At 48.7% G+C, this 70515-nt stretch overlaps 2 protein-coding genes and 3 pseudogenes across 5 annotated transcripts; 2 read left to right on the plus strand and 3 right to left on the minus strand.

Annotated features, from left to right (window-relative positions):
* Nucleotides 1-4679: 4679 nt before the first annotated feature.
* Treml4 (triggering receptor expressed on myeloid cells like 4) lies at nt 4680-13140 on the minus strand. Of its 2 annotated transcripts, XM_006997006.4 has the most exons (7): nt 12859-13047; nt 12295-12639; nt 11515-11565; nt 9837-9866; nt 9522-9579; nt 6869-7001; nt 4680-5660 (listed from the first exon to the last, which is right to left on the minus strand). In XM_006997006.4, the coding sequence occupies exons 1-7, from the start codon at nt 12920-12922 to the stop codon at nt 5505-5507; spliced, it is 837 nt and encodes a 278-aa protein (XP_006997068.3). In that variant the 5' UTR covers nt 12923-13047; the 3' UTR covers nt 4680-5504. The 2 variants fall into 2 exon arrangements, with proteins under 2 accessions (XP_006997068.3, XP_042122060.2); XM_042266126.2 differs by lacking the exon at nt 11515-11565 and having other exon boundaries at nt 12859-13140.
* A 25288-nt stretch (nt 13141-38428) lies between these two features.
* LOC102924222 (triggering receptor expressed on myeloid cells 3-like) lies at nt 38429-38795 on the minus strand (annotated as a pseudogene).
* A 2762-nt stretch (nt 38796-41557) lies between these two features.
* On the minus strand, nt 41558-57058 carry LOC102922981 (triggering receptor expressed on myeloid cells 1). Of its 3 annotated transcripts, none has more exons than XM_042266187.2 (4): nt 56947-57058; nt 53228-53584; nt 49266-49449; nt 41558-43895 (listed from the first exon to the last, which is right to left on the minus strand). In XM_042266187.2, the coding sequence occupies exons 1-4, from the start codon at nt 56993-56995 to the stop codon at nt 43790-43792; spliced, it is 696 nt and encodes a 231-aa protein (XP_042122121.2). In that variant the 5' UTR covers nt 56996-57058; the 3' UTR covers nt 41558-43789. The 3 variants fall into 3 exon arrangements, with proteins under 3 accessions (XP_042122121.2, XP_042122123.2, XP_006997066.3); XM_042266189.2 differs by lacking the exon at nt 56947-57058 and adding an exon at nt 54903-55105; XM_006997004.4 differs by having other exon boundaries at nt 43646-43892.
* Nucleotides 49712-50866, plus strand: LOC121824847 (RNA-binding protein EWS-like; annotated as a pseudogene).
* Nucleotides 51933-52573, plus strand: LOC143269996 (RNA-binding protein EWS pseudogene; annotated as a pseudogene).
* Nucleotides 57059-70515: the final 13457 nt, after the last annotated feature.

The following is a 70515-nucleotide window of genomic DNA, read 5'->3' on the forward strand; positions in this document are numbered from 1 at the left end:
TTTACATATACATGTATAGAATGTATCTTAATCATATTTACTCCCTCTTCCAAAACCTCAAAGCCCTCCTCACACATGCCCCTACCAATTTTGTGTCTGCAGAGGGTCCAGCCTTCTGTAGGTCAGAGAGACTGGGAACAAGATGCAAAATTGGAGAGAAAAACAGTTCTTGTCTGAGGGCTAAAGGCTCCTTTGTCTTTCTATTATTCTTTCTGTTGCTTGTTCTACGCTATTCTTTTTCTGTTCTGTTCTTCTACCCTAGTTTCTCTTCATTGTCCTTCCCGATGGCGGCTTCTTTCTACCTTACTTTGTTTTCTCCCTTGCAGCTTGTACACCCCAGCAGAACCTTTCAAGCAATGGAAAAATTACAATGTGGTTACATTCTATTTTTTAAGTGAATGATTAGAATGAATACAAGTAAAAAACATGTTTTCCATATCCCTTACATGATTAAACATTCTATATATTACAGGTGAAAAACAAATTATCCCCAGAACCCACATACATTCATGTCCAAGCCACTTGTTATAGGTTAGCAGAGTATAATCAAGTAAGGGGTTTTTCTCAGCCAGTCCTTTTACTGGCATTTCGCCGTTACAAAGAAAGGACCAATCATTTTATTATTTATCTCAAAAGGTAATCTTGTAAAAAAAAATCTTGTGGTATGATTGAGCATTTCTTGGGTATATGCCCAAGAGTGGTATAGCTGGATCTTGGGGGAGATTGACTCAGCAGAGAAAAACAATGACATCATGAGGTTTGCAGGCAAATGAATGGATCTAGAAAAAATCATCCTGAGTGAGGTAACCCAGTCTCAGAAAGACAAATATGGTATGTACTCACTCATAGGAGGGTGCTAGATGTGGAACAAGGATGACTGGACTGCTACTCACATCACCAGGGAGGCTACCTGGAAAACAGGACCCCAAGAAAGACACGGGGATCGCCCAATGACAGAGAAATGGCTGAGATCTACATGAACAACCTGGACATGAGTGGGAATAATAAAGGGCGAGGGTCGAGGGAAAGAGAGCGGGAGATCCCAGGTGGATCAAGAACAGAGAGGGAGAACAAGGAATAGGAGACCATGGAAAATGAAGACCACATGAGAAAAGGAAGAAACAAAGTGCTAAAGAGGCCCACAGAAATCCACAAAGATACCCCCACAATAGACTGCTGGCAATGGTCGAGAGACAGCCGGGACTGACCTACTCTGGTGATGGGATGGCCAAACACCCTAATAGTTGTGCCAGAAACCCCATCCAAGGACTGAGAAATCTAGATGCAGAGATCCACAGCTAGGCTCTGGGTGGAGCGCCAGGAGTCTAATTAGGGAGAAAGAGGAGGGTTTATATGAGCGAGAATTGATGAAACCAAGGTTGGATAAAGCACAGGAACAAATAGCCAAATGAATGGAAACACATGAACTATGAACCAAAGGCTGAGGGGCCCCCAACTGGAGCAGGCCCTCTGAATAGGTGAGACAGTTGATTGGCTTGATCTGTTTGGGAGGCAACTAGGCAGTGGTACCAGGTCCTGTGCTCATTGCATGAGTTGGCTGTTTGAAACCTGGGACTTATGCAGAGACGCTTGGCTCAATATGGGAGGAGGGGAGTGGACCTGCCTGGACTGAGTCTACCAGGTCAATCTCAGTCTTCAGGGAAGGCTTTGCCCTGGAGGAGGTGGGAATGGGGGATGGGCTGGGGGGAAGGGGAGGGAGGCAGGAGGGGGGGAGAACAAGGGAATCCGTGGCTGATATGAAGAACTGAATGGTATTGTAAAATAAAAGGAAAAAAAATCTTAAAAGAATCACAAATCTAAACATTTATATAGGAAAAACAACCAGTCAGCTCTACCTAAGTCCTCAGGGTGTGTACTCATCAACAGTTTTTCATATCAGGAAGCTGAGGGCAGAGATGGGTACAAGGAATTAATCATCACCTTTGATCACCAGCCCATTCTAGCAAGAGAGGCACATCATCCAGCAATAGCCAGGCTGCCATTGTTCCTGTTCCCTGACCTCAAGTCCCTCGATGAACTATTAAAAGTGTGCCTTTCTAAACTTTAAATTGTCCCCCAAGATTTTCTACCTCAAAGCCATTAACAAAAACAACTAACCAAGCCGGGCGGTGGTGGCGCACGCCTTTAATCCCAGCACTTGGGAGGCAGAGCCAGGCGGATCTCTGTGAGTTCGAGGCCAGCCTGGGCTACCAAGTGAGTCCCAGGAAAGGCGCAAAGCTACACAGAGAAACCCTGTCTTGAAAACCCAAAAAAAAAAAAAAAAAAAAAAAAAAACTAACCTAATCTTACTAACAATTCTACATGTCTACATGTCTAAATTCTTTCTAAGGGTGGTGGTTGAGTCATTAATCTGCTCCAGCAACAATGCTTGGAAAAAGTCAATCACTGTTATTGTAAGTACCAGTAACACTACCCAGTGAGGGGCTTGAGACCCCTGAGAGTTTTCATACAGCCCTTAGATTATGAGGGACATGGTAGTCACGAAGGCAACAATCGGAGCTGTGCTCACTAACAGCACGAGGTCCTCAGGACATGGAGTCCTCGGGGCTTTGCCTCTCCAAGGCTCACAAAGGCGTGGCTTTGCCAACCACCCAGCTGTGTTCCATGAGTCCCAGTGCTGTCTGTCGGTCCCCACACACATCCTCTTCTCTTTTTCCTGTTGTGACCCACCGAGTCCAGTGAGTACCGCCCCTGTGTGTACAGTTGCAGGATCCACCCCATGGAGCAGGGGCAGCCTATCTGTGTCCAAACCCTAAGGAAAAATGGTTCTCTCTCCCCCAGCAGCCATCAACTGAAAACCACTTCTCAGGAAGGGGCGGGGCCTCGTGAGTCCTCGCCTATCCGTCCACGCCAGAGTGTTGACTAGTTTGATACTGTGAAGGTCACATTAGCGGCCATGAGCTCATGTTTACAATGGCCATGTCACGTCCCAACGACAGCGTCTCACAGCTCTCCTCCCCATCCTCCCGGCTCTTACCTTTTTTTTTTTTTTTTTTTCTGCTCCCTCTCCCATGATGTTTTCTGAGGCTTGAGGCAAAAGATTAATACAGATATTCCATTCGGGGCTCAACAGTCACGTAGTCTCTTACTCTCAGCTCGTTGACCAGTTATGAATCTTGGCATTAACTACTATCTACAGCAGAAAGACGTTTCTCTGAGCAAAGTTAAGAAGAGCACAGATCTGTACATATGAATATTTTGAAGGCAGTTTGACATGACCACTCAGCAGAATACCACCAGCAGGCTTCTCCCGCTGTAGGGTCCCTGCAGGTGGCATGGCTGGCAGCCAAATGACCCGTGAACAAGCAAGGAAGAAAACTTTGGGAGTTTGATACCACGGTCAGCACATTTAAGCACAGTACAATTAAAAAAAAATAAGTTTCCTGTTATAATACAATCTCCTCTGCATAAGGAGGCATAATTATATCGAAACTCAACTCAGGGTACATGTTATTTCTTTCAAGAACATGGGTTCCAGAGATAGGCTACCTGTACTAGCTTAAGTGCCTAAGGATCTGGAGTGGTCTCCGTCACACAGATAGCGTGGAGGTCATTTGGGCTATTACCCACCTCTCGTCCTCACTGTGAGAGCTTGGTACAGCCTGGCCCTCCAAATAACAATCACCAGGCTGTCAACCACCTGCAGTTCCCAGCCTTTGGGATGGAAAACCAGGCTTTACATCCTTTCCTTTGGAAGAACAGTCCTGTGTGCTTAACGTTCCTGTTTTCCCTGGTGATCTGTGGGCACAAGGACCTCTGTGCTCCCAACATCCCTCCATTTTCTTCTCGGAAGACCAATCCATAGATGGTGCTGCGTGCTTGCTGTAGATGGACAGGAAGTTCAGTCTCTAGTTGTCTGGTAGTGGTTCAGGAAACAAAGCCAGAGGCACCAGCAGCTTAGACTCTGAACTCCTACAAACCCCTTTGGATATCAATTGTAAAGGAAGTCATAAATGAGAATAAAGAGAATAATGGAGCTGTTCACCACCGAACTGTCTGCACTGTGATGATGAGAGGGCACATCAGCACAGGCCCTGGGTTCCAGTGGTCTCCCCTGGTGGGGAGCACGCACGCCACGGAGTATGTGTCAGCACTGGCAAACAGTGGCTGGGTAGCTGAGCAAGAGAAATATGTGGGGGAAAGTGCATCACGTTATTTTATAGACGTTGAAAATACAGACACAGGCCTGGAGAGAGGCTCAGTGGTCAAGAGCACACACTGTTCTTAGAGAATACTGGGGATCAGTTCCCAGCACTTACTCCCAGCTTCTCACAGATGCCTGTGACTCCAGCTCCAGGGGATCTGATGCCTTTTTCTGGTCTCTACAGACACAGCACTCATGTGCACACACATGTGAGCACACACACACACACACACACACTCAAAAAGAAATACAGTCACAAGGGAGAAATGACTCTTTTTGTAAGATTTCAGCGGAATGCAGGATTACATATCAAATGCATTGAGTAGTGGCCTTAGTTTGAAGAAATCAAGTGGAATTTTTTTAAATGAAGAAGAGTAAATGGAGTAAAAGTGTGTGCACAGATAGATGACAGCCGTGCATTGACATATCTGTGAAGAAACTTCTATATTTTATTCTCCCACACATCAAAAAAGGAGGAGGGGGAGGAGGAGGAGGAGGAGGAGGAGGAGGAGGAGGAGGAGGAGGAGGAGGAGGAGGAGGAGGAGGAGAAACCATCCTGTCATTGTGGTGACCTTTTCAAGGTTGCTGTCAACGGCAGATGTCCATGCTGAATGTCCAGGGTCCAGGCTGTATTGACGTCACATCATTCTGGCTTCTTCTTGTTTTATGGATGTGACATTGTTTTGCTCCCCCAAAGGATCCCCTACACACACACAAGTCAATAATCAAGTTTGTACAAGCAGACTTTCTCTGCCAAGATGAGATTGCCTCTTGATAAACCAGCACAACACTGACCCCTGGTGGTCAGCTCTTCCGTGTGGCTGAAAGAGCGTCTGGGGAGCTTGTTAAAAAAAACCACCTTTTTTCTTCGACTTCTTGGCTTCCTCTGTTCGTAGTCTGCAGATCACAGCTTTTCTTGGTTCCCCATCTTATCCTTTAAGTCATTTTTTTCTCATTTTAGGGAATCTGGAGCAAGAGGAGAGGAAGCCAGGGGATACGATGTTTTCGCATTCTGCTCTGATGCGATCCTAGAGTCTGGACTCAGGCACAAGTGGACAGGGCTTGAGAGTAGCTCACTCAGGAAACAGAGCGGTGAGGCATGTGACGCCAATGGAGGCAGCAGAGAGAATGAGGAAGTCCTGGCAGAGAAGGCGCGGGTGTTGGGGGCCGTGAGAGGGTCTGACCCCAATGCAGATTAACTTCCCATGGGTGGTCAGCTTGGGGGAGACTGGGCTGTGGGGGAACATGGATTTTAGGGTACTCAATGCCAGAGTGACAGTCACCACTAGTGATCTGTCTCCCGTGGGCTTGCCTGGTGGTTTCAGTGGGGTTGTGGTATTCAGTGGCCGGGCAGCCACTGGGTAGGGTTAGGAGAATAATCATTCTTCTCACACCCTGACATATGGCTAAATGTGCCCAAGGACTCCGAGGCTTCGGGAAGGCTGGGATATTCCTTAGCGCCCATCATCACTGTCTCTGCCATAGCCTCACGCCCCTGAGGAAGAAAGGTGGAGGGGAAATTCACAAAACAAAGCCTTTCTACGTCGCCTTCTCCTGCCCCAGGGCTGCAATCTGGAACCCTCGTCCTTCCTCCCTAGCCCTTCCTCCAGCCATCTTCTGCTTTCTTTTGACCCAGAAGAGAGGTTTCCATCCAGGGCCCCAGGCCTCTCTCTCCCTGGGAGGATAATTTCTGAGGAATAGGCAGAGAGTCCAAGAAATAACACTTCCATCCATCTTCCTAGGTATATACCCTGGGACAGTTGTGACCCCAGATCTACTGCCCCTGTAACGTACATTACACTGGTGTGTGTGTGTGTGTGTGTGTGTGTGTGTGTGTGTGTGTGTATTTGTGTGCATGTGTATGTATGCATGTGTGTATATGTGTGCCTGTGTGCATGCGTGCGTGCGTGTGTGCGTGCGTGCGTGCGTGTGTGTGTGTGTGCGTGCGTGCGTGCGCGCGCGTGCGTGCGTGCGTGCGTGTGTGTGTGTGCGCGTGCGTGCGTGCGTGTGTGTGTGTGTGTGTGTGTGTGTGTGTGTGTGTGTGCAGGAGCTGCCTCTGGACATGAGGCTGTATCTATCATGCCCCATTCAGAATGAAGCAGTTTTGCTTCAAAGTGTCCTCCAAGGCCTCTTGTCTGGGTACGGGTGGCCTGGCCCTCCTATTCTTGTGGCAGGAGGAAAAGAGAATAGCAAAAACAGGCCAGGACTGAAAACCTCATGCTCCTGGGCACAGCCAAAAGGTAACATGTCCAGAAGCTACTGTTGTTTACCCTGTGATATGAGCGTGCAGGGGCTGAGAAGCCATGGGAAGCTGGTCCCTGGAGAGAAAGCTCAACTGGGAACCAGCTGGCTGCCTCAACTTCCCGCATTGGTTTTTGTGGGGTGTTGTAAGCCCCGTATTTGATGGTTTCTGTCTTCTATTTGTTTGTTTTTGGAAGCTTCACCCGAGGTTACAGACACTGCTCTGCTGGGGACTCTGTCGGAAACTCCAACTGATGCCTCCATGGGGCTTCCTTAGTTTTGCTGGACGTTTTAAGCACCCGGTTTTACGATGGTTTGCTCTCTCTACTACTTGGTATTTATCCTTTCACTTCGACTTGCTGTGTCCTTAATAAACACACTCACTTGAAACTGAAAATATAGTTCGCCCAGACCACTCACCAGATCCTACAGAGCACCCTCACCCCAAGCCAGGCCACTTACCTGGCAGCGTCGTCGGCAAAGGACCACACAGCAAACTAACAGCATCAGGCCCTTGAACAGCAGGAGTCCATACTGCGCAAAGACGGGAAGCCTCGGGGAGACCCAGCCCGGAGAGGAAGGAGAACTGTGGTTTCTGGAGGCAGGAAGCAGAAAGAGGAGCCTGGGTTGAGATGTCATCTGATTCTGAGTGGCTCCCAGCTGGAGTTTGTGTGCATAAGGACCCACCCTGAGCTCTGGAGGGACAGTGGGCACGGGCGGGAATGAGAGCGTGGGGTTTCTGAACCTGCGAGGAAACCCATTTATAAGAAACCCAGTTGGAAGGGTAAAAACTCTGGCTGGGGATCTGAACAGCTGGGAGAAGGCATCTCCTCAGCGGGCCAGCTAGAAAGTCGTCAAGCTGGCCCAGAAGCAGGGCGGCTGCGGTCACAGAGAAACAGATCTGCTGGGAGATGACCGGAACTCAGCGGGCCAGTGAGGAGGTCACAGAGAGCCACTTATGAAGGGGACCTGAGTCGTCACCTTGTCCACTCCTTAGTGGCTCTGGTCCAGAACTGTGCAGTCTCTGGATCTCATCTTTTGGGTTGTGAAATTCTGGCTGATCTTTGAGAGGCTCTGAAACCCAGGAGGCTCCGCCCCCTCACAGGTGGGCGGGGTCTGTGCCACCTCCAACTGTGCTCAGGGTTCAGGAGCCCACAGCAGGCCCAGCTGGAAGTATTTCCCAGTGCCCAGGCGCTTTGCTCATTGTCAAGGTGTGAGGTGGTGGTCCTGGGTATTTTTAACTTATTGGCAGGTGTGAACATGCGTGTTTGCCTTTCCGATTTTCTCCTCCACTGTCTTTCTGCTGTCTGCCGTTTTCCACTGGGATTGCCATCTTTTTCTTTGAGAACCATGAATTGCACTGCCGCGTTTGTGTTTAGCCTTTTAAAATGAATTTCCTCAGTCTGCTGTCTGCTTGTGAACGTTTTCCATAATGTTGTTTTCCATAATGTAATTATTCCCATAATAATGGAAATGAGTAGAATCCCCTCCTTGATGCAGTTTGCTTAATTCCACCCCCATGATCTGTGTTTTTAAAATTTTCTGAAAAAAGTAAAAAATAAAAATTCTCCTCCTCACCCAGATATTAATTTGCTTTTTGTTTATTTATTTATTTGTTTTGTTGAGACAGGGTCTTTCTTTTAAATAGCCCTAACTGTCCTGGAACTCACTATGTAGACCAATGGCTTCAAATTCACAGAGATCCTCCTGCCCCACCTCCCTGATACTAAGTGTTTATATATATATATATATATATTAATGTTTATTTATTATGTATACAGTGTTCTGTCTGCATGTATGTCTACAGGCCAGAAGAGGGTGCCAGATCTCATTACAGATGGTTGTGAGCCACCATGTGGGTGCTGGGAATTGAACTCAGGACCTCTGAAAGAGCAGCTGGTGCCCTTAACCGCTGAGCCACCTCTCCAGCCCCGTGTTTATATATTTTATCTTGGTAAATGGCAGGAGTATATCTAGGGTGCTAGACTTTTCAAAGAAAACATTTATAGGTTTTTCTGGTCTTCATTTAAAAAAAAAATCCATTTAAACCCAGTGGTGTTTGTACACACCTTTAATCTTGGCACTAGGGAGGCAGAGGCTGGTGGATCTCTGAGTTCGAGGCCAGCCTGGTCTACAGAGTGAGTTTCAGGACAGTCAGGACTACATCTGTCTCAAAAAAACAAACAATCCATTTAATTTATTGCAGTCTCACTGTCTTGCCTTACTCACAGGGGGCCTGGTGCCTTCAGCTATCTTGTTACATTCGATATGGAATCTCATTCTTGTTCCCTTGGAGATAATCTATGTTTCCAGAATGTTCTGATCTTAACACTCTCAAGTCATGAAAGAGGTCCACAGGGGTCAGTCTGCTTGTCTGTGGCTCTGTGTGCTGTGGGCATGGTTCCTAGTTCCCCTCTTGACAATGGATGTGTGGTGTGGTGCTGTTGGGGTGTGTGTGTGTGTGTGTGTGTGTGTGTGTGTGTGTGTGTGAGAGAGAGAGAGAGAGAGAGAGAGAGAGAGACAGAGACAGAGACAGAGAGACAGAGACAGAGAGAGACAGAGACAGAGACAGAGAGGAGGGGGACAGGATTCAAAGTTCAGTGTCTTTATCTACTTTTTTTTACGGTCTCTTTCGTAGCCTAGAGCTCACTGGTTGGTGAGACTAGCTGGCCACTGAGTCCCTGAGATCTGCCCGTCTCTGCCTCCAAGCACTGTGACTACAAGCACATGCTTCCATACCCAGCTTTTTATGTGGGTGCCAGGGACCCAAACTCAGGTACTTATGCTTGAATAGCAGACACTTCCTTTAATCTTTGAGCCATCTCCCTAGCCCTGTATGAGTCTGTAATCTGAAAGCCTTTTCCTACAATTCTGTGAAATTTATATGTCTATTCTTTCTTCAAATATCTCTTCCTTTCCATCCTTCATTACAGGGATTCTGATTCATTCCGATCATCTCTGTCTTTTCTACAGCTTCTCCACCCAGCCCCCACCCTTCTGCAGAACTCAGTGTCCAGCCATTCCGAGAAGGATCCTGGGGTCTCTGGTTCCTGGGCTCCATGAGCTCTCTGGGCATCCTCTCCCAGAACCCTCCCTCTGAAGACACCTGACTCACCTGTGCTCAGAGCCATTGATGAAAAAGCCGGTGGTTTCCTCTGGAGAAGTGGTCAGAACTAAGAAGGATGCAAAGATGGCGGTCACTCAGGTGACCAGGACGGAGACCAAGACTGGGTCCCAAGAACCATGAGAGGAGGTGGGGAAGGGTTTTAGATGAAACCACACCTCACAGCCCCTCAGGCCAGGGCTACAATTTTTAGCTTATACTTATTTTTTGTTTACAGATATAAGGGCATCAACCCTAAAGGCTGGCCTCCCCTAACCCCAGACCCCCCCCATCACCTGGGTACCCCCCTTCCCCCGGCACACCCACCTGTGCTTGTTGGGAGCCAGGTGGTCGTCTCTAGAGTAAGAGGGGAAAAGAGAAGATAACCATGCATGAAAGGGAGAATGGGGTCTGGGCCGAAACTGTGAAAGATGCAGGAGGCTCAGAGGTAGCTGGGCCTAAATTCTTTAACTTACAACGTTTACATATTTATGGGCTGTTGAGACTGCCTGAAGACCTGAGTTCAAATCCTAGAACCCACAGTGGAAGGAGAGAGTCAACATAAAAGTTGTCCCCCAGCCTCCACGTGTGCACCATGGCCCATGCATTCATACAACAACAACAATAATAATACAATAACTTATAAAGAGGTTTTTACACATTATCCTATGCCATTTGCTGTTTCAGTACTTGTATATATTATGTGACATTCAAACCAAAGTCAACCTGTGTACTCAACATTTAACATTTATCCATGGTAAAACATTAAAAAATCCTTTTTATAGCCTTTTAAAAGTGATTAGGGGCCAGAGAGATGGCTCATAGGTTAAGAGCACTGGCTATTCTTGCAGAGGACCCAGGTTTGATTCCCAGCACTCACATGGTAGCTCACAACCAACCATAACGCTAGTTCTAGGGGATCTAACACTCTCTTCTGACCTCCAGGGCACCAGGCATGTACATGTTGCACAAATATACATGCAGGCAAAACATGCATGCATAGAAAATAAAATAAGTAAATATCCTAAATTTTTAATAATAAAAATAAATCGTACATTACTGTGGTCTAAGGTCTCTCTACAGTGCAGCACAGCTTCGGAATTTCTTTCCCCTTCAAAGTACTTAATGCTCTTTAGCCCAGCACCCTATCACTCACTCCTCACTTTTCTCTCAGCCTCTGGTACCCAACAATCAGTTTGCAATGTCTATTAAATCAGCATTTTGTTGTTGTTGTTGTTGTTGTTGTTGTTGTTGTTGTTGTTGTTGTTTGGTAGTTTTTGAGACAGGGTCTCACTATTTAGCTCTGGCCTGCCCAGAACTCCCTGTATAGAAGAAGCCTATCTCAAACCCACCAAGATCCACCTGCCTCTGCCTCGTGAGTGCAGGGATTAAAGGAGTGTGCCACCGTGCCCAGCTAAATTTTCTTGTAAGTCAGAGTTCCATGCAGTCCAGGCTGACCTCACACTCACTGCATAGCTCAGGATGGTGAACTTGTGATCCACCTGCCTCCACCTCCCCAGGGCTGGGACCATCAGCTGGTAGGGCACAGAACTTCCCGGCTGTTTCCACAACTACTGTACTAATTTACATTCCCACTGGCCACTGGGTTCCCTTTCTCCAGGCTTCCCTGCACCTGTTACCTTTTGTCTTTGGAGGAAGCGTGATTCTTGTTAGAATGGGAAGATCTCTCACTGCGGTTTGCACATTTCCCTGGTCGTTAGTGATGTTGAGAATATCCCTGGCCATTTGGATGCCGTGGTTTTGTTTGGTTTTTAAACTGACTCAGATTGGCCCTGGGATCTTTATGCTTAGTTCAAATCTGGCCTCCCCGTGGGAAGTGGGCGGCGCTGGAGCAGAGAGCACACTTCGTCTCTCAATGTCCCATGTCCCGAGCGGAGCCTCCCCATTGCCCAGTCCCTAGGGGGTCCACCCAAGGGGAAGGCCCCCCTGAAGCTCAGGCTCCCCAGCTTGCCTGGCCATCCATCTTTCCTCCTCTAAAACCTACCCATCTTTGTTTGGAGCTGGATGCTGGTCGGTGGAGGAAGAGTGTGCAAGGCTGTAAGAGAAAAAGATGCTGACTGGGTGGGGTCCTGAGGAGAGAATCCAATCTGACCCCCAAACAGTGACAAGATATAGGGGAGCTCAGAGCAGCTCTTTGAGGGCCCCTTGGGCCAGTAGTTATCTGCACCTCAGGTCTGCACAGGCGTGCCTGCGTGAGAAAGAGTCTCAGACGGCTCAGACATTGAGAACTCAGACTGCTCCTGCAGAGGAACTGAGTTTGGTTCCCAGCACCCACACTGGGTGGTTCACAGCCACTTGTGACTCTAGCCCCAAGGGGATCCTATGCTCTGGCCTCCATGGGCACTGGCACACACATGGCATGTGCCCGTGAGTGCACATAACTTAAAATAAAAACATCCTTTTTTTTTTTTTTTTTTGAGACAAGGTCTCACTATGTATCTCTGGCTGGCTGGGAACTCGCTCTGTAGACCAGGCTATGAAGAGATCCACCTGCCTCTGCCTCTCAAATGTTGGCATTAAAGTTGCACCATGCCTGGCTAAAATAAGTAAGAGTGGGAGAGACTCTAGGTCCCTGCCCATGAAACTCAGACATTGTTTCTCATTGCCAGAGCCAGGAATGACAGCGATAGGCAGTTGTCTCGGGGGACAGGGCATCTCGCTCTCCTCAGTCAGAGCAGGTGTCAGGATTGGGGCTGACAGAGACAAGGGATAAGTGATATATATTTTCACTTGGTCCCTAGGAGAGGGGACATAAAGGCCTTACCCTGAGACACCACCAGGCTGATGTTTCTGAGAACACTGATTACATTTCGGGAAGCATTAAATGACCCACACCAGTAGAATGCCGCGTCCTTCTCCGTGAGCCGAGTGATGGCGATGCTGAAGAAGCCAGCTTCAGGATCGTCCCAGATTGTGTGCTGTGACTCTTTGACGGCTTTCCGGGGCTCAGAGGTTGTGACCACTCTGTTACATTTATTTGGAGATGTCTGCCGACACCATGATTTCGGCACATAAGGCCCTGCTTCAGGCTTGTACTGGCACCGCACGGAGAGGTCCTGTCCTACCACTGCATGAAGTTCCTCAGACACAACTGTCGACCCCCAGACACCTGGACAACAAACCCTCCATCAGAGCCCAGCTGTATACATCTGTTTACAGGGTTGGGAAAGCTGAGAGGTGATGACTTCTAGCACCCAGACTCCTAGCATGGCCCGGAGGTCATCCCTGGTCATGGAAGCCATCCGTGGTCACAGGGTCAGTTTGATTCCTGCCTGAGCCTTGTCCCTACATCCCACTTGGCAACCCCCTGTGTCCCAAACCATCTCACCTGAGGCCAGGAGCAGCAGCAGCAGCACAGGAGCCGGTAGCAATTGTGAGCACCTCCAGGCCATACCCCCTTGATTCTGTCAGTGGAGGGGAGGAGGAGAAGGGGAGGCTTTGGATGGGTCAAGAGTCTCCCCGCGTCTCAGCATCTGTGAGCCCAAAGACTTAAGGAAGGAGCAGGGCTTTGATTGGGGAAGTAGTTGATCTGGGTAGGCGGGCTCTGGGGACCCATGAGAGGCACAGTTGAGGGCCTGGACTGGGGAGTCCCAGCTGCAGGGTCCACCTCTAGCCTTCATACCTCAGCCCTGGCCCAACTCCTTGTGTTCTTTTTCCTTAGTCTATTCCCATCTCGGCCACTCCACAACATCTGTCAATCACATTCCTTTATTGTTGCTACAAAAAAAATTAAAAAAAAATCCTATGTGAAGTAAGAGGCCCGTTCCTCTTTTCTTTCTCCGTGAGAAAGGTCAGAGGCCCCTAGAGGCGTGTGAAGAGTCCTGGGTATACTCACCCCAAGATAAGTCAGGGGCCTCACTCCTGGACAACAGTGTGTTTTTATCCCGGATGGTTTGTGAGCCACCAGATTCCAATGCCAGGCTGTAAGGATGGTCCCTGGGAAGGGTGGGGCGGGAGGCTGGCAGGAGGTAAGAGAGTGTTGAGGAGGGTAATCAGAAGAGAAGTCAGGAGGGGCTGATCACTTAGGGTGAGAAAGGAAGTGGGGGAATTCATGACCATGTCAACTGGTGCTTGTTGAAGGGACACTTGAGTGAGTAAAAAAATGAAAAATCATCTCCTGCAAAAATCTCACGTGCAAAAATCCCATGTGCAAAAATGTGTGAAAGAAATGTGACCCATGCTGGAACAATCTGGCAATAAAATAAACTGACATTAGTTTTTATATTCAAAATATAAAATACCCACAAGTCCAGGTTAATGTGGGAAGACGGTGGGGGAGATAAACCCCTGGGTGAGACCAATGCCTCCCATGTGCAAGGATTCTGAAAGGACCATGCAGACACCATAACAAACTGCTCAGTCCTCTCTCAGAGATCAGGCCTCAATTTCAGTTTCCCAAGACTAGAGCAAGCAGTTTCTGGGAGGGCTATGACTTAGTCCTTGCAGTAGCTCCCTTTCTGCACATACTCAGACTGGTCAAGGTTCAGTCAGTTGTTTACTGTCTGGGACTCCTCACCAACTTAGAGCTACGTGCATGATGGGTCAATGTGAATGTGCAAGGCCAGCCAGCCTCCGTGGCAGCTCAAGGACAGAGCCTGGGCCACTGAGTCAGCTCCCACAGGCAGTACATGCTAGGCCAGCCAGCCTCCATGTCAGCTCAAGGACAAAGCCTGGGACTTGTCCAGACCTACCCCCAAAGTGATAACTGTAACCCCCAACCAGTAAATTCAAAGGTTACATACTCTCACCCAATCATATGATGCCAAGTCTTGTACCACCCTGCTTGTGGGTTTTCTCTTTAAAAAACCCTCACCCTGAGAGCTCAGAGCCATCCTCCTTCATCTGGCTAGCCAGTGTGTTGGACATGGACCAAGGCCGAGCTTGTAAAAAGTCCTGTGTGTTTTGCATCGGATATCGGCTCTGTGGTGGTCTTGCTTGGGGGTCTCGCGACATGGCCACAACAATTCCACTATGGGGGATTGAATGTCCATGTCCACCAAAGTCATGTAATGAAACTTAGCTCTGAAAGGTAGGGCCTTTGAGGAGTTGACAGGGTCACATGGGTTCCATGCTCGTGGATGAGATTGGTGTCCTTGTAAAATAGAGCAAGGGAGAGAGTCTACCCCAGAGTCCTGCTATGATTGGCAGATGATTTACACTTGCTCCTAAAGATGGGAGGATCAGAAGTTCAGTCCAGGGAGTGTGGAGCCTTTAGGAGGCAGGCATGGGGGTCCTTAGGACAACTGGAGCATGCCCTGGGCAGTAATGATGGGATCCCAGTGTCCCCCCACCTGTCCCTCCCTCTCTCCCTCCCTCCCTCCCTTCCTCCCCCCTCCTTGCCCCTCTCCCTCCCTCTCTCTGGCTCTTGTTGGGTGACATAATCATAATAGACTCCTAACATTCGATACTATCCAATTTGAGGGCTTTACCTCTTGTAAAAGTAAAGGTCTCATGCATTTGTTAAATAAACCTCTTTTCTTTATAAAGTAACTGCCTCAGGTATCTTATTACAGTAACAAAAATCTAACACAGTGCCATCTTCTAAGCCTCAAGAAATTTGTTTATAAAGTAACCAGTCTGTGTATTTTGTTACAGTAATTTCAGAGTGCTGGGATATATCTGAAATATTTACATACATACTCTTTACTGAAGGAGAAGGAACATAATGCCTGCTGCCTATGTGTGGGCTGCCCATCAATGGGGTAAACCACTCATTAAGTCACGGGATTTGTGATCGAACAGTCTCAAGCAATTACACATACACACACACACACACACACACACACACACACACACACACACACACACGGATATATGCATTTCTAATCTCCTCCATGTTTCTCAGTCCCATTTGACCATGACAGGCAGAGGCAGGAGAATCAGTGTGAGTTCTGGTACTTAGGGCTCTAGTCATCAAACATGTGTGTAAGACTTGAACCTGGAGTACATGAGTGGGGAGAAAAAGCACCCAGTGTGTCTGGAGTTTGGAGCCAGAGCTGTGCTGACAGTTTGCTGATTGAAAAATGCTCTGGTTTCATTTCTGTTTCCGCTCTAGGCTTCCCTGACAGAAAACAAATTAGAGGAGGAAAGGTTTATTCTGCTGACATTCCTAAATAACAGTCTGTCACTGGGGAAGTCAAAGCAGCACTCAGGCCTCTGGTCATATCACATCCACAGTCAAGAGCAGAGAGAGAATAGATGTATCATTGCTTGCTGCTCTCTGTTTTGATCCTGTTCAGAATCCCCTTCCTAGGGAATGGTGCCACTCACAATGGACTAGGTTTTCTGCATCAAGCATCAGCCAAGGCAATCCTACCAGCCAGCTCGATCCAAGCAGTTCCTCAAGTGAGGCTGTCCCCAATGTAGCGTAAAAGAGCCCCTGAAAGAAACACACTTTGGCCCTGAAACCAGGGCTGAAGACCACATCCTGCCCCTGACCAACTCCGCACAAAACCCAACCAATCCCTGAGCAGGAAACCAACCAGTCCCTGAGCAGGAAATCCAGCCAATCCTTGAGCAGGGAATCCAGCCAATCCCTGAGCAGGAAATCCAGCCAACCCCTGAGCAGGAAATCAACCAGGTCCCTGAGCAGGAAACCAACCAATCCCTGAGCAGGAAATCCAGCCAATCTCTGAGCTTGTCCAAGCTCAGGGATTGAAATATGATTAATTCCCACCTTGAAAATCTTCACCCTGGAAAAACTCCACCCCTGAGAAGCCCTATATAAGCCCTGTACCTGTTCAGTGGGGAGCTGCCTTTTTCCACCCTGGCAGAGGCAGCCAGCCCCCCTCCTGGATTCCTCCCTCCCAACAAATCTCATGAATGAGGTTGGGGTGACAATCTTCCTTTGCCAGAGTGGAGCAGAGGAGAGCAGAACTGTAATACTTTCCCTAGGGAAACCTGGCCCTAGCAGAGGAGCATAGTTGTTACATGCTGGCAGACCGGAGCAGAGCTGTAACAGATTTGCTGGGGAAACCCTTCCCTGCCAGGGCAGAGTTGTTACACTGGGGAAATACTTCCCTGGAGCAGGGCTATAAGCTGCCTCACTTATGGTGACTTCATCGTAATCCTTGGCTCCCCACTGCCAGGATATTTTCCATCGGAGCTGCAATGCTCACACTCTCTATGACTCCAGGACATTTTGGGTTGATAGTTAAGGATAACCAGGACAACCGTCAACCTTGGGAGAGTGAAGGTCAGCAGCAACCATCCAGGAAAGGCATGTGCACGCCATGTCTAAGAAACCCGGGCTGTCATGGGCAAGCCTGCAGTACCAGCTGGGACCCCATGAGCCATCAGAGCACCCATCTTCTTGGTTGGCTTTCTGTCTCTGCCCCACTCCCTAGGGACCTCCGATGCAACCACTGAGGGATGGAGATGGCAAAGCAAAAGAGTTAAAAAGCCAACTGCCTGCCGTCCTTCTGAGGGACTAAGATAGAGAACTTCGGGGGAGAAACTATTTATGTGGTCTGGTTTGCAGTGCTGGAAATCAAACCCAGAGCTTCTCACAAGCTTGGCAAAGGAAGGGCTTTTCCGACCTCTAAGCTACAGCCCCAGCTCTAAGTTTTCGCTGTAAATCCAACCTTCCTTCCCTACCCTAAGTACGGAGCTGAAGTTAGTATTGGAATCACATGTCATTTCTTTTCAAAGTTGTCACACAGAACACTGAAGCAATTAAAGGAGAGTACTTGTGGCTCTTACGGAGGACCAGAGTTTGGTTCCCAACACCCATGCTAACAACCACCTATATGTAACTCCAGTCAGGGGATCTGACACCCTCTTCTGGCCTCCTCAGACATCCACGTGCACACACACACACACACACACACACACACACACACACACACACAGTCTTTTTTTTTTTTAGTCACCACACAAGGTATTTAGGAAAATAAAAATCTTCTGCGTGATATAACATTGAGATGCATCATTACACATTTGTCAGTACCCACAGTCTGTGACACCGGGAGCAGACCCTAGAGAGGCCAGTCTCAGCTGATAGTGATGGCTGTGAGAGCTCATCCAGTGTAGCAAACGCACTGTTCTGCAGGGTCAGGGTGCTGTGAGGGGAAGAACTGTGCTCGGGGACAGGCCGGAAGGAAAGTTTATCAGTTTCTTCTTTTCGTTTCTATGATAAGATGTGCAGACAAAAGCAATTTATGGGAAAGACACTGATTTAGGGTCGGAGTTTGAGAATACAGCCCACCCAAGTGGGGAGTCAAGACAGCGGCAGCTGGGAGCAGCTAGTCACATCACAGCCACAGTGAGGAAGCAGGGAGCGGCAAGGGCCTGTCTCCAGCTCAGCTCACTTTCTCCACAGTCCACAGTCCCCTGCCCAGGGCATTCTGTGGCTGGAGAGATGCTCAGTGCTTAAGAGCACTGGCTGCTCTTCCAGAAGACCTCAGTTAGGTTCCTGGAACCCACGTGGATGCTCAGGATGATCTGTAGCTCCAGTCCTGGGGAATCTGAGGCCCTCTTCTGGCCTCTGTGGGCACTGCATGGTGCTTAGATGTGCATACAAGCAAAATACCCATACACCATAAAATTTTTAATCTAATTTTTAAAATGTGTATTCCCACATGTATTAGTCACTGCTCTATGGCTATGAAAAGACGCCATGATGAAGGCAACTCTTATAAAGGAAAGCATTTAATTGGGAGCTTGCTTACGGTTTCAGGGGCTTAGTTTATTGTCATCATGGTGAGGAGCATGGCAGCAGGAGCATGGAGGCAGGCAGGCATGGTGCTGGAGAAGTAGCTGAGTGCTACATTCAGATCCATGGGGGGCAGGGAGAGGCAAAGAGACTCTGGGCCCAGTGTGGGGTTTTAGAACCTCAAAGCCCATCCCCACTGTTTTATTTCCTCCAACAAGGCCACTCCTCCTAATCCTTCTCAAATGGTGTCACTTTCTGATGACTAAGCGTTCAAATATATGAGCCAATGGGAGCCATCCGTATTCAAACCACCACAGGCTTGTAGCCATATCATAATGTGGAGATGCTTTCAGTCCAACTTCAAAAGTCCCCACTGAAAGGTTTCCGTACCCCAATATTAAGTCTCTCCACCAATGCAGTAACCTGAATCAACCAGAATTAAAATAAGAGACCAGGTTCATTGGTACAATGCTCCTGAGTGATTCTCCAGCCCCTAGAGAGGAGATGGGGAGAAGAGACCAAAACAGCCCACATGGCCTGTCTCTAGGGGTGCAGTTTAAATACCCTGTAGGTGTGGTCTTAAGCTTCTCTGGAGGAGAAGCTGCCGTTTGGTAGGTTTTTTGAGACTTGGCAGGGTTTACAGAGAGAGAGAGATGGGGGAGGGAGGACTGAGGTAGAGCTTGGTCACCTGGACATCCCAGACTCCTTGGGTACATGGGCACCAGTTCTTGTCTGGCACTTCCTGTGGGCTGGGACGACATGGGGAGGGGGAGTCGGGGAGTCAGTGGGCCCACGCTCAGTGGGAGGTGTGAGTGAAGGAGCGTCTGGTTAGCTGCCATCCTGGAGACCTCAGGGATCTGTTTCCTTGCTCCGTTGGAGTCTTTGAAGCTGGTACAGGGGCTAACACATCTGGAGGGTCCCTATGGGTTGGCCTTGGCACATGTCTGGCAGGAGGAGTGGACCTGTGAAATATGAGTTCGAAGATGGGGCATCAAAGAGGGGCTCTAAGAAATGGAGCAGAGCTTTGGGGCCTGTGTGTAAGGTTTGGTGGATGTCTGAAATGGTAGGCAGTGCCTGGTCCTGAGGGAGGATGAGGAGGTTACTTAAATAGAACCATCCATCCTTTGTCTGTGTGGCCCCTTTTTTCAAGAGTTCATCCCTCTCCTCTAGTTGATAAGAGGGTGATAGGAGGGTGTCAAAAACAAAATATATTCTGTTGATCCAGAGGAGCTGGAGGCCAATCCCCAGGCCTCTGAGTCATCCCTGGCTTTGCCTAAGGCCACTGGGTCCTTGGAGGACTGGTGTCCCCAGGCAGTGGATTATGGTGATTAATTCAGCCTTTTGTGAAGAGGTCCCCATTGGCAGGAGGGTCACTTCAACTGTTTTAGTGAAAGTGATCACTGCGTACACCGCCTGGTGGTTTCCTGATCTGTCTATAAGAGAGCTTCCATCAACAAATAGGGTGAGCTGGAGGGTTGAGAAGGGTTGTTCTAGAAGACCAGGCCAGGGTAAGCATAAGGCTTCCGCAGCCTCTGGCAGGAGTGAGAGGGGGTACCCGAGGAGGAAGGAACAGGAAGGAGGATTGCAGGGTTTAGGGAAGGGCTGGAGGCCAAGGTAATTTGGGGGCTTTCTAAAAACAGTAAGTGAAAGACTTGGACTTGTAAGGACCCAAGGAGGAAGAGAAGAGTGACTCAGAAGGCCTGAGAGGCGGTGGGTGGAGCAGACCATGATTGGCTGGAACAGGGTGATCTTGAGAGTCTCCCAGGTGAGTTCAGCCACTGCTACTAGGGATTTCAACATGGCTGCCATCCACAGATGGCGGGGTCTAGTTGTTTGGACAGAAAAGCGATGGCCCAGCTCAAAGGCTCAACGGGTTGGACTAGAACCCTGGTGGCCACTCCCAACCTTTCATCTGTATAAAGGTGATAAGGTCAGGTGGGGTCCAGAAGAGCTAGAGTGGGGGCCGTGAGGAGAGAGTGTGGGGACAAGGTGAGTGTGGCCCCAAAGGGGCTGAGAATATCAAGACCAAGCAGAGATGCAGGGCAAGCAGGTATGACTAGAAAAGAGCATGAGGAGAATCACCCTGCAGGAATGCAGGGAAGTGTCAGGGTCTTAAGTGGGAAGGAGGGGTGCAGTCCACCCCGTGACAGAAATTGGGGAGGGATCTGTGGGACTCATGTAAGAGGCTAAAACAGAATAGGTAGCTCCTGTGTCCACTAGAAAAGCAATGGAGCTACGCGCTACCTGGACCTTTACCCTCGGCTCGGCGAGGACGATGGGAGTCACCAAGTCTGGGCGCCATCAGTCCTCCACCAGGCTCACAAGTTCAAAGGCTGAGAGTCTCAGATGATGGTGCCAGTGAGGCTGACCTCTGTTGCACGGCATAGATATGAGCCCACATGGGCGCCTTCTGATTTCCGGTGTCCGGGCTGTCAGGAGATGGGGTATGGCCTTGGCAGCAGCCGAGGGTCAGGGCAGCACTGTGACCAATGGCCTTCCTGGCCACATTTGTAGCAGGCTCCTGGGGGAGTTGCCTTGGGCTGAGCTCTGGTGAGATGGAGCTTCGTGGACTTCCCTTGTCCCCCTTGTGGGGGTGCTGGTGGCCTCAGGGCAGCTGCCAAGGCAGGGGCTTGGACCATAGCCTTCTATTGCTGCCGAGCCTGTTGGGAAGACTCAGCTGCCTCCTTTCGGGCATTAAAAACCTTAAAGGCCATCTTTATCAATTCCTGTTTGGGGGTTTGGGAACCCTCCTCAGCCCTTTTTAATTTCTTTCTCATATCTGATGCTGAGTGAGAAATGAAATGGGTGGCCAAGACCATGGCTCCTGCTGGGGAGGCTGGGTCAAGGCAAGTATATTGAACCATGGTCTCTTGTAATTGATTTAGAAAAATGGCCGGATTTTCGTCAGCTTGCTGCGTAATCTCTCGGGGCTTATCAAAATTAACAACTTTGTCCGAGACCGTCTCCATACCCTGAAGGATACCATGAGGTCTGTTCTGACCTGTCTGATAGTCCCAGTAGGGTTCTGTAGCCATCACTGCCATGTCACCCACAGGGACCGTACTGTCCACCGGGTGTGTCTGGTCTGCATACTGTCTTGCTGCTGCCTGAACTGGACCTCGCTCCTCGGGAGTGAGGGTGGAGGCCTGGGTGACATAGAGGTCATGCCAGGTCAGATCATAGGACTGGGACAGATAATGAAACTCCTTGATATAAACAGAAGAATCAGCAGAGAAGAAACCCAGCCTTCTCTATCTGTGAGAGGTCCTGAAGGGAGAAGGGGGCATGGACTCCATCGGCTCTAGCCACCTCTCAGAGAGGGCAGAGGAGGGCAGGAGTCTGCGAGACCTGGTATGAGAAGCTACCAGAGAGGACAGAAGGGAGCCAGTGTGTGGCAGGCCAGGGTGTAGGCTGTGGCAGAGAAGAATAGGGAGGGGCAGTGGGAGGGAGGGGAGGAGAGGAGAGGATGGTGGGTAAGGAGGAGGAAACTGGTCCTCAACTTTTGTCCTGGAGGGGGAGAAGGAGGGAGGTGAACAGAGGGAGGAATGTGAGGAATGTTGGCCACTGAATGGAACACATGTCAGCATAGGAGAGGTATGGGTAGGCAGGGTTCCGGGAGGGGAGGGGGGGCAGTGTCTCTGGAGGCATGGTTAGGGCAGAATGCTCAGGGTCCCAGTTCCCAGATAGGCAGGAATCTGGAGGCTCCATGACCCTAGCCAACAAGACCTGAGCCACGGGACACTGGCTAGAAAGAAGGGCGGGAGCGCAGAACCCAGAAACTGCAGACCAATGGCAGTTCTGACCACTGGGCAGTTCCCCACGCTGGCAAAGATTTTCAAGATCACGGAGGATGGTAAATTCAAAAGTTCCCTCAGGTGGCCATTTTGACGGATTATCAAGAGTATACTGTGGCCAGGCCTTAGTGCACAGAGAAATCAGGCATTCAGGACACATGGTATTGTGGGAGGGCCCTAAAACAGCTTGATCACACAGCTTCCATGACAGGCTTAGAAACTCAGACACAGCTTCTGGCAGGCAACCCCTGGACCCAGGAAGAGCTATAAGCTGATCCCACCCAGCGGGGCCTGTATCTGAGGGGAAATTCCCTATACCCCTAGACAAATGTCAGCCAATCAGAGTTCTGAACCCCGGAAATCTGCTCACCCCAACCTCTGCTATGATGAAAGCCCCACCCTGCCTGGGTCAGGGCTCTCTGCTCTCACTTTATGCTTCTTGCACATGGCTACTAGCTCGCAACATCTCCACCATCCACTCACTTTTTCCTGACACTAGTGCCTCTCACTTCTGGGCTGCCCAGCTCCTCTGCCTCCTTCAGTGTCTGCTTCCTAAGCCTTCCCGAGGTACCATTTGGCAAACACTGTATTCTGGAAAGAGATGAAGACTCTTTGGGGATCTGGCAGAGACGTGGCCCCTACTGGATGCTCAGGTACTATTGATGGTTTGGCAATGTACCCTGCACTTGCTAGGCTGTCTACTCAGTCTGACTGACGTAACCTGAGCCAGCAAGGAACCTCAAGGTGTTTGGAATTTTTCTTCTGTAGGCTAAGCAGCTCTCTCCCAGATCATTACCGTAGGACTATCTGGCTGAGGAAGAAAGGTTCATTGGGTCCTAGAAGGTCAAAAAAGGGATAGATATCCACTACCCATCCAGCATCCCAAGCCATATGGACAAGAATTGACAGTGGACAGCATCAGAACCAGCACTGGGCCCAGATCTCCTGACCCTACATCTAAGTTATGCTCTATGAGCCTGGCCCAGGTTCTCAGTACTCAGCACCCCTCCACCGAACCCATCATACCCGAGCTGCCTGTCACCCTGGCCACAGCCCCTCCTGCTGAGGGTGCTTCTGGTCCACTGTGGCAGTCCTGGGTAACTTTCTATGCTGTGATAAACTCTGTGACTATGCTAGCTAGTAGAAATTAGCAGCATTAATGACAACTTAGTACCAGGAGCAGTGTATTGCTATGACAGACCTGACCATGATGTTTTGGGAAGGATTGTGGAAGGAACTTTGGACTAGAAAAACCATTGAGTGTTGAGAGCTCAGTGAGCTGTTCTGAAGGAGCTTTGAAGATAAGAATGTTGAGAGCAGTGCAGCCTATGAAGTCCTGGCTTGTGGGGTTTCAGACAGAAACAAAGACTCTACCAGGCCTTTTGTGTAAATATTCTGTGGTTCTGGTTATCCGGGGCTGAAGAATCAGCTGTGATTAACAAGAGACCGGCATCATTGAGGTGAAATCTTCCGGGAATGTTTCCTCAGAGTTAGCACACAGGAGCTGTGTTCCATAAACGGCCAAGGTTGTCCCTCATTGTTAGCATTCAGACCCACCCTTTGGGGACCTGGCCAATAAGCAGGCAATACTTTGTGGCCCACCCAGTGTCCTGACAACACAATCCTATGTAAAGTCCTGTTTAAGAGAAAATCCCTCTCCCTTCTCTTCCCTCTGTCTATTCCCAGGAGGTCCTGTCTGCATCTCTCTCTCTCTCTCTCTCTCTCTCTCTCTCTCTCTCTCCCTCTCTCCTTCTCTCTCTGTCTCTTTCCCTCTCTCTCTCCCTCTCTCTCCTTCTCTCTGTCTCTCTCCCTCTCTCTCTCTCTTCCTCTCTCCCTCTCTCTCTCTCCGTCTCTTTCCCTCTCTCTGTCTCTGTCTCTCTCCATCTCTCTGTCTCTCTCCCTTTCTTTCCCTCTCTCTGTCTCTCCCTCTCTTCCTCTGTCTCTTGTCTCTCCGTCTCTCTCTCTCTGTCATTCTGTCTCTCCCTCTCTTCCTCTGTCTCTCAGTCTCTGTCTCTTGTCTCTCCGTCTCTCTCTCTCTGTCATTCTGTCTCTCCCTCCCTTTCCTCTCTTTACCCACAAGGTTGCTCTGCACCTCCTCTCTCCCCCCTTTTCTTTCACTTCTCTTCTCTCCTCAGCCCCCGCCTGCTTTCTCTCTTCCCTCTCTTCCTTTCCCTTCCTTTAATAAAACCTTCCACGCGAGTGAGTGCCACCTGCATGGTGTGCCTCTCCCCAAGGCTCCCACCCGCTGTGACCACCACCTGCCATGTCTACATGCCACGTCTCTTTCTCACCTGCCGTGGGGCCCCTCGGCTCTAACCCACCAAGCTCCCTCACCCACCGTTTTTAAAATACAGCACTGGTGCTGTGAGGGCTCAGCAGACCCTCCTAGCAGATTCTCCTGCCCACTGGCAGTCTGAGACAAAGCTGGAACCCTGGAGCCTTTCAACAGCGTCACTTTCCAACCCTGGCATGGTTGGTAACTCCCCTCCCCATGAGCAAAGACTCCATTTTCATCTCTTGCACCTGCGTGTGTCCCTCAGGCTCAGCCTTTTTGTGTGACAACGCACTGGGCAGTTTGTGCCTCTCATCTCTCCGACCTCGGCGCCCTTCAGGCCCCTGCTCTGTGTTTGACCAATCACTCAGCAGCTTAGGCCCTATTCTTCTGCCTCACTGGTGGGAAATGAGCCTACCACCAAACCTCTACACTTAATACCCTTTGAAAAGTCTCCTAAACTCATCCACCTTTATGGTCAGACTTGGTCCCAACCCCTGCGGTGACGGCCACCAGGCACCATGCCTTAGCCTGGGGGTCCCCTCTTTCCTGCTGCTCCATTTCCCAATTTCCGCTACAGCACCTCCATGCTCCAGTGAGTGCACGAGACACTGGCACTTGCACCAGGACTGAGAATTCCTCTCCGCCTGTGCCCACTGGCCCCAAATGAGCAGTGTCTAGTGCCAATGCCACCACCACCTCGGCAGGGAATGTCTTTCATTCTTACGGTTGGTTCCCTACAGGCTCCTTATACTGTAAACTCTTATTTTAGGATTTTTAAGTTTCCTGGGAAAGTTTTGTCTGTGTTTCTATCAAAAAGTGTATTTCATATGTGCGGATGGAAATGTGTGACTGATGTGGCTACATGTCTGTGTTTCTGACAGATTTTTGAATGCTTGAGATTATTTGTTCCGTATGTGCTGTCTAGGGGGGAAAAACATGTGACGATGTGGGCAGGTGCCATCTCAGGTCAAAGGCAGTCAGGTCATGTGACTTACAGATTTTTGTATGACAGCTCCTGTCTTGTCCTAAAAACAAGGTTTAAGCTGCATTTCCCCTTTTATTCCAGAGTTGGTTTCAGCAGCAGCAGCAGCAGCAGCAGCAGCAGCAGCAGCAGCAGCAGCAGCAGCAGCAGCAGCATGTGCACCCTGTAAGAGTGCCCGCCAGGCAGAGCTCCTTCTCTGTGCCTGGCTTTTGCCTCTTACTCCTCCATCTGTAATTTCATCTCTTGCCTCTTATGTCTCTCTTGCCTAACTCTGTTGTGGTAGCATGTTTGCTTAGGGGCCTACCCTGACAGGCCCTGTCAAAGGTGTTCACGTCACACCAGGACCTCACATGCCTGCCCCACCCATGGCAGATCTGCTCTCCCACGTATAACAATCTGTTTTCTGATCTGCTCTCCCCACCTGTAACAATCTGTTTTCTGATCTGCCCTCCCCACCTGTAACAATCTGTTTTCTGATCTGCCCTCCCCACCTGTAACAATCTGTTTTCTGATCTGCTCTCCCTGACCTGTAACAATCTGTTTTCTGATCTGCTCTCCCTGACCTGTAACAATCTGTTTTCTGATCTGCCCTCCCCACCTGTAACAATCTGCTTTCTGATCTGCTCTCCCTGACCTGTAACAATCTGTTTTCTGATCTGCTCTCCCTGACCTGTAACAATCTGTTTTCTGATCTGCTCTCCCCACCTGTAACAATCTGTTTTCTGATCTGCTCTCCCCACCTGTAACAATCTGTTTTCTGATCTGCCCTCCCCACCTGTAACAATCTGTTTTCTGATCTGCCCTCCCCACCTGTAACAATCTGTTTTCTGATCTGCTCTCCCTGACCTGTAACAATCTGTTTTCTGATCTGCTCTCCCTGACCTGTAACAATCTGTTTTCTGATCTGCCCTCCCCACCTGTAACAATCTGCTTTCTGATCTGCTCTCCCTGACCTGTAACAATCTGTTTTCTGATCTGCTCTCCCCACCTGTAACAGATCTGCTTTCTGATCTGCTCTCCCTGACCTGTAACCATCTGCTTTCTGATCTGCTCTCCCTGACCTGTAACAATCTGCTTTCTGATCTGCCCTCCCCACCTGTAACAATCTGCTTTCTGATTTGCTCTCCCTGACCTGTAACAATCTGCTTTCTGATCTGCCCTCCCCACCTGTAACAATCTGCTTTCTGATCTGCTCTCCCTGACCTGTAACAATCTGCTTTCTGATCTGCCCTCCCCACCTGTAACAATCTGCTTTCTGATCTGCTCTCCCTGACCTATAACAAATTTGTTTTCTCATTCACTGACAACTTGACAGTTGGGAAAAGGAGAAATAATTCTCTACTTTCTTTTGCTTTGCTTCAAAGACCTGTTTATGTCTGTCTACTCTCTCTTTAAACATCCCGTATATTTGCTACAACATAGCAGTCAGAGTTGGAAAGGCTAGCTTCATCTTACTCAGCACACACTGGTTCTCCCTTCCTTCTTATTTACTCAACTCCTGTTTAATATATTTCTATGTGTATATGCATGTGACTTGGATTTAACCCTATATGTATAGATGTAAGGTAGCTTTAGTTCTGTGTATATGTATGTCACTTGGATTCAACTCTGTATATACACGTATGTAACTATTGAAAGAAAAAAATAAGACATGATCTATATAAACATTCTGTACCTTAAGATTTATAAATTTATTTTATTATATATGGTTAAAATCTGTTAAATTTTAAAAAAATAAAACTAGTAACACTTGGAATATAAATACCAGTTACAAAGATATAAATAGATTTAAATGCTTCAGATTACTTTCCCCTTCTGTGATATTATATCAAGATTTCAAAAGTTCAGAGTTTAACATTAGTAGAATTCTGATACTGTTTGGGTCATAAGCTCAAGATTTTAGATTTTCTTTGGTTGTCTTCTAAATACAAACTTAAAGGTGCTTCTCCTCAGGCCAAAGACATCCCTGTCCAATCTATGCCCGGCTCTCTGGACAGAAGAAAAATGCACAAGCTTTTAACCCAAATCTGTAGTTTTTGCTAGGACTCAAAGGTATGACTCTACTCCTGCTGTTTTACAGATACCCATTACCTGCTTTTATATGCTATGGATTTAATACTAATTGATAATGCTAATATATCTAAAACTTTTATGTCCTTTTGTAAAATAAGAATTCATATAAGCTTCAGAGGATCAAAAGAAGTCATAAAATTTGGATCCACTTCACAGAGGTCAAAAGGACTCCAGATAAGTACAACAGTGTAGCTTATGTTTCCCCCACCTGTCTATTCCTGAGGATGGTATTTTTCTCTCTCCTGGTCTTGGAACTCCTCCCCTTCCCAATTACTAAGACTATGAGCCTAAAAGTTGCAAATAAGTTAATAAATTTTAACTTCTGTTCATAGTTTGAACTTGTCTCAACAGTCCTCCACTTGGCTGGCAGACACATCCAAGCATCGCTTGCTGACTGCAACCTGCTCCAAGTGACTATAAGCTCTGGAATTGCTGAAAGCTGACATGGACCGGCCGACGTGATTGTTTCCTGTCTCTACAGCTGGGCCAGACTGCCACATGTTTCTGACAGATGCCCCATAGCCCAGCCTTCGGCCAGTCTTTCAGCCTTTTGGAGGAGTCCTAATAATGTCCCAGTGTCAGCCAAAAGCAGTTACAGAAGAGAAAACATCGTCCTGTGCACCTTCCCATAATAGGTTGAAGTTTCAAAAGGAAACTCCCTGGCATAGGGGACAAAATGGCCACCTATAATGTCCATTGACATACCAGGAAACTGGGCCCAGAGTCGTCAACTGATGGCTTTGTTAACTAAAATGGTTCTACAATAAGATAAGACAATTGACCGTCTTTATGCAGAACCAAAGAGGTATTATATGGCCTTAAGAAATTATTATTTCTAATTTTTCAGGTTTATAATCTGGCTGTACTCAAAGATCAGAACTACAGAGCCTTAAAAGTGGCAGTAGATGCCAGTATTGCTGTCCTAGAAAAACTTGTTACACATTTAGAGGAATCATTCTCCCCTCTAGCTGAAATAGTTCTCCAGGGTAGAAGGGGCCTTGACTAAAATTTGTTCAAGAGGTCCCCCTGGTTATCATTCCTTCATCGGGGTCCCATGCAAGGCCTTGGAGAGCAATGCTGTTTTTATGTTAACTGCTTAGGGGTCTTTAGAAACTCCATGACCCTGCTGAAAAAGGGGATCCATGACAGAGAAAGGCAGCAGCAGCAGCAGCAGCAGCAGCAGCAGCAGCAGCAGCAGCAGCAGCAGCAGCAGCAGCAGCAAGGAAACCGCCCTGGTGCCTGTCTTAGCCAGCCCCTTAATGATCTTGCTTCCTTTGCTTCTTTCTTGTGATGTAGTCTGACAAAGGGCTTGGAGCAGCTTCTGAGCCCATGAATCTCAATCCTTTGGGAGTTGAAAAAAAAGTTTTTACAGGGGTAGCCTCAGACCACCTGCATGTCAGACATGTACAATTTATAACAATGACAAAACTGCAGTTGTGAAATAGCAACTGGAAAAAAATTTGTAATGGGGGCCACCCCAACATGGGGAAATACATTGAAAGGCCAAGGCATTGGGAAAGTTGAGAACCAATGGCTTAGAAAATGTCTCTCCTTATTCAAAGTCTATTCAGGCTTAAGAATGTATGCCTGGCCTCCTTGTCTTTGCTAACTTTGTTGAGCTTAAGCTTTTTGGACAAACTGAGTCGCATAAAAAAAGTTTCATTTTGATACTAGAAGAGCTTTAATTCAAAATCATTATTTTTAGGGCTAAACGTGACAGAAATAAATTGTAACATCCTAGTCTTGTGAAAGCTGCTAGCATATTAAAGACTGTTAAGGAACGTAAGTTAAGTGCTGCTGATGTAATTAATTACAGGGGTGAGCTTTACTTGGTACCCTTGTATATGTTTTCAGAGTTGAGCTTAAAACAAGTAACTAGAAACAAAGTCTATCCAGATATACCTAGGCAGCCCTCAAATACTTCAGAGATCTGCAGAATACGGCATTTAAAATGTTGATCAAAAAGCTTATTATGTCAGACAGAGACTCCCAGATCCTAGCAGTGACCCAAGGTCTCTGAAGAAAATTACAGGGCACCATGATGTCTCCACCTGGATTATGGCAATGCTGACCACTGGGCAAGATGTCCCAATATGACACCTGCCACCAGGACCCAGCCCAGACTGTGGACAAGCAGCAGGACATTGGAGAATTGATTGAACCCCTTTTGCTTAGACAAAATAAAATTAGTCTTTTCCATGTTCCTCTTCCTCAGGAAAAACTCTCACCTTATGGGCCTGGTGGCCAAAGATTGATGATATTCTGATATTTCTGCCTCCAATGCTATGGAGACCTGGGTATGGCTAGCTGGGTATGGACTGGTCCCTGTCATTTTTAATAGATTCAGAAGCTGCTTGATCTGCATTCAGGTATAATTTATCCTTCTCAGATCTCTGATAGTATTGATGGCTAGGCTAGCTGTAACTTTGTCAGTGTGATAACATCAGACAACTGGATCCTTCCGTAAGGCTATAGCCAGATTGTCATTTCCTCTGTTTATATACTTAAAGGTGTGTTTTATCAGGCTGAAACAAGGCCCTAGGAAAAATGTTCATATCCTTTAACCCAAAGCCATAGCCTTTTGCTATGACACCAAGATATAAATCTGTTCCAGTTGTTTTACAGACAATTGCAGGACCCTACACTGGACCACCCCTCCTGCCAGACTCATACCAAGGCCAAGCCCTCAGGGGCCCTCCAGATATACCACCAGTCACTGCACCAACCAAAGACACCAACTAGGCAAATACTGGCAGGTTAACTTCACCCACATGCCCACTCATAAAAACTCCATTATCTCTAACTTGTTGAATTTGTTGATACTTTTACAGGATGTATAGAGGTATTCTTACCTCCAGAGAAACATCAGATGTGATGGCTGAGATACTCCTGAAGAATATATCATCCCTCAATTTGGTGTGCCATCTCACCAAGCTCCTGGGACCTCACTGCTGGTGCCACCTCTCTCTAGACTCAAGTGGGCACCTACCCAGCAACTGGAACCTGTTTTCCCAAGATGTCCCAATGAAGGGCATATCTACTTTTATGTGTCACTCATTTACCCTTGCCTCTTCTGTACTACCAAGGCACCTGTCTGTTCCATTCTTTCTGGCAGTTATCACCTTTCCCATTGGCTAGTCCCACTCATGGGGCCAATGATAACATTCTATTTTTTCCTAGCAACTTGCTTTCTCAGCTCCCTCAAGAGGTCTTCAGGATGACAGCTAACTGAATGTTTCTTCACTCACACCTCCCACTGTGTGGGACCCTGACTCCCAGCTTCCCCTCCCCACTTTGTCCCAAATCAGCAGGAAGCAGTCTTGAGAATTTGGTGCCCTCATTCCCCTCCCCTCAACTTGCTAGCCACAACTCACCTTTTTATAATAGTCAAAAGGGAGGAAAGTTAGCATTCAGACTCACCTCTTGGGGAACTGGCCAATACGCCAGCAATACCTTGGCCCACCCAGCATCCTGACAACATCATTCTACATAAAGTCCCCTTTAGGAGAAAACCCCTCCTCTCTCTCCCTCTCTTCTTTCCTCTCTTTTCCTACAAGGTTGCTCTGCACCACCTCTTTCCCCTTCTCTCTCTCTTCTTGTTCTTCTCTCCTCAGCCCCCACCCGCTTTCTCTCTTCCTCCTCTCTCTTTCCCTTCCCTTAATAAAACTTTCCATGTGAGTCTGTGAGAGTGCCACCCACATGGCCTGTCTTTCCCCAAGCCTACCACCCGCCATGACTGCCACCCACCATGTGTGCACAGTGGGTCTCTTTCTCACCTGTCATGGGGCACCTTGACTCCAACCCACCATTTTAAAAATACAGCACTCATGTTGGAAGCCAAATTTGGTAGCATAAGAGTCACTCAGGTATTACTGATTTTGAAGGCAGGAGGGGCCATAGAGAGCAGCAGAGGCTTGGCACTGTGTCTCTGAAGAGAGCCCAGGAGACACTATTGGTGAGAGTGCAGCCCAGTTTCAGCAAGAGACCCCAGCAGATGCCAGTACCATGGGAGGACCACCAAGAACAGCAGCAGCAGTGGAGTGGAACCAGCCAGAGCCTAGAAGACAAGCTGTGTGTGCTACAGAGGGCAGAGCTGGAGAAGTGAACCAAACCTCTTGGAGGAGCCAAAAAGACCATGAATGAGTCCTAGATAACTGGATCTAAGTTATTACATAGTTAGGGTTTGGTTTGCTTTGATTTGATTGTGACTGTGCCCTGGTTCTTCCCTCTTGAAGTAAGAAAGAATTTTGTGTATTTTTCATTTGACAGGAGACCACAGTTGAGAGACTGAATTTTAAAAGATTTTGGATTTTAAAGGAGACTGGCTATTTTAAAGAGACTGAATTTTTAAGTGTGAATTTTTAAAACTGTAGGACTTTTAAAATTTGAAGTGTTTATACTGTAATGTTGATTTAATGTGTGATCGTGGGGAAAAAGAAAAAAAGAAAAGTTATGACTTAACAGTGATGTGTTTGTGTGTCAAGTTGACCAGGGGTCAGTTGTGTTGCTAGTTTTACATCAACTTGACACAGCTAGAGTTATTCGGGGAGCCTCAGTTGAGAACATGCCTCCATAAGATCCAGCTGTAGGACACTGCTGTGGATATTGTTCTATATAAATAAAACACTGATGGCCAGTGACCAGGCAGGGAGTAGGTTGCCAGGCAGGAAGTAGGTGGGACAAGGAGAGAGGAGAATTCTGGGAGGCAGAAGGCTGAGGGGGGAGACACTGCAGCCACCACCAGGACAAGCAGCATGTGAAGACTCTGGTAAGCCACCAGCCACGTGGCAAGGTATAGATTTATAAAAATGTGTTAATTTAAGATAAAAGAACAGTTAGCAAGAAGCCTGCCACGGCCATACAGTTTATAAGTGATATAAGCGTCTGAGTGATTATTTTATAAGTGGATTGTGGGACTGCGGGGCTTAGGGAACCTGGAGAGAAGCCCTCCAGCTACAGGACACTTTCTTAAACAGTGGTTCATGGGGGAGGGCCCAAGCCCATTGTGGGTGGTACCATCCTGGGGCTGATGGTCCTGGGTTCTATAAGAAAACTGGCTAAATGTTGCGGGTAGTTCTATCTGGATACCCCTTGGGGGAGGGGTGAGAAGGCATGTCATCAATGACCCAGACACTGGGAGTCAGATGAGAAGCAAGAAGTGGACTTGTTTATTGCAGATAGGAGGCAAACCTATATACCCCCTCCCGATTTCCCAGTGGCAGCCTGAGACTCTCAACTGTGTTGTTTCTTTCTCATTGGCCCCCAGCATTCTGGTGGTCATGTGTCACCAATCACCAGGTGCATCGGCAGACTCCAAGTTGGCTCAGCTGTGGTTTTATCAGGCTAGCTGGCTGCACTCCTCCTAAAGCTGAGCAAGCCCTTAAGCAGCACCCCTCCATGGCCTCTGCATCAGCTCCTCCCTCCAGGTTCTTGCCCTGTTTGAGTTCCTCTCCTGGCTTCCTTCAGTGATGAACTACAATGTAGAAGTATAAGACAAATAAACCCTTTCCCTGCCAACTTGCTTTTTGGTCATGGTGTTTCATCTCAGCAATAATAACTCTAACTGGACAATGACCAACAGCAACTTGAGGAGGAAAGGGTTTATTTCATCTTCCAGTTCCAGGTAACAATCCATCACTGAAGGAAGTCAGGCAGGAAATCAAGGCGGGAACCTGGAGGAGGTAACTAAAGCAGAGGCCTTGAGGGGTGCTCTTTACTGGATTGCTCATTAAAGCTTGCTCAGCCTGCTTTCTTATATAATCCAGGACCAAGGGTTGCACCTCCCACAATGAACTAGACTCTTCTACATCAATGATTAATCAAAAAATGCCCCCCACAGGCTTGCATATAGGCCAATCTGATGGAGGTGTTTTCTCAGTTTGGATTCTCTCTTCCAGATTACCTAAGCTTGTGTCAAGTTGTGAGGCGTTAACCAGGACAGAGGTGCCCATGCACTAGGATAGAAGCTCTTTTTCTCTTGCTCTCTGCAGATGTCTGTCTCTCCTCTAGAATTCCCGCCCTAGGTTTCACTTGCTACAGTATACTTGACACACAACGCCTACCACTGCCAGATAGCTTCACATAATCCAGGTTCTTCTGTGTATTTGCCCCCATATCTGCCCTGACCCACCTGGAAGGGTAATTAAAAAAAAAGAAATTTCATAATCCATGGAGGAAAACAACCTCTCCTGTGGGTTGAAACTCTCTCCCAAGTTCATTACCAGAAGGCTATACTGACTGGGAGAGGAATGACTATAATGACTGGGAGAACAAGATTCTAAAAGGTGAAAGATAAGTGCTTCACTCCATCCTCCAGGGCAAGGTGGACGGGAACAGCCAAGGTCAACAGCTGTTCAAGGTAGCTCAAAACCACCCCTAAAAGAACCCTCTTGCCAGATCTGTCTGGTGGCAGAGGCCTGTAGTCCCAGCTGTTCAGGGGGCTGAGGCAAGAGATGAAAAGTTAAAGGTCTAACCTGGGCTGCAATGTGACTTCATGTTGTGGGATAATCTTTTTGTACACTATGAAGATGATTCTCTGCCAAGGCACCTTCTGATTGATTTACTAAAGAGTTGAGCAGCCAATAGCTAGGCAGGAGAGGCTAGGTAGAACTTCCGAGAGAAGGAGGAACTTGAGGGAAGAGAGGCGGGATTGGCCAGTCAGACACAGAGGAAGTGGGACTTACTGTACTGGGGAGGGATAACGAGCCAAGTAGCCAAATGCAGAGTAATAAAAATGGGTTAATTTAAGTTACAAGAGCTAGGGGGATCAAGCCTAGGCTAAGGCCAAGCTTTCATACTTACACACTCTGTGTCATTATTTGGAAACTGGAGGTACAAGAAAATCCAACTACAACTTCAAGCCAGCTAGGCAACTGAGCAAGACCCTATCTCTAAATTAAAGGCTTTTCAAAAAATGGGGATGGACTCAACTCAGTGAGAGGGTGCTTACCTTCTTGTCCTTGGTTTGCTTTTTGTTGGTGTGATAGAATGCCACGACCAAAAAGAGAGGAAAGAGTTTGTTTGGTTGACACTTCCAGACCACAATCTTTCACTAAAGGAAGTCAGGACAGGAACTGAAGTAGAGGCCCGTTTACAAGCCTGCTCACTCTGGCTCCTGTTCAGTCAGCATTTTTATACAACCCAAGACCACCTGCCTAGGGGTGGCACCACCCACAGTGGACTGGACCTTCTCACATCAATTAAGCATCAAGACACTTCTGTTCATACAAAGCCACAGGCTGCTGTGATGTGAGCAACCCCTCAGCTGAGAGTCCCTTGTCCCAGGTGACTTCTGGTTGTGTCAAGTTGGCAATATAAACCACGCAGGACTTCTAACATGCCCTGCGTTCTATCCTTACTAGTGGAGAAGGGAGAAAAGAATAAGGGAGAGAGAGGGAAGGAGGGGAAGAAGGGAGGGAGGGAGGAGAGAAGGAGGGAGGGAGGGAGGAGGGAGAGGGGAAAGGAAGAAGGGATGGAGAGAGGGAAGAGAGGGAGGAGGGAGAGGGGGAAGGAGGAAGGGAAGGGGAGGGAAGGAGGAAGGGATGGAGAGAGGGAAGAAGGGAAGAAGAAAGACTAACTTGTAACCTCGCTAAAACTAAAAACAAAACAAAGAGCTCACCTGGCTGACTGCACTGGCCCTCCAGACCACTCTAGTCACCCCTGCAGGTGCCCTCGGAGGAGGTTAGTTCCTACTTCTCCTGCTGGCCTTCTTCTCCGGGCAGAGAAAACTCGTACAAAGATGACTTTTCTCAGCCATCTTCGCTCAGGCTTCCCCCATCCCTGGAGAGAAGGGAAGGTGTGTGCTGTCTGTCTTGCTTCCTGCCCCTCCTGCTTTGGACATGATCATTGTGTTTCAATTCATCCTGTGTTAAACCCAGTGCAGTTCCTGTGCATGATGGGGGATCAGGCATTCTCAATGACTTTTCTTGTAGCTTTTTAATTAAGACTTCAGTAAAAAGGACTAGGTGGAAATGGAGTGATGGATTCAGAGAAAGTAGGTCCAAACTCTCTCCCAGTGCCTTGGCTCAGTGTGAAATACAAACAGGACTTTTAGCTCTCTGTGATCAATACAATCAGAGGAACCCAAAACACAGCAGCTATCAAATGCTGTAATGGGAAGCCGGACTGACAGATGTTTACTGGGACCCAAAGAAGGTAAGGGACTTGCCCAAAGGACTTGTCACTGAGTAGGTTCGGGGCAGAAAGCAAAGATCTAGAGTCTTCTGCCTTTCCCTGAAGCGGCACTGTGCTCTGCCAAGGGCTGCTGAGTTAATTCTTGCACAGCTTTCAGGAGTGGGTCCCGGTTAATGACCTGAGCTGAGGGCAGAGGAGAGGCTTAACTGCAAAGCTGAGCATCTTTCCAGGTGTCACGTGATTCTCCTATTGCACGGTCAGTAGGTCTTGCCGCCATATCACGGTGTGGTCTTTTCTGTGTGTACATTGGCATGAGGGGGCAGAGCAGCCGAGGTCAACCTCAGTGTTCCTTGAGCACTCTGCTCCATTATTTGTTCTGAGACACGTTCCCACTAAGTAGCCCAGGCTGGCCTGGAACTTGCTGTATAGATGGGCTGCCCTCAAACAAGAAATGTGCCTGCCTCTGCCTCTCCAGTATTGTCACTGAAGCCGCCGCCACCACACTCAGCCTCTGCCTTGATATTTTGTTTGGGGTTTTTTGACAGTTTGACTTTTTACCCCCCTTTTGAGACTAAGTCTTTCTTTGGGACTGGGGACTCACTAATTAGGCTAGGCTGCTTAACCAGAGAACCTGAGGGATCCCCGTCTCTTCTCCCAGCACTGGGACCTCAAGCAAGTGCCCAGCTTTCTACAGAGGTACTAGGATCAAATTCAGGTCCTCATGCTTGCCTGACGAGCACTTTACAGACTTCGTTATCTCCCCAGCCCAGAGGTGAGTTTTGTTTGTTTTTCCTTCAGGGCCATGAATTGAATTTAGGACCCCCACACATTCTAAGCAGATGCTCTAACACTGCGCAACGTTACAGCCCACAACTCTACCTGCAAATCCTGTACAATTCAATCCAAGCCTGCGCCTGTGCCTGTGAGATGGTCACGTCTTCAGGTAAACCAAAGAGCCAGACCCTGTGATGCCTACCTCCTGTGCTCACAGCTCCAACATGGGGGGTTCATTGAGGATGTCGAAGCCAAGGCATCAGGCCCCACTTTCCATGTGGGTATCCAGGCTTTGAAACAGAGGAAGAGGGGCCAGCAGTGACCTTGCCAGGAAGGAAGAGCTGAAGGGCACTGAACCGTCACTCTGTTCTTCAGTGTCTGTTCCTTCTCTGCTGCTCTTTAAGACCCCCCGAGAAAGGCTGGAGCGATGCTCGGCATTAATAGTGTTGACTGCTCTTGCAGAGGACCAACACGGCAGCCCACAACTATCTTACTCCAGTTCTGGGGCATCTGGTGCCCTCTTGTGGCCCCTGGGGCACTACATGCACATGATGCATGGACATACATGCAGACAAAACACTCATACACATGCATGCATATATACATACATATATACATACATTTTAAAATTTTAAATGAACTGGACACTTCTTGTAGCCAGGTGAGGTTTTCAGAGGCAAGACTAGATTACATTTAATTGAGTTGTTGGCCAATTGGACCCCATGGAAATCTCCAAACAAACCAAGCTGCTGTTAAGACAAAAGGTTACTCTCCTCAAACTGACATGGGGCCCTATTGCCAAGGACAACACCCACACAACTCACTGCACATGAGAAGTCGAGCTGGTGCCCACATGGAGGCCTCACCCCTACATTCTAGTCTCTTTGGTGAAGGAAGGTACTCTACAGGCTTCTGAAAGATTAATATGTACACTATTGCAGCCACAAAACCCCCACCTATCCTGCCTGCAAAATATGCTACAGCAATGGCAGGTCAGAACTTGTGGAAGCAGCCAACCGGTGTCTGATTTGACCTAAGGCTCACTCCACAAAAAGGAACTCATACCTGACACTGCTTGGGTAACCAAGAACCAGAGACTAGATAGCCCAGAGACTAGGTGAAACCAAACAGTACCGATCTCAAAAAAAAAAAATCAATAAAATGACTCCTCATCACATTCTGCTCTACTCACAGGTCAGTGCCTTATCCAGTCATCATCAGAGAGGCTTCTGTGGGCAGCAGATGGGAGCAGATGCAGAGGCCCACAGTCAGACATTATGGAGAGAGAGAAAGCCTAAATTGGAGGTCTCATTAAATCCCTCTTCTCTGAGCTCAGGGAATCCTAAGGAAGAGGGGGCTGAAAGATTGTAAGAGCTGGGGTGGGGGAGTGGAGGTCACCAGGAGAACAAGACCCTCTGAATCAACTAAGCAAGGCACATATGAGCTCACAGGGACTGAAATAGTAAGCACAGGGCCTACATGGGTCTGCACCAGGTCTTCTGTGTACATATTCTGGCTTTTACCTTAGTATTTTTATGGGACTCTGACTGTGAGAACCAGTGCGTCTCTGACTCTTGTACCTGCCCTTGGGGCTCTTTTCCTCCTGTTGGGTTGCTGTGTCCAACTTCAATATGCTAGCTTTTCCTTCATCCTATTAAATCTTATTTTGTCATATAAACAAATAAATTATAAATAAAAAGGCTTTAAAAGAAAAGGAAATAAAATAATAACCTATTTGGCTAATAAAAAAAATTAAAAGCCTGAGGACAGGTAGCATCGTATTGGCCAAGCTAAGCCATTTCACGGTTCCACCAGGACATTTGAAAGGAGTGGGCCTGTGGGGTCCTAGCAGCTCCCTGATCTGCACAGTAAGTGACAACCTCCCGAACCCTCCCTGGCACAGAGAGGCAGTGGGACAGGAAATCAGCTGCGGGCTTGGCTCCTGGCAGGTGGCCAGTTACCAGTTTCTCTAGCAGATTCCATGTCTTGGAAGTAGAGAGCTTTTGAGTTCACCACATCCAACTCCTTGTCTTACAGCCATGAAAACTAAGGCATGGAGAAGAGCTGTGACTTTCCCAAGGTCACAGTGAGAGAGGGAAAGATCTAGAAGTTTCCCCATTACTCTGAGCTGCCTCCTGAAAGTGGCTCCTCCTGGCAGATGGGGTCCCAGCCCACTATTGAGTAGGAGGTCCCCCTGACAGGGTCCCCTGTAGCTCACCTTGGCTGGATCCGATGATACAGGACAGCAGCATTGTCAGGAGAGAGGTAGATCTCACACTGGTACAGCCCCACCTCCTGCCTCTGCAGCCCAGTCACCGTGACTTTGACAACAGCTTCGGCGGGATAATCCCCAGCAAGTACCGTCCAGCCTGGACCAAACTAAGTCTCCATTTCTGGTGTTTGTGAGCACTTGGATCCCTGGAGAAGCCAGGCTTCTGAGCCGCTGTCAGGCATTCAGGCAGAATGGGTACAGCATGATGTTGTAAGGACAAGTCACGGTCAGGTTCTTGTCTCCCAGAAGGCACATCTGTTCCTCCTCACCTCCAGCCTGGACCCCTGGGACAGGAGATACGTGCTTCATGGGGCCACCTTGCCTCTCCCATCAGCCAGAGGCAGCACATCAGAAGCACCAGCAAGCATGGAAGGGGAATTTGGGAGTGCTGTGACTATTCTGGTACTGTTGATTACTTGGTGTGTCTATGTCAGAAATGCAGATTCACATATGGGACAAACAAGGCCCAAAATCCCTAATGTTGACTGATTGTAGGTGGTGTGTTTGCAGGAAATATTTTGTCTGCATTTTGTAGAGGGGAAAATTTTCATGTTGAAAAATTACAAAATATCTTTACCAATATTGCATCACCATTTCTATTTCTAGAAATGTGTGTACATACGCAGGCGGCCATCCACCTGTCTGCCTTGCTGCCTTCCTGCCTTTCTTTTTTCTGTCTTTCTCTCTCTCTCTCTGTGTCTCTCTCTGTGTGTCTCCCTCCCTCCTTCCTTCCCTCCCTCCCTCCCTCCCTCCCTCCCTCCCTCCCTCCCTCCCTCCCTTCCTTCCTTCCTTCCTTCCTTCCTTCCCAAGGTCTCACTTCACAACTCAGGCTGAACTCAATATATAGCCTAGGCTGCTTCAGACTCCCACAACCCTCCCACCTCAGCCTCCTGACTGCTGGCGTTACAGGTATACACCGCCATACCCAGCTCTCTGTTGTTTTCTGTTCTCTCTGTGGTGGCCCAGACATGTTTGTTGCTGCCTGGTACATGGCCCTTTCTGTCCATTCCTGGTGTCCTCAGGTAGAATCTCCCTTCACCCTCTGTCCATCTGTCCAGAGGACACATGTCAACTACACTCAACTTTCCCCTTCTCGGCTTTCATGCCACGGTCGTCCACACCCACGGTCGTCCACGCCAGGTTATACTTTTACCACCATCGTCCCTGTAACTTTTGTTAAGTATTGATTATGTCTGAAATGCTGAGCCATGAGCTTTCCATCAACCTGCTGGTGAACTCTTAGGATAACTTTCTTCGATGCATGCCATGTATGCCGCCCTGTGGATGACTGTAAAGTCGATTTGCTTCCTAGGTTTGTGTCTGGGTGGGTATCAGCACAGCTCAGGGTTACATAACTTCTCAACTTCAACGTGGCCTAGGAAAACCTCCAGCTTGTTGTATGGCCTGTTCCCTGTTGGGTCCGCGTGGATCATGATGGTCTATCTCCATTCCTTCCTTGGCACTCACCCATCTCTAATGCATCCCCTGTCTCCTCCCAGGCATCTTCCACCCTGAGAAACGCAAGTGGACTTCTTTCAGCAGCTGCCTCCCCTCAGCAGGCTCCGTTCCTCTTGTTGGCAGCCTCTCCTCTACCTTCTTCCCGTCTCTCTCCTTCCCCAACCATAGCAGCTGTGGTGACATCCCCGGGTCCCTGTCTCCTCCATCTGATGCTCCTTCCTGGGTGTGCTATCTGTCAGTGGCCAGAGGCAAGGGGACAAACCTCTTACAGTTGCTGGAGCATGCTGCCCCACGTAGATGTTGACTGACTTCTGTTCCCAGAGCTCCCACTGATTTGTCCCACTGAGAAACTCTGAGGGAAGTGTGACAAGAGGAAACTGCCGAGGGAAGGTGAAGAAAGAGCGTCCCCTGTCCCTGTGACAGCCTCCTTCCTCTTCTGCTGTCACGCTTTGTTGGGAAACACTCCGTGGCTGCCGTTCACCACCACACCTGAGGTCTCCACACTGCTCCACTCACTGCCTCTGGGCACCAAGACACTGTCACATCCACAGACCCCTCACAGAGTTCTCCCCAAGCCGATCCAGATTTGCCACCTTCCAAGGCCAGGGGACAATCTGATGCCATGATTCAGACACCATTCAGCTTGTTTTTCCGAGACAGAATCTCTCACTAAGTAGGCCTGGCTGCCTGTCTCTGTCCCCCCAGGGCTGGATTATGTGTGTACACCACCACATCTGGTATTTTGTATGTGCCTTCTAGGAATCGAAATCAGGTCCCTGTGGCAAGCACTTTACCATCTGAGGTGTCTCCTCAGCCCTTGACTCCTCATCGACACATCTCTGATCTCATTCTACCCATAGTTCTCAGTATGGCCATATGGCTGAATTACTCAGGAAGCCGGGCATACATAGTCACACCTGGGTTCTACCCTCAGGGGCTGTGAGTCCACAGGCCTGCAGAAAGGCCAAGGACTCTGCATTTTAACAAGCAGCCTAGGTAATTCTGGTCTGAGATTCCAACTTAGACCAGCTACCTCAGGACACGGACACTTGGGGGCATGAGGCCATGAGTACAGTCACAGGGTCTGAACTCTTCCTTGCTTTTATTTTTCTCTTTGAGACATGGTTTCATTATGGAGTCCAGCCTATCTTCACACCTCAGCCCTCTCTCTTCACACTCCCAACTACTGGGATTATAGATGGGCGCTCACTCTGATGCTGTGAGAAGACACCCTAAGGGAAAAATCAGCTGACAGGGGAAGGGTTGACTTGGCTTACAATTCCAGGTGACAGTCCATCATTGCAGGGGAGTCAAGGCAGGGACTCAAAGCAGCTAGTCACATCACATCTGGAGTCCAGAGCAGAGAGAGGATAAACAACTGGATTCTCGTGGTCTGCCTGCTCCTGACCAGCTTGTTTCCTTATTCTGATACAATGCAGGACGCGTCTATGAAGTCTAGGAAATGGTACTAACCATATACAGGGTGAACACTCCCACCTCAATTAACCATCATCAAAACAATGTGGCACAGACATGCCTGTGGGGGCAATTCCCGAAAGGAGACTTGTAGATGTAACCAACCGTCTTATTAAATAAGAAACACAGAACCAATATAAAAGAGAAAGCCAAGAGGTCAGAGCTCAGAGCTAAAATCCCACCCTTCCTCCTGCGGTGTCCCAGCTTCCCGAAAGAGAACTATTTCCCTGTGTGTAAGTCTTTTCATAGTCATTCTGCCTTCTCATTGGTTGTAAACCCAAACACGTGACTGCCTCGTCACTGTCTGTATGTACAGCCCCCCAGGTCTTAAAGGCATATGTCTCCAATGCTGGCTGTATCCCTTAACACACAGAGATCTATGGGGTTAAAGGCGTGCGCCACCACCGCCACACTCTGTCTATGGCTCTAATAGCTCTGACCCCCGAGCAACTTTATTTATTAACATACAATCAAAATCACATTTCAGTACAATTAGAATACCACCACAAAGACTCTTCATAGGTCACTAACTTCTAGGCTACCACAAGTTGACAGCCTAAGAATTATAACAGATGTCACATAATTCTGTGTGTGTGTGTGTGTGTGTGTGTGTGTGTGTGTGTGTGTGAAGAGCTTTTCTCCCTGGTTCTTGGTTTTTTTGTTTTATTTGTTTGTTTGTTTTGAGACATGATCTCTCACTGATCGGGAGAGGGTCTCTAGCTGGTTAGTAAGCTCCAGAGAACTGCCTGTCTCTACTTCCTCAGGACTGAGATTATACGTATGGCCCACCCTAACCAGCTAGTCCACATGGTTTCTCTGGATAGCACTCGGGTCCTCAAGCTTCCACGGCAAGTGCTACACCAACTGGGCCTTGACTGGACCATGGCCTTCCACTTGGTTTTTTATGTAGAAAACAAACACATTGAGATGATTAGCTACTGGATCAGTCCTCCAAAGACTCATGTCAGAGCACCAAGATAAAGTGAGTTCCACTGAGGCATCTCCCAACAGAAGAGACTGTGGGGTTGGAAATACCCTGTGCTTCATCAATGCCACCCCAGGGCAGGATTATACAGAGAGCCCTGTTCACAGGAAACGTCCTTCTGTGGGGGAAGCATGCCTTAACTTGGGATCTCTTCAGGGGAGTAGGGGAAAGTCTCCCTGACAACAATGCGATTTCCTGACCTAAGATGAGTGGAATAGCCACTTCTCAGCCTTCTGCCTGAGATCAAGTGAGCTGGATGCTATGTGGTGAGACGTGTTTGCTCTTGGGAACCTTAGGATGAAGTTGGCCCTCACCATTGTTGATGTGGAATGGGCTAATGTACCATCGTTTCCTCACACACAGGGACCCTTTGTCTTTAGAGCCCCAAAAGATGACAAGACAATGCCTGTGTCTCAGAAACAGCATCAGGAACACAGGGCACCTGGGAGGAGCCCGAGAGGTGGAAGAAGGTGAGGGGGAGGTAGAGGCCCACTGGGGACAGTCCTCCCCAGTCTGGGATGGGCTCCTCCCCCCACCACACCCCTCAGTCCAGGAAGAGGCCATTCAGCTGGCAGCAGAGCCCTGCTCTCCATCTCTCAGCCTTTGGAGCGCTTCAGCAAGGGAACTCCCTAGACTTCATTCCTGCCAGGAGGTGGGGCCACTGCTCCTGCAGCCTCACGCTGGTCACACACAACTTGGCCTTCATGGGTTGCACTGAGGAGTCAATGATAAACGCACACAGCGTGATGATGCATGGTACTGGTCCAGTCTTATGGATGCCATCTCCTCCTCCAAGAGTCTCCCAGACAACAGCATCCAGGTGAGCTTGATTTCTCTCTCCCAGCTGCATAATTCTCAAGGTGGGATCTTGTCTTCTTGGTCCATGGTTGGGAGTGTTCAGAGGACCACAGATGAAGACAAATCTGAGTGCCTGATTCCCAGAGAGGAAGGCCCCAGAGGCCTGGAGAGCAGGCTGTTTTACCAGCAAGGGCCCTGCCTAGGCGGTTAGAATTGCACCAACCAAGGGAAGGATGTGGGGGCAGGAATAGTAGAGGTGACACTAAACCTCACGACTCCCACGAAGGTGACAGAGAAGCACTGGGCTCTGGCTTTATTTCAGGACAACTCATCTACTCAGGCAGAATGGCTGGAGGGTGCTGGACACTGTTTACCCTCTTCTGAGGGAGCAGAGCAGTTGCCCAAGATGATGGAGAGAATGAGGAGGGAGGGCATGGCCAGCAGGGGACATTCTGAGCCTTAGATGTCAGCCATGATTACAGGCTCAATTCATATCACAGTCCCTCCTTAGCCCCACCCTCAGCTCGTCCTGTGAGACAGACATGGCTGAAAGTCGGAGGTCACTGTCGTGTGGTTTCATGGTCTGTCACCCAAATGACCTCCGTGTGACAGCAAACAAAACAGTGAAGACCAGGGTCTTAATGAAGAGTCCACAGACCACGGGAACAACGATGCTGGATATGGAGACCCTGCTGAGAGAGGAGATGGAGGGTTGATTCAATGACTGCCCACACTGCAGAGTCTGGGAAATTCTTCCCATCCAATCTTTTCAACTCAGGTCCTCCCTGCAGCTTTCCCACAGCCTTTGGGGACAGTTTAGATGCAGTTTAGATGATCACTTCCTAAAATAAGCAGTCAGAAATATGTTTGGCGGAGAGTCTAGAGTTCAGGTCCAGGAAATGCCTAAAGGAGGAAGTGTTAACCCAGGCATCTTGGCCTTCTCTGTGGAATGGAGTGAGGCCCACATCTAGGGAACCTGGTCCCCGTTGTCAGCATTCTGACCTGCTTCTGGGGACAGTTGCCACACCTTTAACCCCATTTTCCCTGTCCAGAAACCAAGAAGACTCCAACCTGACTGAAAACCCCACTGCAGACTTGTCTTGATTCTCCAAGTTCCAGGTAGACAGAGAGAGAGAGAGAGAGAGAGAGAGAGAGAGAGAGAGAGAGAGAGAGAGAGAGAGAGAGAGAGAGAGAGAGAGAGAGAGAGAACACTGGGCAGATGGGGAAGCGGGTGAGGACACAGTGCTCTACATGATAGGACACAGGGACAGAAGGACTAGGTGACAAGGAATCCCACAGAGACCACATACAGTATTAATGGTATGTAGGTGTGGGGTCTCTGCACATGCCATGGCCATCAGTCTGCATGAGGCAGGAAGGATATTTGGTTCAAGAAAACTCAGTAGATGGTATTGGTTCAAACTTGTAATGTTTGACTCAGGGAGTTTATTTTAGGCATGTTTAAGCACAACTTAGGGGGAAGTTCCCTGATTATTATTAACTCACTCCTGTATGTACAACACAGCTTAAATAATGTGATAACATTGTAACTCTTCTCGAAGTACAAATGACCTCTTCCATATGATGGGTTCTAGTGGCTGAGAAACAATGCTTGAGATAGGGGTCTAGGAGGGAGAGTCTGGAATAAACATTAGAGTCCAGGGCAGTCAGATGTGGCCTGCCCTACAGATAGCACACGGGTCACCAGGCTATTAACTACACCCAGTACCAGGCTTCTGGGCAGAAAACAGGTCACACATCTCTTTCTTTGAAGAGACAATCTTGCATGTTTAACAATTTTGGTTTCCTTATGTGAATATAAGGCACACGGGCCTTTTACATATAAGAACTTAATGGCTCACGAAGCCCGACATCCTGGGTCATGGCCATAATCCCAGCATTGGGTAGGCTAAGGCAGGCATATCACATGCAGCCAGCCTGAGCCACAGAACAACAACTTGTCTAAATATAACTAGAACACAGTGGCTTGGTCAATGACCTACTTAGTAAAGGATGGACCTTACTAAAGGCCGGACAGGTTAGTGAATCACCCCACGGTCCAGTCATACTCCATAGCAGGCCGAAGTACTGTTGGCCTGAGTCCAGACTACAATTTTGCTCCAATCGTGGCTAATGATATGAATATAAATGGGGGCAGGGGTCATGGAAAGCCACTAGGAAATAGAATTGAGCACAATTAAGGAATAAATCAAAACAATAACCTTGAAGGCGGTATGTGTACTCATGCAGATGGTGAATGTGTGCCGACTCCACCCCAGCCTCCTGTCTTGTCCCTATGGGCGGGGCCGGGGGGGGGCGTCCCCAAGACCATGTGGTAAGTTCAGCAGCTGACTGTGCTGGAGAGGAACCAGGACAGGGAGGCCAGCTCCTGTCTCTTACCTTGTGTTTGCCACAGTGTCTATCCTGGTGTCAGCCTCAGCCCCCAGGGGAGCCGCTGCTAGAAAGGCCCTGCTTCTGGCCTCTGCCAACGCCATTGCTTCCCAGGTCCAGCCTGCCAGTGTTCACCCTTGGAAGCCAAGGTGTTTCCATACACTGGACTCCAGGGCACATCTCCTCACAGTAGCTCTTTCCTGTATCTTCGCTGGGCTCTGCACAGACCGCGGAGCCCCTGAGGTGGTTCGAACCCATGTCCCCATGCGTTGCTTAGGGCTTCCCTTACCCGATGACTGGATACGGAGCACACAGACTCCAAGCCTTCTGCCCCCTACAGAAGCAATTTCAGCCGCTAGCCAGACTCTCTTGCAGGACCCGGTTGATGCCACACCTGGGAGACTGGCCTTGTTTGTGACCCCTTATTGACTTCCCTTCCTGGTCTCACTTCCCTGATGGCTCTGCCAAGGATTACTTCTTAAAACATTTTCACAAGGTTTGCTTTCCCATGACCTGCCTCTGAGGAAGTAAGCTTGCCACAGGAAGATGGGGCTCCCCTGCCATGCCTGTCCCCCAACAGGGCAGAGTCTCTGCTCTTCTGTCACCTGGGCAAACAGTGCATTGAATTCAAATGTTTTTCTTTTCAACAGCTGGGATGGCTGATGCTGTCCTGCCTGGACTCTGACCAACAAAATAATCACAAATATCATAAAATAATAATAATTGAGGAATAATCCCATGCTATGGTCATATAGTATAAAGTCAGCAAGTGAAAGGGGTCCAGCAGACGTCACAATGTGAGTCACAACGTACCTCCTGTGCCTTGGAAAATAAAGACAACAGAGAAAAACTAACTTCTGGAAAGATGGCTCAGTGATTAAGAGCATATATTGTTCTTCCAGAGGGCCCAAGTTAAGTTCCCAGGACCCACCCTGGCAGCTCACAACTTCCTGTAACTGTAGCTCAGAGGGATCCAACACTTCTTCCAGCCTATGCGAGCACCTGAACTCACTTGTACAAATCACACATGCACACATATGTGCACGCACGCACGCACATGCACATACACACATAATTAAAAATAAACATTTTATAAAAGAAAGAAGGATGAATGCTGACTCTCTCTAGATTGCAAACTTTGATTACCCCATGAAGGGCTGAATGAGCAGCTACTCCATGGCAGGCTCTTGAATGGTACCAGTGAACAGAGAGAGGAAAGAACTGTGTCTGCTTCCAAGCCCGGAACAAGAGTCCACACTCACACAGCAATGAATGTCATGACCACTTCACGTCTATTTTACTAGGAATATTTTTTTCTCGGGTACTGAGGATGGAACCAGAACCTTGTGTGCCCAGAGCCCATGCTCTGAGCCATTTGCTGGGGCCTAGAAGGAATGTTTTCAAATACTAAGCCCATGCTGGCCAGGCTGCCGTAACATCGCCTCATTTCTGCACTGTGAAGCATCTGCAAAATCTTTTTATTTTGAGATTTTATTTGTATATAAGTGTTTGCCTGAATGTATGTTTGTGTACCATGTAGGTACAGTACCTACCTGTGGAGACCAGAAGAGAGTGTCAGATCCCCTGGGACTGGAAATACAGACCATGTGGGTGCTGGGAATGGAACCCAGGTTCTCTGGAAAAGCAGTCAGTGCTCTTAACCACTGAGCCATCCCTCCAGCTCCTACAATTCTGATATTTAGAAGACATTTTGTATATGTGGTAGTATGCAGAGTGAAGAAATGCTCAAATTCTCTCATGGAAATTTTTGGGGGATAAAAGATTTAAAAAATTATCTCGGTGGTGGTGGCTCATAACTTTAATCCCAGACTTGGGAGGCAGAGGCAGGTGGATCTCTGTGAGTTTGAAGCCAGCCAGAGTGAGATCCAAGACAGCCAGGGCTACACAGAGAAAACCTGTCTCAAAAAACAAAACAAAACAAAATTTTAAAAAGAAAATGGTATCAACAGCTAAGAATAGGTAAGTGATTGTGAGCTTTACAGCTTTTCTGATTGATAGAAAAGTATGCACGTGTTGAAATTATAGTTCAATATAGTAATGTTGGAGGATTTCTTTGAGATATAGTCTCTGTATGTAGCTCTGGCTGTCCTGGAGCTCACTATATAGACCTGTGCACTACCATACCTGGCTGAAAGATAATCTTAGCAGGGAAAATTATTTTATGTATATAATTAGAACTGGTGCCATACTGAGATATATATGAATAAAAACTCCTTGTGACTGTTGGTGGGGACATATTAGACTCCACATGACTGTGAGCAGGGACATATTAGACTCCATGTGACTATGGGTAGGGACATATTAGACTCCATGTGTCTATGGGCAGGGACATATTAGACTCTATGTGATTGTGAGCAGGGACATATTAGACTCCATGTAACTGTGAGCAGGGACATATTGGACTCCACGAGACCGTAGGCAGGGACATATTGGACTGGGGGAATAAGACTTTTTTCACTGTTGATTCGACATTTAAATGAAACACCAGCATTCAACAGTAACTGTAAGGAGGGGCAGGCTAAGGTGGTGGCTCTTAACTTTGCCTGCTGCTGCAGTTTGCATCTGAGTTGGTGACAAGAATGACCAATTAGAAGGTAGTGGAGAGTTGAAAAGGCTGGGGTTGTTTGGAGGCTTTAGTCTACTGGGCATCCATTAACCCGGCCATCTTCCATCTACCATCCATCCATCTATTCATCCACGCACATGAAGGTTTACTCAGACATGCATCCATTCACTCACCCACTCATCATCCACCGCATATCCATCCCAAAGAAAGGATGCAATCATAGCCCGCTCCCCTTCCTCTTCATTTTCCTCATTGTCATGACCATGGAGGGAAAGGCTTCTTCATACACTGCCACCATGATCTACTGCTACACCACAGGTCCAAAAGCCATGTCCTGAAACTTCTAGAACTTGGAGTCAAAATAAACCCATCCCCTTGTGAGCCTCTTGTCTCGGGCACTTGTTACAATGGTGCAGAGGAGGTAAACGTAAGCCCGTGTTAGAAATCTCCTGAAAAATCTTATTTAAAATGTCGAGACTGGGGGCTGGGGCTGGTTTGATCTCTAGCGCTGCACAAAGGGAAATGCTGGGTCTGTCACCATCTCCGAGTGCCATTCCGTCTCCACCAAGTGCCATTCCATCAGTCTGTAGTAGAGGACTCGCACCAATAGAAAATCAAACAAAGCATGTGAGTCAGTCAAACAGAACTAAAGAGCAATACTAGAGAGAGTCACGGACCTGGGGAGGTGGTAGACAGCGACCTCTGGTCTTCTCGCATCCCTACAGTAACCCTGGGAACTAAAGCCACAGGGGTCGCTGGCTCACCCAATCTTACATAACAGCTAGTCTATCGGACATGGGACTCCATCGGCTTCTGGGTTGGCAGGACTAACAGCATTCATCAAAAAAACCATTTCCCTCCTCTTATTGCTCTGATGTTCAAGGAGACACAGAAAGCGAGCTGGGAAGGATGGGAGCCTCCTCCTCAGTCAGTTACCACCTCCTCCCTCCTTGGGAATCTCCCCACAGATTGAGGTGACTGGAGTCTGGTCCTGCTCCAGCCCACCCCATCTTCACCCCTATATCCTCTCAGCACATGGACTAGGAAATAAAGGCTGTCCAAACCAGGAGCCCAGAAAACATACCTGGTAACAGTTGTCACGTTTGGGAAGGTGACTCCAGGGTCAGGAGAAGAGACACCAGCTGTGGACTTGGGGAAGGCTTGGGTCACAGTCCTGTCCCTCGGCAGGTGTTTTGTGGTAATAAGGATGGGAGCTTTAGTTAGGCTTGTAGTAGGAGTGATGCTTAGGGTGGGCAGACCTGAGGAATCTGCAAAAGACAGAGGTTAGATAGATAAATGGATGGACCATATAATGGACATGTGCATGGATGGATGAATGGATGGGCAGATGGAAAAACAGATGGAAAGATGGATGGATGGATGGATGGATGGATGGATGGATGGATGGATGGATGAGTAGTTAAAGAGAAACAGAGCTGAGGAGAATGAACATGACCATTCAAAAAACAAGGTTTTCTTCTACTAAAATAAAAAGAAATAGTGTAAAGTGAGCCTGAATCAGAGAGAGAAATGAACAGAGAAAGGAGGGAGGCTGGCACGAGTCGTGAAGAAGACTTCTCGGCTTCTGAGTTACGGAAATGTTCTCGTCTGCTGTTGTTCACCTCTTCATCTGCCCCGTTCTCCCCCTCACACCGTTCTCTCTGCCTCCGTAAGTCATGTCCTCTAAAACTTGTCTTCACTGGTGTATTACATCTGAGCTTCCTCTTGGACTTGGCATGGACTTCCCTAGTTCTAGGAAGGGAGGCCTGTTTCTCTTTCCTCTGCCATCCTTGATCATCCACTGTCACTCACTAGGGATGTAGAGCCCAGCACGGCACCAGCTCTTCCTCGGTGAGTTCAGAGATTCATAGGGGGGATTTGTAAGTACACTGGTCACCACTGAAGTGAGCCTAGACACTTGTTCCTCCTAGGCAAGTGTCACTTCAGGTCTCCTGAGACACAGGGTCTGATTTGAAATAAAGACTTCAGGTGGGTCATGCCCACAGCAAGTCTGAGATACACAGTTTAGAAGGCCATGGTGGCTACCAATGGCATCTTGGGAGAAGGAGAGTAGATTACAAGAGGCTTCCTAAGAAGAGAACATAGCATCCATGGATTACAGTACCTACAGGCAAGCTGCAACCCAGCAAGGATATGGTGTTCACAGCCCAGTCAATTCAAGGACAGGCACACACCACCCAATTGTATGGGCCACAAACCCATGGAACCTGTAGACATCCTGCGGGTGTCAGCTCAGGCCCAGGCCTCAGAACCCCCCAGCCCTATGGGTAGACTGCACATACAGCTTCTTATGGAGAGCCTCCAACTGCCCTCCAGGCATAGAGATGGCCTGTCCAGGGGTATAACACTGGTGCTTACGATACCACCATCGCCACAGTCACCACTGCTAAGGCCACCTATGCAGCTTAGTGGGCATGCGGCACTCAGCCTGCTCACCCAGCCCATGAGCAGCAGACGGCAGCCACCATGCCTATCCACCACAAGAGAGCAAAACGTCAGCTTCCCTATAGTACAGGGGGTTAGGACAAGCCCTGCCTAGGATATGGACAGCGTGACTACAGTTATCCCCGGGTACCAGGGAGCCAGCCTGTGTCAACACTCACCACACCTCTATCCTGTTCTGCTGGGAGTCAGGCTGATCCAAGACTTTCTCAGAGGCCTTGATGAAAAGACAAAGGGACACCAGTTCTGTGTCCTTACCCAGGAACAAACGTGGCAAGGGCTGATCTGAAGCTAGGACCTGGGCCTCGAAGGAGTTAAGGTTTTGGTTCCTGGGAACTAGACTTTTCCCTACTAGAGAGACTGGAGTTATCAGTCCCATGGCTGCTGGACACTTGGTCTATTTCACACTTGAGATTTCCCATGTTCCCATCATTCAATATTGCTTGATTAGATCCCTGATAATTCGGCCCCATTGTATGACAGCTTTCTGCTGCCTCTGTCCCATTTCCCCTGCAAAGTGCGAGTAAGATGCTGAACTGTTTGCTTGCTTGTTTGTTTCTCTTTCTTTCTTTCTTTCTTTCTTTCTTTCTTTCTTTCTTTCTTTCTTTCTTTCTTTCTTTCTTTCTTTCTTTCTTTCTCTCTCTCTCTCTCTCTCTCTCTCTCTCTCTCTCTCTCTCTCTCTCTCTCTCTCTCTTCTTTGAGACAGGATCTCACTATGTAGCTCTGGCTGTCCTGGAGCTCACTACACAGATCAGGCTGGCCTTGAACTCACAGAGACCCATCTGCCTCTGTCTCTCAAGTGCTGAGATTAAAGGTGTGTGCTACCATGTCTGACCGATGCTTTACTTCTTAATAAATTTGTTTAGTATAAGACACAGCTTTTGCAAGACCTCCTGACCCCAACTTTACAGTCCTTTTTTTTTTTTTTTTTTTTTAATTCTGAAGCCCTGGTTCTCGCTCTCGGGTCATCCTCCCACCAGCAATTCATCTTCACAGCTGACTAGTTACGATCTAAGCAGTTTCTCTCAGCAGAATTATGGGACAGCAGCTATGGAAGGCAGAATAGTCATGGTCACCAAAGCAGTTATGTGTAGCAGTCTCTCTGTTACCCTGCTCAGACTGGCTCCTACAGCCAACTTAACATAACCTACAAAGCAGCATTCTGAGGAGCCCACTCTACACCCTAGAAGTACGAGTATTTATGGGCAGGGGTCCTGAGGATTTCCTGGACCAGGAGAGAGCTGGAACATGGGTAGCCAGGAAAGAGTGGAGATTTAATCCTGGAGGCATGAGCAGAGGTGGGTAAGAAGGTGAATAGGATGGAATGGGCATTGGAGAGCTAAGTGGCTTCAATAAGCCTGGTGGACCTGTGGGTAAAGGGGCAGATCTTGGTGTATTATAGACCTCCCTATAAATCTCGAAGACTTGGCCAACAGTGCAATTTATGTCAAAGGATTAAATGACAGTGTGACTCTGGATCTAGCAGATTTCCTTAAGCATTGTGAGGTTGTTAGAATGAGCAGGAGAGCTTGGCAACCCATGATCCTCATCTACCTGGATAAGGAAACAGGAAAACCTGAAAATGATACCATAGTGTCCTAGCAGGATCTGCCAACTGCCAGGTCACTATGGAGTGACTTGATGGGAGATTTACAAGCAAGCAAACTTAAAGTCTCTCTTGCCTGAAAGAAGCCTCCAATGAACAACATGTAGATTCGTGTGCCACCCTAAGAGGGCAGAAGGATGCCACCACCAATCTGCAGAGGCCCTGATGACTCAGGGGATCCTGGAGGATCCATAGGTTACATAGAAGGTCATGGAGGAAATAGGGGAAACTTGCCCCCAAAAGGGCTCCGAGTTCCAGGGAGATCTCCCTCTGGAGGAGGGAATGTCCAGCACCAAGCTGGAGAATGGCCAAGTCCAACCTGAAGTGTAGAAACCAGAATTTTGCCTGGAGAACAGATCGTAACCAGAGTGAGCCTGAGCACTTCCTCCCCAACCCTGCCCACCTCCGAATGATGGCCGTGGCAGCGACTGCAGTGCGGCATAAAAGGAGGAAGATGTGGTTCTAAAAAACTCTGGTGGTCTTCAAGGAGCATCCAGAGGATGCTTCAGATGTGACCATGGCCAGTACAGAGGTGATTTGTGTGGAGGAAAATAAGGTGGCACAAAAGGGTTTCCTGGACCTTTGATGAAACAAAATTATTGTTTAAGGCAGAAAATGTCCTAAATGTATAGTTCCATATTTATAATGTTGGCCATGACATTGTTCTGAAGAAACGTTAAAACAAGCTAAAGGGTTAATTAAAAAAGAACAGCTTCCTAAGGACAAGACTTCTAAGTAGAGATCTCAGAAATGAAACTAAATCATATCCCAAATCTAGTGCTCATCTTCTCCCAAGGGGAATCCATACACAGGAGCCTCCAATTACTATTGGAGGACCAAGTGCCTGCCAACAGCCTTGGATGGCAGACAAGGAAATTCTGGCAGGAAGCCAGGCTGCTAGGATCCTGGGTCACTACCCCATCTCTGCCTGACCTATCTCTCTCTCCTCCCTCCCCAGACACTTCCTGGTCACTCACCCTTGGTCACCACCAGGCGGACAGGATGAAAGAGTGGAATAGGTTCCTTAGAAGGGTAGTAAATGACACAGCGATACAATCCAGAGTCTGTCACTCGAAGGTCAGTCATTTGGACATGCAACATGGCCTCAGCAGGGTCGTCCTTCAGTGTGTACTTCCCCTCGCGGACTTCACTGGGATTTCCAGACGACCCCTCTGTGATCACCAGTGTCAAGGGCTCCTTCCCATCCGGCAGCCTCTGCCAAGCCTTCTGGCTCCTGGCATATTTCATGATGTTGAAGGGGCAGCTCACTGTCAAGGTCTGTCCCTCAAGTAGCTCATACCTTTCTTCGGCTGGCTCAACGGCAGCTCCGACTTCTAAAAACAGGAAAAGGGAAACAGGCTGTGTTGAGAACGGTCTCCGTCAAAACTCTCCACTGGGCAGGAGCAGTTTGGTGTTTTATTGTAAGAACCAATGATATGTGGTCCATGGAAATCAAACTTAGTAAATGATCCTTTTGTGAGTACATGTTAGTGCATGTATGTATGTGTGTATGCCATGGCACCCAGGGGCCAACCTCAGGTATCATACGTGCCTCAGAATACTGTCCATTTAGTTATTTCTTTTTTTTTCAAGGTCTCTCACTTTTTACACCGAACTGGAATATTCATCTGGGCTGTCTGGTTGTTGAGTGCCAGGGATCTAGCTGGCACTGCCTCCCTAGTGCTGGGGTCACTAGTTCAAGTCCCCACATCTGACTGTTTCACCTGGCTTCTGGGGATCAAACTCGGGTCCTCATGTGTGTGGCAAGCACTACGCCAATTGTATCGTTTATTTCTCTAGCCCTAAGTGATTCTTTAAAAAGAGATGAATTGTCTGCCTGGAGACATGAGTGGCTAGAGCATGATGGGAGAGGAAGGCTGTAGAAAGGTACTGCCCGGGGTAAAGAGTGGATAGAAAGACATGATCCAAGCACAGGATGATGTTCAGGAAGTTTGAGGGGCTCCATCTAAGTCAGGACAAAGAGATCAGTTCAGAAGACACTAGGAAGCATCAAGGAAAAGTAATAAAAATAAAGCATCATGGGCATGATGGGTAGGCAGGCGCTCTGCCTATCCGGCAACACTCTCTCCCTTCTGTGAGTAACAAGCACCTCTCTCTAGGATTATGCTGATGGGGTTGCCCTATTTGCAAGGACATACCCATGAGGAGGCTTAACGGTCGAAACAACCCTAAGACCCTGGCTGCACAGATTGGCTTAGGAACGGGCATGAGAGCGTGAGCACCATCCTGTGCTTGGATAATGACTTTATATCCACTCAGGCCTGGATAGTATTCTCCAACAAAGGCCTGAACAGAATGCCGGGTCAGTGAGTTAGACTTTCACTTCCCAAAACTACTACTGCTGTTCTTACCACAACTGACACACACACACACACACACACACACACACACACACACACATACACACACACACACATACACACACACACAGACACGAACAACGAACACACCACTACCCATATGAACCACACACATACACACTCACACGCAACACACACACAGACACACACACACATGACCACCACCCACATGAAACACACACACACACACTCGCTCGCGCGTGCGCACACACATACACACACACACACACACACTCGCACACATGCACCAGCCACACAGGTGAAGACTTACCACTTTAGTAGAGCCCTTGCCTGCCCACACACGATATGTCAGGCTCCAGAAGGTCTGCTCTGCCCTCAGGAAAAAGTTCAAGATAATCCTCAGCTACACAGTAAATTTGGGGCCACACACCCAGAGACCAGCCAGCAGAGGCTCTGGGCTGTGTTGAACTCATTTTGATTACTCTCTCACAGGATGACTGATCCACCCTTTGTGACCATCCTTGGGCTCCACCCTCATGTGTTGTCGTGGAGGCGCTGACTCATTGACATGTTACAAATGAAGACCCAGGGGCGGGGCTGGTCCAGCCCTGCTCAGCACCGGGGAGGAGCTGGGCTCTCCAGCTCCAGCATTCGATGAAAAGCTGACATTATAACCTCCATGAGGACAGACACAGGCTTCTCTTCATACCTTTGGCCTCTGAAGTAACAGATTTGCTGGCCCAAGGGAACCCTGGGAAATACCTGTTAAACAAATTACATCTCTGCTCTCTGACACACTGTCCACATCAAAAGCAACATGGGGGAATAGAGGGAAAAAAATCTCAACATGAGACAATGTCATTCAGATGGCTGGACACAGTGGCTCACACTTTTATCTCAGCATTAGGGAGGCAGGGGCAGGAGAATTGCTAGGTGAGTTCAAGGCCAGCCTGCTCTACATAGACAGTTCCAGGACTGCCAGGGATACAGTGAGAGACTGCCTCAAAAGATACACATATGTTATTCAGATCATGCCACGTTTGGATTGGCTGGATCTGCTGACCTGGTAGCGCCCATCTCTAATCTAAACACACAAGAAGCTGAGGCAGGAGGGGTTCAAAGCCAACTTGGTTATCGGTGAGACTCGGTGATGCTGCCCTTGTTTCCACTGAAGGACCTATATGTCTCTGACATAAAAATGCACATGGAGGCTGGGGCTGCAGCTCAGTGGTAAAGCAGCAGCCTGGCACGTGGGGGGTCCTGGGTTCCATCCCCAGGACTGAAAAAAAAAAAAAAACCCAGCAGTTAAGATCATTTGCTGCTCTTGCAGAGGACCAGGCTTTGATCCCTAGCACCTAAAGAGCAGCTCGCAAACAGTAACTCCAGTTCCAGGGAAATCTGATGTCCTCTTCTGGCCTCTTCAGGTACCAGAGATGTATGGTACACATACATGCATGCATGCATGCATGCACACACATAAAATAATTTTTTTTTAAAAAAGCAAAGACCGCATGCCTCTCTAACTCACCCCTCCTTACGTTTCTTTTCGTCAGCCTTGGGGGTCTGATTCTCTGAGCTCAGGTGAAGCCTGGCCGGTGTGAGCAGTGGTTGGCCCCATGTTTGGGTGGCTGTATGCTTTAGGCCAGTGCTTTTCAACCTTCCTAATGTGGTGATCCCCAACCATGAAATTATTTTCATGGCTACTTCATAACTGTAATCTTACTACTGTTAGGAATTGCAGTGTAAACATCTGTGTTTTATAGTCTTAAGCGACCCCTGTGAAAGGGGCTGTTGACCCCTCAAAGGGGGCCCGACTCCCAGGTTGAGAACCACCGCTTTAGCGCTTCAGAAGGGAAGAGCTTCACGGGGTAGGGGGGCAGCTCTCTGGTAAAGCATCTGCTGCGCACAGGCGTGAGGACCTGAGTTTGGACTCTAGCACCGTGTCAAGTGTCAAAAGCCTAGTGCGGGAGGACGCACTTCTGTCCCAGCACCACGCAGGCAGACAAATGGGTCCCTGGGCCACACTGGCCCGCTGGCTTAACAAAGAAGCCACCTCCAGGTTCAATGAGAGAGTCAAAGGCAAGGCAGATCCAGGTGTGGCAGTACAGGGCACACTTTTAACGTCAGTAATGAGGAGGCGGAAGCAGGGGTAGAGAGAGGGCCAGCCTGGTCTACATAGCAGGTTCCAGGCCAGCCAGGTTACATAGTGAAACCATGTCTCAGGAAAAAAAATGTGAAAAGCAATAGAAGACACCCAAGGTCAACCTGTAACACACACACACACACACACACACACACACACACACACACACACACACACGGCTGCTAAAGGCCAGAACCCTCACCTGCCTTACCTGAGACAAGGAATACCCACAGCAGCCCCCAGAGTTCAACCTTCCTCATCCTCCAAGTTCAGCTCCAGCTGCCTCTGTGGGCTGCTGGGGACAGCTATAAGACACCCCTGCACCCAGACTCTCTAGGAAGTTTCACAACAGGACATGAGGCTTTTCCTGGGAGGTACAGTACTGTCACTGACCACCCTGCCTGCTGACGTCTGCAGGGGAGCTCGGGGACCAAACCTCAGTTAAACCTCCCCAAACCTGTTTCCTCTTCTCCGAAAATTACTCTCTTCTTTTCCATGCTGTTTTTTTTTTTTTTTTTGGTTGTTTGGCTGGTTTCATTGTTTCAGGTTTTTCTTTTATTTTTTGAGACATGGTGTTGCTATGTGACTGTGGCTATTCTGGAACTCACTATAGACCAGGCTGTCCTAGAACTCACAGAGATCGGCCTGCCTCTGTCTGCCTAGTGCTGGGATTAAAAGACCACCATACCCCATAACAATTACCTTTCCAACCACACAGAAGTGTTGGTTTTTATTCAGAGAAGGTTTCCAGGGTAGCCCAGGTGACCCTCTAACTTGTCGTCCTCCACGCTGAGGTGACAGGCACATGCCAATATGCTCATTCTCAACCTCAGGGAATTTTAGTGAGATAACTATAGTCAACATTCGTGTTACACAACATCCATCTCAAACACAAGATCAACTTTCTTATTCCAGAAACAGGAATTCATCACCTCTGACATGGTTTCCGGCACTTCATGACACGCTACTTCCTGAATACGCCGAATCCAACTTCCTCTTGTGGAGGCAACGAGACACCACCTGCTGGGCTCTCCCCACACCCTGTGTGGACACCTTGGAGTTAATCAACGGTACGCCAGGGCAACTGTGATTGTCTTCCAGGGATGGAGTGGGAACCCCACAGAGAAGCGTGACTGGGGCACTGCCCTTCAGATGGGCAGCCTGTACAGTCAGCTCTGTAAGTGCCAATCACAGCCACCAACTCCCGGGTGGCCCCTGCGTGGCAGCCACACACCAGCACTTGCTAGGGTGGGCACCCCTCTGTTACTAAGTCCTTTGCTCTGTCATCCCCGGTCTAAACCTTGGCTTGATGGAGGCAATGCCTGCGTGCCTTCTCCCCCATGGCGGGCCTTGTCCCCTGGGACTGAGAACCACACCGAGCACTTCCTCCCGAGGTTGCTGTTGTCGGTATTTTGTCACAGTAGTGAGAAAAGTGACTAATGCAATGGGCAAACACAAGGTCCTGGCCCTTGGTCCCCACCCTGCCAAAAGACACCAGAGGATGTGCAAGTGACTCCTAGATGAATACAAGGCTTCCATGGAAGCTACAGAGTTAAGTGTGGTGGCTGTGATTGTGCCGGCCTGTGAAGCTCTGCACTGGGGTCTGGAGCTTGGGAACCATGATGTGATGATGATGATGATGGTGATGATGGTGGTGATGGTGATGATGGTGGTGGTGGTGATGGTGAGTGATGATGGTGATGATGGTGATGGTGGTGATGGTGGTGGTGATGATGGTGATGATGGTGATGGTGGTGATGGTGATGATGATGGTGATAGTGGTGGTAGTGATGGTGATGGTGGTGGTGATGGTGATGATGGTGATGATGGTGATGGTGATGACTGTGGTGCTGGTGATGACAGCAGAAGCTCCATGGCCCAGCACTTGCCTCGCTTGTACAAAGTCCTGGATCCCATCCCCAGTCCTGAAATAAACAAACTGATCATAGCATGGATGCAGACCCTGACTCCTCAAAAGGAGCTGAGGACAGGCTGCAAAGGGAAGTGGCTGCCTGTGGGGGCGGGGGAGGCAATACACAGAAAAGCCAGAGCCAGACTTTCCAGGTAACAATCATTTAAGAGCAAAGGTGTCAGGAGACTCCTGGACACCATTAGGTGGCCAGTGGGTGAGAAATGTAAGCCATTCTTCACTTAAGGGGGGAGCTGTGGAGCTGAAGAGATGGCCAGTGGTTAAAGCGCCAGCTGCTCTTCCAGGGGACTGAGTCCAGTTCCCAGAGCCCGAGTCTAGTGGTTCACAACCACCTCTAACTCCAGCTCTATGGGATGCAAAATCTCCAGCCTATGCAAGCCACTGCAGGCTGGTGGGGGTGGGCAGGGGGTGTCAGAGGACACTCTGAGGAAGTCAGTTCTCTCCTTCCACCACGTGGATCTCAGGGATTGAACTCAGGTCGTCAGACTTGGTGGCAAGGCCCTTTACCTGATGAGCCATTTCCCTGGCCCCATATGCTTTCTAGACTTTTGATCCAGTTGGAAAGAAATTAAAGCTGGGCCTGGTGACACACATCTTGAATCCCAGCACGTGAGAGACAGAGATAGCCAGGAGGCTGTAAGTGTGAGGCCAGCCTCAAACAAGCTCCGGGAAAGCCAGGGCTACAAATGAGACCTCAGCACAGTGGTAGCCCGGGCTTGTTATCGCAGCGCTCAGGACGGGGATGAAGGGATTTCCAGGCCTGCCTCAAAATGAGCAAGCTGCCGGCTCCTGCTGCTCAGCTCTCAGCACCACAGCTCCACTGGGGTAGTGGGTGGGCCACAGGCCAAAACTGCTCTGCTGCCACCCAGAGAGCTGCCTGAGTCCAAGCAGAGGCTGGTTGCCATGTCCCATATGCCAGCCTCACTGAGGCCTCCATCCTCTGTCCTTATGAAGGAAGAGATTTCCTTTTTACCACTGGTTTACAACATCGTTAAATTCATTCAGAAAAACAACCCTGGTGCCCACCAGGACCTGCTGAATGCCGGCAAAATGAAATTCCAGACGGCGAGGGAGCACGTAGGCACCGTGTGTGGCATCCACGTGAGCCCTGAGCAGCAGCGGCTGCTGCTCGACCTCCAAGGGCAATCCAGGCCCCAGAGGGGCTTCTGCAGAAATACAAGTGCCTCTGCTTGGCTGAGATCCCCAAAAAGTAGGGCCACCTCGCAGGGGGCCCCACGCCTTGGCGGGCTGCTCCTTGGGAGGCTCAGCTCTCGACTGTGAGACACCGTGGGGTCTCAGGGACTGGGCTCATCCTTGCCTTCCCCAAGCGTATGTCTATCTGCTACAGAATGACTTGCTTGGTGGGAGGGGCACCCTGGCAGAGGGGGCAGCTGGTCCCTTAACTGCCCTCTGCTCTCCCCACCCGATACTGTTGGCATGTATCAGAGGCACACTATTCCAGTTAGCCGCAGGTTCGTGAAACGTTCACATAGAATTCACTACATGTTTAGGCCTGCACTCAGCCGGCATGGATTTGACGCAGTGAAAGAAGGGTGTGAGGCTGAAAAACAAAATAATTGTCTTAGATTGTGTGGGCCTAGGAATTCATTTCCTTCTGCACTGATTTCCACACCTGTAAAATATGGGGGAGGGCGCCTGCCCTCCTGGGGTAATAGTTTTCAACTCCCCACACTGGGAATTACCCCTAAGTGGTAGGAGACTTTGCAACTAACAGGACCCCTCTGTCAGGCTTGCCAGCCAAGGGTAAGTGTGCCCCTAAAGGAGGGCCTTCGTGGGTTCCCATGTGGGACGTGGCTGCTAGAATCCCCGCAGAATCACTCAGGCCATATCCATCGCGCTGCATTTCTTTCAATCTCAGACGTGGTTCTGCATCCAGGCCCCAGGCTAACAGACCCCTAACTACCAGGTCCCACCCATGATACTTAGGGTGCTGGAGTCTGTCAGTCAATGGACCCCCTTTCCTCACTGTCCCCCATCTGTGGTTACACATTGATTCCTCAAAATGCAGGAGCTTCTCCTTCCCCCGAGGGCCCAGAAAAGCCTAACTGTAAGTATGGGCTACTAACAGTTCAGTCCCCATGGGCTCTGGGACTGTTGGCTTTGCTCTGAAAACACTAACAAGGGACTCTGTAACAGGCTTTTCTCTTAGGAGAAGCCACCGACCAGCTCCCAAATCACGACACAGGGACTTATTATTATTTATGAATGCTCGGCCTTTATCTTATAGCTCTTATAACTTAATTTAACCTGCTTCTCTTCATCTACGTTTTGCCTTGGGGCTTTTTACCTTTCTTTCTTTCTTTCTTTCTTTCTTTCTTTCTTTCTTTCTTTCTTTCTTTCTTTCTTTCTTTCTTTCTTTCTTTCTTTCTTTCTGTCCTACTTCATGGCTGGCTGGATGGCTGACTGGCCCCAGATGTCTCCCCCTCTTTCTCTCTCATTCTCTCTCTTATTTTTGAGCCTAGATTCCTCCTTCTACTTATTCTTTCTGCCCACCAGCCCCGCCTATCCCTCTACTGCCTGGCTATTGGCTGTTCTGCTTTTTTAGATTAACCGGGTGCCTTAGGCAGGCAAAGCAGGGTAACTTTACTTCGTTAAACAAATGCAGGATACACAAACGTAACAGGTCTTTACATCATTCCACCACAGGACCCCACTCTTGTTTTCACTGGTCCTTGCAGAGCTGACAGCATCCTCTGAGATCCACAAGATGTGTCTGGGCAAAAGGCATACCCTCCAAGGGAGGGGTGTGGAGTGTAGCCCTTCTATTTCTGGTAAGCCTCTTCCTGCCCCTCCCACACTATGAGCAGAAGAGGGGAGCATGGGAGACGGTATGGAAGCTGGCAGGGGCCATCCCAGGGCACAGAGGCGGGTGGGGCGAGGGATGAGGCCAGGAGAATGGGGTCTAGCGAGTTTCCTTGCAGTCGGAGAGAGAAGGAAGTAAACTGGCTATGAACAAGTCAGACTGCCATGTGGTGATTTGAGGGGAAATCAGAAGGCTCCTCCCCTCCCCTCTGCCAAGAGGACACTGGGAGGCCAGCTCACAGCTCAAATGAGCAGTTTCGTGGACTTTGGGTTTACACTGCAGACCTGTGTGAGCAGGGCAGTGGCCCCTGCCTATAGTCCCAGGACAGTGGTGACTGATGCAGAGGATGTGGCCTAAGTTCCAGATCTGCCTGGGCTACAGATTTAAAATCTCTTTAGTGATATTTGGGGGGCCAGTGGCTCCAGCTGGAGTATCCCCAGTTTCCTTACTCAAGGGCTGTGAACTTGGTCCACACTGAGACTTAGGAACCTAACCACCTGGGATCACACCCAGGCCCTGATTTAATTCCAGCTATGTGACTTTATACACACGGCTTGGCCACTTGTGCCTCAGTTTCCCTATCCATTGGCTGGACCTCACCAGCTTACCAGGTCTATTGTGAGGCCCAAGTAACTATGAACAGTTGAGGCAGACCTCCATACTGTGAAGAGTCTTAGGGGGTGGGGTGTTTTGGAGCCTTGAGGAAGCATGAGCACCTCAAAGAGGGGGTGCTGGAAGCCAGCCTTCCCTGGCTTCAAATTTTAAGCCCAGAGCAAGAAGCTTCCCCCCCCCCCCCCCGCCGCAGTACATGGAAGAGTTCTTCCAAATCATCCAGAAGCTGAGGCAGCAGACACACCAGGATGGCTACCCCTCCTGAGCCTCGAGTTAGATACCCTGACTGAAGGACAGAACATGTAAGCTCCAACGCCCACAGGAGACAGAGGCTCACATGGTGTCCTGTGTAGGTCTCAGGAGTTTCTGTGGCCTAGGGGGTCGCTTATCCTCATCATGGCTCCTTTCTCTTCACCCTTTCCTGCTCTTCCCAGTGATCATGGACTGTTTTCAGCACATTCACGCCCACTTTCTGTGAGTTCAACCTTCATGTCCACAGATGCTTGAAGGGACCTTCAGGGAGAAGTGGCCATGCTGGGCACACTTGGGGAAGAATCTGTGAGGCTAGTGCCTCTCCTGACTCACCAGACTCCCATCCCCACAGCATCACAAACAAGACAGCTGAAAAGTCCACATCTATGGAAGAAGGCAAGCTACTTGTTCCCTATACACCCCAGCTCCCCTCCATCCACCAAGGTCTTGAACATGCAGAACCAGCCACTGTATTCTGCCACTAACAAGGCCTATGAGGCCATCCTGAGGTCCCTTGCAGGTCCCTGGACCATCACCCCTTCCTGCCCTCTCCATCTAGAGAACAGCTTCTAGGTAATGCCTCCTCATCTCTAGTCCTAGCCCTAAGGCATCCTTGTAGGGTAAAAAGAGCCAAAGAAAAAACACCACCTTGCCCCAGACTTGACGCCAGGGCCAGAGCTTGAAATCCCACCAATCCCTGAGCTTGCCCCATAAACAGGCTACAAACCCCACCAACCCCAAGTGATTCTGGAAAAGCTCCACCCCCCTCAAGAAACTCCATATAAGCGCTGTACTCTATTCAGTTTGCTGCTGCTTCTCACCCTAGCAGAGGCAGCCACCCTCCTGGGTTTTTCCTTCCCAATAAATCTTTTGAGTGAAGTTTGTTGTTCAGTGTTATCATTTTTGCCAGAGTAGAGCCCAGCTGTGAGAACTTTACCAGAGCCAGAGAGGAGCAGAACTGTGACACTTTTCGCTGGGGAAACTTTCCCCTAGCAGAGCAGAGCTGTGACACTTGCACCGGGTAAACCTTTCTCTGGAGCAGGGCTGTAAGCAGATCCACTTACAGTGACTTGGTATTCCTCAGCTCAGAGCTGTAAGCAGCTCTACTTACAGTGACTTGGTATTCCTCAGCTCAGAGCTGTAAGCAGATCCACTTACAATGACTTGGGTATTCCTCAGCTCAGAGCTGTAAGCAGATCCACTTACAGTGACTTGGTATTCCTCAGCTCAGAGCTGTAAGCAGCTCCACTTACAGTGACTTGGTATTCCTCAGAGCTGTAAGCAGATCCACTTACAGTGACTTGGGGTATTCCTCAGCTCCCAACCTGCAGGATACCTTTCCATCCAAGCTGCAACACTTAAGTATAAGATCATACCTCTTTAAAGTTTTGCAACTAAGACATGACATCAGAGAACTAGTGAGGTCTTGGGTAGACATGTTCTCTAGAGCTCACAGTCAAGCTGGAAGACCAAAGATGCTCAGGCCAACAGCCTCTTCCAGGTCAGTTGTTATCGTGGGGTAAAAGGGCCAACCAAAGAAACCCACCCTGGCCTTGAACCCAGAGTTAGTGAAAAAAAAAAAAAAACCCACCCTGGCTCTGAACCCAGAGCTATTGAAAGAAACACACCCTGATCCTGAACCCAGAGCTAAAGAAACACACTTTGGTCCTGAAGCCAGAGCCAACTCTGTCCCTGACCAATGAAACCAACCAAACCCTGAGCAGGAAAACCAACCAATCCCTGAGCAGAAAATCTTCTCCCTGGAAAGACTCCACCCCTAAGAAGCCCGTACAGGGCCTCTGCCCGTTCAGTTGTCAGCTGTCCTTTTCTGCCCTGGCCTTTTCTGCCCTGTCTGGGGCAGCTACTCTCTTGGTTTTCTCTTTCCCAAATAAATCTCTTTTTTAAAACAGTTTTGGGTGAAGATCTTCTTTTGTTGGCATGGAGCAGAATCTTTGCTGGGACATTCCCCTGGGGGCGGGTGCTGAGCAGAAGAGTAACAACTGGTCTCCAGAGCTGGAGGAGATGCTACATTCCGCCAGTGGGTTCCCCTTTAGCAGAATGAAGCCGAAGTAACATCTTGGACTGGAGCTAATAAGAAATGGATACCTCTGCGGGGACACTCCCTTAGGGGAACAGAGCCAAAGAAGAAATGGACACCTCTGCTGGGAAGCTCCCTGAGGGGGGCAGAGCAGAGCTCAGCTGTAATGACTCTCTCAGAGAGGAACAGGATTGCTACATGTGTTTGGAAGGAGTCTGGTGGAAGATTCCCCTCAACTCCTCTCTCCCCTATCTCTTTCCTTAAACTCACCCCTTCAAAGCCTGCCAAACACAACTCCTCCCCCAGAGAGGCTCAAGACCACTCCCACAGGGGATATATAAGTGGCAACCCAGAAAACAGACACGTGGTTCTTCCAGTCTCTCATCCCTGTCTCCTCTCTACAGGACAGGGAATCTCACAGGAGTGCTTTACCCATTAACCCCGGGCTTTCCCATTTGGTCTGACTCAGTTTGCTGTGGCAGCAGAGAGGCCTTCGGGAGGCCTAAAACTTACCAACATCCTGCAGGGAGACCACCTCCCACTGCATCACAGCTTCAGGTACAGCCTGCTTTCCTGACAAGCCAGGATACCTTTCCCTCCAGAGCTGTACCACTTGTACTTATGCATTCGCTTACCTAAGAGGTCAGCTGGTACAGTGAGCAGAGAAGACTTAGTCAACACAAGCTCCACGTCCAGCTTCACCCACCTTCACTGTGAAACGCCACAGCCCTAAATCTCCTTGCTGGAAATGGGGAGTGTAGGGTGAAAAGAGCTGAGGAGAAAATTACCCTGCCCCTGACTAGACCAGGACCAAGGAAAAGCATCCTGACTTGACTCCAGGACCAGGGCTTCAAATCCCACCAATCCCTGAGCTTTCCCCGGAGTCAGGCTACAGAATCTCACCAATCCCTGAGCTTTCCCCAGAGTGGGTCCACAAAAACCCAACAATCGCAAGCCACCCTGGAAAACTCTGTCCTCTAGACCTGTATAAGCTCTGTACCCGGTTCAGTTTGCTGCTGCTTCTCATCCTAGAGGCAGCCGCTCTCCGGGATTCTTCCTTCCCAATAAATCTCTGGAGTGAGGGTTGTTGTGTGGTGTGCCATTTTCCCTGGGGTAGAGCCCAGATGGAACAACTTCTGCCCGAAGGGATTGGAGCGGAACAGAACTGTAACACTTTCACTGGGGAATTTTCCCCATCAGAGCAGAGTTGTACAATCTGGGGGACCTGAGCAGAGCTGTAACCACTTGACATCTCGAGGACAGAGTGGAGCAGATCTGTAACGACTCTGCCGGGGAAACCCTCCCCTGCAGGAGCAGAGTTGTTACCCCTTTCCCAGGAGCAGAGCTGTAAGCCAATATGCTTACAGTGACTTGCGGTATTCCATGGCTCCCATCTGCCAGGATGCCTTCCATCTGAGCTACAACACTTACAAGGAGAGTGTCTTCAAAACTGTGTTTCCACTTTGACTAATTCTGGGTTCTTTCTGGGAGCTGTGGGAGTGTGTGGCATTGAGGCAGGGTCTAATGACTTCCATCACACAATCCTCCTGCTCCAGTCTCCCTGATGCTAGGATCTCAGGTTCCTGCCATTCAATGGCATTTCCCCTCACCTAAGGAGTCATTGTTAGGGTAGATCTGAAGGTGGAGATGAGCAAAGAAGCAGGCCACAGGTTTAGAATTATTGTTGAGAGATGGTATGTCCAGCCTATACCCTTAGCCAGGTGCCCACCATACCCTGTGATTCTGGGGTCTTTTCTGTTCTTTTTCTCTGTCCCTCAAGTGTCCAGGCCAGCAGCAATGACCACGGGTCATCTCCTTGCTTCCTCTCAGAGTGTCTGCTCACTGTGGTCTCTAGGTACCCTATTGGAACAGCATCCAAGAACAGAGCTACATGGGGAGAACTCTGAGTGCTTGTGAGAAAACTCCAAGAACACAAGACAAGAGACTTGTGACCTCTATTCCTTCTAAATATGGGGTATGTTCTTAGAATGTGCTTCTGTGCCCCACCCAGATGTAGTGAATAGGAATGGGTTTGCTTCAAATTACCCATTGTCATACTATTGTTATTTAGATAATGTCCCTGTGATTGTATAAAGTATGGACTCATGTGACCTTCACTCATATGACCTTGCTTAACCCGCAGAATATAAATTGTCTGATGCTCTAAATAAAGTTGGCTATTGCACGAGACTCTAGTCTACTTCATTTTTAGGCTCCATTCCAGATCCCACCCCCTCTAGAATGATGACAAGTGGCACCTGAAGTCAGCTACAGTAAGAGAGTGAGGACCCTCACAGAAGGAAGTGAGAACAGTGGGACAGAAGCCAGAGCTGGACGTATCAGCTCAACAACTGCCTTATGTCACCTTGTGCATCAGTTTTTAAAGAAAGGAGGAGTACAGGTATCAAAACCACAACTATTAGGTTACTGACGAGATGTTTGTAAATGTAATTCCTGGTTTCCAGAAGAGGGAACTTTAGATGAAAAAGTATGGGACAGAGTCAGAAAGAATATTGAAAAGTCACATAAACAAGGGAAAGAGATCCCCATTCAATTTTGGGTCACTTGGAAATATATAAGGAATATAACAAAAGCTGGTTAATTGCCTCAAAACTATACAAGGTCCCTCTGAGCCTTTTTCTGGTTTCATATGGAGACTCAAAGATGCTATTGAAAAACAGGTAAAGAAGGAGATAATTCAAGAGTTATTATTAAAACTACAAGCTTTTGATAACTGTATGATGAAAAGGGCCAAGGAAAAACACATGACTCTGACTTGACCCCAGGACCAGGGCTTGAAATCCCACCAATCCCTGAGCTTGCTCCAGGGTCAGGCTACAAAACCCCACCAATCCCAAGCCACCCTGGAAAATTCCCCTCCCCAAGAGACCCGTTGAGCTCTGTACTCTGTTCAGTTTGCTGCTGCTTCTCACCCTCCTGGATTTTTCCTTCCCGATAAATCTCTTGAGTGAGGTTTGTTGTGCAGTGTGACACTTTCACCAGAGCAGAGTCCAGCTGTGACAACTTTACCAGAGAGGAGCAGAACTGTGACACTTTCACCAGGGAAACTTTCCGTTAGCCAAGCAGAGCTGTAACACACCGGGGAACCTGAGCGGAGTGCTAACTACTTCGCTAGGGAAACCTTGTTACACTTGCATTGGGGAAGTCTCTTCCCCAAAGATAAATCAGAACACAGGTCACATACAGCTGCAGGACTGCCATTATGCCTTTTGGACCCGTGCACTGTAGTGTTGTAGCACTTTGTTTAATCTTGTTAGAGCTCAGAGTTCCCAATCCTATCAAGGCTGAATTTACCTCCATAACAGGCCATTCAGGGGCCATTCATCTATAACAGAGACATTGACTCCAGAATCAGTCAATCCTGTGCATTTTTTCTCCTATTTTTAAATCCAATAATGGTTTATCATTTTCCTTCAGTAAAGCTACAGTTTTATCTGTACGAAAAATCCTCCCTCCTGAAGCACATTTTTCTGTGAAGGTGCTACCTAGGGCAATAATAATAACTGTGTATTGTTTCTCTTGCTTTAAGTAGCCAATCAGTGTACACTGATCATGACTGCAATTTCCCCTGTATAATTTTCATCAGTGACTCCTGTATGAGCTGTGATTCCTTTCATGGATAATCTGCTTCCACCCAATAAAAGTTCAACTGTTCCAGGCAGTGTAGGCTCCCCCAATATTCTGTGTGTAACTTAAAAAGACAGTGGAGAGGGGTGGTCATATCTTTAGGGCACGGAGCAGCAATAGGAGCACTTCCTTGAGTAGCAGCTTGTAAAGAAAGAATGGGTCGGTTATAATCTGAAGCTGGCACAAATGTCACTGTTTTCGCATTCAAACCCTCTGGTCCTGAGCATTCACTTATTGTAAGGACAAATTACATTGTTTCTTTAAGCGGCCAGGTCGGCTACAGCTGAAACCCTTTGCTGTCGGTCTTTGAACAGCATAGGTTTCTAAAGCAGCTAATTTGGCTCTATATTTGTAGTTCCCCACATTTCTACATAATTTTAGAAAATTCATGACATTTCCTGCCTCTCTTTCTGAGGCCAGATTAATCCTGATTAATCTTTATTGGCACTATTTTAAGCCAGTAAGGTAGATGGGGTTCTGAGCAGTTGGTGAGTCGGAAGGTGAGTCTGTTTGGGGTGGAACAGAGATGAGGGACAAGGTCCCAGTGTGGCTCAGACCATGAGGGGGAGCACAGGCACCAGGAGAGCCTGTCTGAGTCACAACACCAAATATAATTATTGCAGCTCAGATGGAAAGGTATCCTGGCAGTCTGGAGCCAAGTTATACCACAAAGTCCCTGTAAGCTAGCAGCTTACAGCTTTGCTCCAGTTCCATCAACAAACTCTTTCTCTCCCTGGAGTTCTCCAATTTTTGTAATTAAAAAGAAATCCAGCAAATCAAGATTGTTGATTGATTTATGACATGTTGACGCCACCATGTGGCCAATGGAAGCTTTACAGCCTGGTTCGTCTACACCCACAGCTATTCCTAAAGATTGGTCTTCAATAGTTTTGTGTTTAAGAGGTACTGCCTGTAGATCTTCTCTTTTCCCGCTGTTCCCCCAGATCCAATCCCTCAGTCTCATCCCCAGTTCTACAGCAAAACACCCATGACAGCCTTCCCTGCCCCCTGCTCCCATCCTCTGTGGATCTCACAGATCTTCCTCTTCTAACCTCTCCCCCCAACTCCTTGCTTTATCGCAGACCCCAGCCCCAGCAGGCACCTGCTACTAAGCCAGGAGCCCCTCCTCTGAAAGCAACACATAGGCCGAATGCAGACTCACACCTCTCCCTCTGCTCCTCCAGTCCCAGTCCCCCAGGCTCATCCCCAGCTCTGTAGGAGAACACCTGCTGCTGTCTCCCTTTCCTCTCTGACCCCATCCCCAATGGATCACCAAGACCATCTCCTCCAACCTGTCTTCCCCCAACTCATCCCAGCATCCCAGTCTCCAACACCAGGGGGCATTCCCTGGGAACACATCAGCTGAGCAGAACAAGGAAACAGGTGAGCTAACTGAGGACCTTCACTGCTCCCCTCTCCCTTCCGAATGCAATCCTCCAGTCTCATCCCCAACACTGCAGCAGAACACCGATGGCAGCCTTCCCTGCCCACTGTGCTCCCATCTCCTGTGGATCCCACAGAACTTCCCCTCCTAACCTCCCTCTGCTAACTTGTTGCTGTATCCCAGCCCCCAACCCCCGTGGGCACTGCTGCTGACTCATGGGCACTCCTGCCAGGGAAGCAGGTAGGCTGTCTGTAGATCTTCCCCTCTCCTTCTGCTCCTCCAGATCAGCCGTTCTTAACCTTCCTAATGCTGTGGCCCTTTAATACAGTTCCTCATGTTGTGGTGGCCCACAAGCATAAAATTATTTCGTTGCTACTCCATAACTGTCATTGTGCTACTGTTATGAATCATAATGTAAATATCTGATATGCAACCCCTAAGAGGTCACTGCTCTAGATCCAACCCCATGCCCCTGTCTCATCCCCAGCACTATAGCAGAACCTCAGGGGTGACCTCTCCTCACTGTCTCCCCCCATTCCAATGAGACAAAACAAGCAGACCCTGGCTGAACACTCTGCTCTCCTCCCTCCCGTGAACCCCTTCAGACCCCTAGCCTAGCCCCATTCCTAAGTGTCAGCACCCTAAATATCCAGTGACACATTTCACCTGGAACCCCCAGTGGCTCTATCAGACAACACACAGCCATCACATTCTCCACAACCCAGAGAGAAAACAGAAACTGAGAACTAAACATCCACCCAATGAAGACAAACCCAGAAACCAGCACCAGACCTATATTCATCCGAATCTCAGATGCCCAGATGCCAGCATAAAAACACAATCAACAACAGCCAGGATACTGTGTCTCCACTAGAATCCAGCTGTCCTACCACAGCAGGCCCTAAATATTCCAACATAGCTGAAGGACAAGAAAAATACTCTAAAACCCTCCTTAGGAAGATGATAAAGGTCCTTAAAGAGGAAATGAATACATCTCTTAAAGAACCCCAGAAAAAATAACAGTAAAAGGAAATTAATAAAAACTGTTCAAGACCTGAAAATGGGAATAGAATAAAGAAAATCCAAACTGAG

This window comes from Peromyscus maniculatus, chromosome 21 (assembly GCF_049852395.1).
Source record: "Peromyscus maniculatus bairdii isolate BWxNUB_F1_BW_parent chromosome 21, HU_Pman_BW_mat_3.1, whole genome shotgun sequence".
Classification (NCBI taxonomy): Eukaryota; Metazoa; Chordata; class Mammalia; order Rodentia; family Cricetidae; genus Peromyscus; species Peromyscus maniculatus.

Bases quoted from the DNA above. Each gene is read 5' to 3' on its own strand.
- LOC102922981 (XM_042266187.2), bottom strand. From the start codon at position 56,995: ATGAGGAAGGTTGAACTCTGGGGGCTGCTGTGGGTATTCCTTGTCTCA. The intron at 53,585-56,946 runs GTAAGGCAGGTG...TCCTGTTTTTAG, and splicing joins GTGGGTATTCCTTGTCTCAG to AAGTCGGAGCTGCCGTTGAG. The intron at 49,450-53,227 runs GTGAGTGACCAG...TGTCTTTTGCAG, and splicing joins CCGCCTGGTGGTGACCAAGG to ATTCCTCAGGTCTGCCCACC.
- Treml4 (XM_006997006.4), bottom strand. From the start codon at position 12,922: ATGGCCTGGAGGTGCTCACAATTGCTACCGGCTCCTGTGCTGCTGCTG. The intron at 11,566-12,294 runs GTAAGGCCTTTA...TTTCTCTTACAG, and splicing joins CAGCCTGGTGGTGTCTCAGG to CCTTGCACACTCTTCCTCCA. The intron at 7,002-9,521 runs GTGAGTCAGGTG...TCCTGCCTCCAG, and splicing joins ATCAATGGCTCTGAGCACAG to AAACCACAGTTCTCCTTCCT.